We start from the raw sequence: 72,089 nt of genomic DNA on the forward strand, positions 1-72,089 counted from the left end.
CTTAAAACTGCTATTTTATGTCCTGGAAAAGATGGACTAAGAGACAGGCTGGTCATTTTCTTTTCAATAGCAATTGGAATAGACATGCAGAAATTTGTGTGTGTTTGTTGGGAAGGGTGTTAGCTAATTCTTCACAGTTGGAGCTTTTGTGTTTTTTGATTTTCTATTTTATTAAAATTCTAGGGGAAAAAAACAAAAACCCCCCACACAGCTGTGGTATTTATCCATTCTTGTTATCTTTTTATTTCTTGCTTGTTTGTTAAAATGCAGAGACCACCCATGCCAAGACAGCATTGACCAGAATCTATGGAAGATTTGCAGCTCAGGGTCCATAATAGCACCAGCTATGAAATGGCCATTCTGTCAGGGACAAGCTGGTTGCTGGTCTCAGCTTGAAATTGGTGCTGTTTCATTACTGAGGTCAAGAACAGGACGGTGTTCTAGCAGCAAGTGACAGTCAAATGTCATGGGAAGTGGAATAAAAGACATTCCAGTCTTTAATATTCACAGCCTCCATTCCAAAGAGAAAGGAAAAAACTAGAGGAGGTTGGCAATTTCCTTCTAAAGGCCTCATCTGCCTACTCCAGCTGACATCTGGAGCATGTTGATCCCAAAGTGGGTGAAGTTCATCTGTCACAGTGATCACAACTCCATGAGCCCTTCTATTTGTGTATATAGTTACTTTCAGGGACCAGTCTTGGATCAAAAATGGGTATCAGTCTGGGAAGGCAGGAGGTTAGTATGGAATATGTGTTTGTTTTCCTAGCTAAAGATTAAAAGGCTTAGGAATCTAGAGTATTCTAGAGTAATAAACACATCCAGGACACAAGGACACCTTTGTCTCCCGTGACCATAGAGATGATATTCCGCATACTCTTGTACATGGAAAGAAACCCCAAGAAGACAGAAAACAGTCTATTTTCTATAAGGGTATTACTTATCTATTAATAAAATCTTTAAACAGAGATTGGAGGAGGAAAGGTAGTGCGAGTAACAGAAGTTCATAGTTAGGAATTAAAAGAGAAATTTGAATAAGAGTATCAAGATTTCTTGAGTAGGAGAAGATAAGGATTATTTAGAATAAGATCTAAAGACAAGAAACAGGATATTAGAGGTCAGACTATTTATTTATGTATGCTGATGAACAGCATACAGGAAAAGGGACTGAGAAACTTATATTAAAAAAATACAATTTTTTAGAAGGACAAAGAATGACCATGGAACTGTGTCTATTGAAATAATGCAGGAGAGAAAGTGTTATATAAAAAATTAGGTAGATTTCAATGCTAAGAGAGAATTTGTAGTCACTGTCTAGTAGCAACAAGGATTAAGAGATAAAGACTAAAGGAAAAATAGAAGGGTCATAATTTACTCTAGGCAGAGAAGTAAGAAGTGTCATAACAGATAAACTTGGTTAAAGTATAAAATACTTATTGACTCTACCCCAAAGAATGAATTTTAAAGACTGGTGGATGGTATGTATATGAAAAATTAAATTTAAAAAGCAGCAGGAACATGTAAACACAAGGGAAAAAAACAAAGAAAGAATAAAACAAAACAAAACAAAACACCAACAAAACAAACAAACAAACAAAAAACAAAACAACAAAAAAAAAGCAAACAAAAAGAAACCAAAACAGAAAAAAAAAAACAGAAAAGCAAAAAAGGGCATGAAATGAGGTGCAACTATCAAGCAACTACTTTGGAGATAAAAAGTGCTCATTCTATTATTGACTTAGTATAATACTTTGAAACACTTTTTTCATTTTCTCTGTTAATTTTAAAAGAAAGAGCAAGGTCTACTCTACTCAAATAGCTTGTAGGTGAATTTGAGCATGAAGGTGTTTCATGTCTTTTTTTATCATTAAACAAGCCATCTGTGATCAAGTAACTAACAGAATTAAGTTTGTGTCTTCCCACAATATTTCTTAAGGAGATCATGCAGCTATCTGGAAAATAAGGAAGAAGTTACATGCAGATGGCATCCAACAAGACAACAGGTTTGTTTTTTTTTTCTCTAAGTATAAATTTTATCAATCTAAGCTGATTTCCTTCTGTATAGGATGTCTGGTTGGACAGAGGAAAGAAATCAATGAAGTCTTCCATCTTTCCTTTAATAATAGTATCGATATCCTCACATGACCTATCCATAAATTATGCAAGAAACATAGTCTTGGTGAAATTCTTACAAGGAGGGTGCAAAACCAGTTGACGATGTAGTGTGGAAGGATATGTTAAGGGGAGTTATGTGAGTTCTCCTACTGCTTATCTGCTCTTCAAGTTTTATTAATACCTGAATGCTGCAATGGAAAACATGCTCATTAAATTTAAATGCCATGAAGATATGATCTAGGATAACAATATGGGAAAACAAAGAGTAAAACATCTGAACAGGAACAATAAGCTGTTTTAAATGTAGGATGGAAACCAACTAGCTGGATATGATCTAGGATAACAATATGGGAAAACAAAGAGTAAAACATCTGAACAGGAACAATAAGCTGTTTTAAATGTAGGATGGAAACCAACTAGCTGGAGGAGTCCTGCTCAAAAATGGGTCTGAAGGTGTTGTGGAGCATCATGACCTGAAGGTGCTTCACGATGTTGTTTAAAAGGCAAACGCATTATCAGGGTGTATAAAGCAGAGCACAGAGCAATCCTGTTTTGCTTATCACTGAGAGCACATCTGCTGAAGTAGAGAGCTCTTTCAGAAAATGGATGGGTACTAATTGGAGATAACTCAGAGGTCACAGTAGACCACAAAGTAATGAGTTTAAAAGCAGCAAAGATTCAAATTGGCTATTGTGAGGTGTGCAGGAAGAAAGACCTGCTGCCATTACCATACACAGGATTGCCTGGGAAGGCTGTGCTCCGTGAAGGTCTTTAAGAGACTGGAACAGCATTTGCCGAGAGTGACACTGGAAGAGTTGATTATGACTTGGGCATCTGAGCTCCTTTTCAGCACCGTGCTTCTATGGCTCTCTCTGGTATCTGCCATTTTCTCTAATGACCTGAATTTCTTGCGGTGTTGGGTTTGACACTGAAAGTTGGGTGGGCTAGCTCCAGGGCTGGTTTATTGGGAAGCTTTGCAAAAGAGTAAATAATTCTGACATCTGCAGTTTTCCATAGGTATAATGCTAGAACGGCTTGTTGCAAAGAGATATGCATGAGCTGAAGTTGCTCCTTGGGACAGAACTATTCATGGGATGTGTTCTTCATATTTGATTTCTGGAACCGAACACACAACTGTGTTCTCAAATATTTATCTTACATAATGTCATTTTTAAGACACATTCCTCTATATGCTGCAAGCAAAAAAACAGAGAACATGATTCAAAACATACCCCTATTCATTTTAACCCAGAATGGATAGCTTGAAATTGTGTGCCCCAAGGGACTATTAACAAAGATGGTATTCAAATTAGATTAAAGCTGTCGGACATGCTGTGAGTTATGTCTGCTCATTTCCTGCAAGATTAAGATTTTGTTTGTTCCCAGCAATGTATGTCAACATGAATTAATGCAGGTATTTTATTACATATGTGGAAAAAAAATCAGACTCATCATTTATCTGCAAAGGAAAATACACAAGATCGTGTTTTCTGGGTTACTACTCTAGTTATCATGTCACACTATAAAATAATCTCCCCCCCAAAGGCTTATAAGTTAATTAGATCTTATTTTTCTCACTTTTTTTTTTTTTTTTAGTTTTTTTTATGAGTGGTATTTACATCCGTGCTAGAGTAGGATAAATGCAAAAGTATGAGGAAATATTTAAATACCAAGAGTAAACCTATTTCCTACTCAAATTCTGCGGGATTGTGTACTTTCCTACAATTCTGAGCATACTGCTTTTTTCTTTTTTCTAATACCAGATCACAGTATTAATTACAGCAATTATGTAGTATTGTCTGAGAGAAATGTCTATGTTCTTTCCCTAGTGTGTTCTGAGAAAGCAGCTATAGAAATGTGTTTTGAGAGAGTGAGAGTGAGTTGCTTTAGGCAAAGTGCAATTCACTTCTGATTAAACAATTTTCCTCCAGACAGAAAAGGACTTTTCATTTCAGTTTCTGCTTAGATGGATACTTATCTTTTTAGTATAACATCATCTAATAGCAGAACTGAAAATTCTTGATAAAGGGGTAATTGCAAAAGATTTTTCAGGCAAAATGCAGGAACTGAAAAGAGGAATCCAGATTTGAAAATTTGAAATTTTCAAACTGATGAGAAATATAAAGAACTGATGAGAAATATAAAGAACTTCTGACACTGAAAAAAAAAAAAAAAAGAGAAAATCTGAAGAAATGAAGTAGGTCAAAAGGACTGCAGCATTTAGACCAGGAGAATAAAAAGAATAAAGCTCTGCAACATGAAGGTATTTAACACTTTTCTAAACTGAAAAGCTATAATTTTGCAAGCGTGATATGAAAGCAAACTGAATATTAGAGCAAGTATTAAGCATGACAAAAATGGATCATATATAATATGAAAACACATCAGCTGAAAACTGTAGGAGGCAACTGGTGCATTCAGATTTGGCCAGTTCAGGTTGTTTCAGAGGTCAATGTGAGGTACAGAGAGAAAATGGCACAGAGCACATAAGTAGGAAACTCTATATTCCCTGTATTCCTCGTTTGCCTAATTCTAATTTAGGTCTGAAATTAAAACATAAGCTTTCAATTTATGTCCACTAATACTGACTTGAATCTTGAAGCTCAGAAACTTCTATAATAATTCATGCTGGTGTGCAAAGAGAAGAGTGGCCCAGAGCTGTTCCTGTCGAAGATTCCATAAAGCAAGAAACCAATAGTAGCATTTTTGGGGCAAAGCGAGATGGTGTGCAAATGCCTTTCAACTGAACTGCAATTTTGGGAAAAGATCAGTAAAGATTTGGTTTATACTTCAACTTGGGAGGTAATGAATCAATGACAACAATGTGTGGAGGAAGAAAAGGCTGTGGAAGGTGCTCTTAGGTTGTCCTGGCACAAATTTCAGTCCCACATTATGTGGCAGGTGAGCTGGCAGCACCAGTGCTCTAGGTCCTGGAGTGGGCAGATCCATTTTAGTATCTGTGCTCTTTGAAGACCCATACAATACTGATTTCTTTTTAGACTGGTGGTATAAGTGCAGGGGTTTATTTGCAATGGAGTGATAAAGAGATGTATCTGGCTGTGATACCAGTGACGTAAGACTGAGAGCTTTTGGGTGAAACTTCACAGAGAAACAGTGATTCCAGCAAGGTCTCCCAAGGCAGTACTAAATACAAGTTATAATTCTTATACCATGAGAAATGAGAATGCTCTCAAGTGAGAGCAGCATTTTCTCTGGAGTTTATCTGATCCAAACTGCTGACTCTGCTGACCCAAGACAGCAAAAACTGATTGGAACCACATAAATAGAGGAGCAAGAAGGGACAAAAGGAATCATTAGTGGAGAACTAAATTTAAAAATGTTCTAAACTGTGATTGAAGAACCTAACAGAATAAATAGATAGTTCTTGTTCCCTAATAAATATTGTATTTCCCAAAGAAAAATGCTTTAAGATATGATCCAGGAACCTGGCATATGAGAAATACTATTTTGCAAGGTTATCCCAAGGGATTTTTGTTATGTGGATGGATTTCTGTGTGGGATCCTAACTGCTATTATTTGTCACATTTTCAAAATAAAATTTTAGGCAATGCTTTCAGCTTTTCAGTGAACAGTAGCTGAACAGCAATATAAATAATATAGGCTGCAGAGCATTTTCTATTGGAATTTCTTAATTATATTTGTGAGAAATACAAATTTATAAAAACACTCACAACAACCTATTATCAAAATTGAAATAATACTTCTTCAGTGTTTGGGTGACTGTTAAATTATATTTTCTCAGTGTGCCACATAATAAGCATTCAGGCTTTCCCTTTTCTCCACTCAGGTCAGGCCTGCACTACTTGTGATGCAATTCAGGTTTCCTGTAAGAGGCTCAAGAATGTCAGTGGATCAGGTAAGAGCCAACCTCTCTCTGAATACCAGTGAAGTGATATAGCTCACAATAAAAATTAAGTTCAAGTGTAAATTATCTTGTAGCAGAGTTCATCTCAATATGTTCAAATAAAATGTTTTAATGCTCAAATACAGAAAGTTTCCATTTGGGGAAGAAAAAAAAACTTCAAGATTATATATTTAACCATTACTATATTTAAATTTTTACTAATTGAGAATTTTCTTGGGGTTGGCAAGTGATATTTTGGGGCATGAGAAAGGAAGCTGCAATTTCCTTCACAAACCATAGGTTTTGATCATTTCCAAATAAATGCTATGGAAAAAATATTCAGAATACTTGAGCTAGGCACATTTACGGCATTTTTGGGAAACGTAATCTTGAGATATTATGGAAGTTCTCAGTCTACTGATGGAGTGTATCCCAACAACTTGCAAAAGCAAATCATTATGAGCTGGCAAAACTTAGCGGAATACTACTGAACGTTCCTATGCATCTGCCATTTAACATAAGTATTTTGGAAAGTAATGTTTGATTTGATAATATTTGGGATATGACAGAAGATAGAATATGTTGAACCCGTTATTGCAACTAGGTAAAAATCTTGGGGCTTTTAAATAATTAAAATATCTTAATTTTTATTATGACACTGTCAGAGAGAACAAATAATCAGTCATTTAGTTTGTCTGTTCTCATTAAATATGCCCAGATCCCTGCTGATAAGTAACAACATTCTAAAGATAGTAGGAGCCACTGTGAATTACATTTCTTACAATTACATTTATTGAGAAATTTATTAATTCTGTTTGCATTTAATGCAGTTTTCATATCATCATGCATTTCAGAAAATAGGAAATCTGATTTTGCTATGAGGGCTGCTGGACATGTATTTTTCAGATGAGGATTATTTGAGACTCATCAGCCAGATTAGTTTTTCAGTTAAAAAAGAGTACTTTAGAGCAATCAGAATATCTGATACCTTAGGAGAAAAATCATGTATTCAGTCACTGTAGGAGTTTAAAGTGATTAGCTGAAAATACCCAGAAGAAATGAGGAAACAAAGAACTAGAGTGCTGAAAACTGATTCTTCGGGACTCTGGAGCTCATAGATAGCAAAATACTGGTCTGAGATAGAAGGAAATATTGTGAATGCTGAATGCTGGTGAGCTCATGGGAGCGTGTTGTAAGAGCCACCAGATGGATTATGACTAGAAAAGTATGACTGTACAGAGGTCGCTGGATGCAAGAAAGAGCAGCTGCAATGCCTGCATGCTCAAGTTTAAAGAATGCTCAAGTTTTGAAGAGGCTCTGAGGAGGACAACAGCACAACTGCTGCCAATATAAGATTTGACCTTGATCTATAAAGGTGGGCAGCTACGTGACAACGCAGCAATGAGATGTTGCAAAAGCCCATGTCACGTCGCTCTTGTTGATGAACACTGCAATCTGTGCTCGTATTCTTTTTTTAAAATATGTATCTCCTGCACTTTTTCTATGACTAAGATGGGGCACAGAAGTTTTCCTGCAATATGTGTACCCTTGGCTTTTTCCAACATATGCTGCTTATGTATCTGGTTGCAAAATAGCGTGTTGGGTTGACCTTGACCAACTGCCAGATGCCCACCCATCCTTCACTTCCCCCACTCCCTCCCACAACAAGACAAGGCAAGAAAACAGGATGAGTAAGGGTCAAAATAAAAAGAGGGGGTCTCTTATCCTACCATCACAGGCAAAACAAACTTGATTTGGGAAATAAAAAATATTGCCAATTAAAATAGATTTGAATGGTGAGTAATTAGGACAAACAGCAGTTTCCCATGTACCCTTCACTTTTTTCCCAGGCTCAAATTAATTTCTTCATTCCCACTCCTTACTTCCTCTACATTGTGCAGGGAGGATGAGGAATGAGGCCTGTGGTCAGTCTGTAAAGTTCAGTCAGTTCAGCTCTGATGCACTTTCCTCCATGCAGTTTTTCAGTGCTCCAGTATGGGCTCTCCACGGGCTGCATCTTCCTTCAGAGCCTGTCACCTTCTCTGGCATAGGATCCTCCAGATGCTGCAGTGTTGATAGCTGATTTTACCTGGCACTCTGTGGTTTGCAGTGTGGATATCCACTCTGGGATGTTCCTCTCAACTGGCTGCTCTATTGGGGTGTCTCCAGGAGCTGCAGAAAAATCTCTGTTTTAGTACCTGGAGCATCTCCTCCCCAGGAGTCCTTCCTAGGGTCCATAGGTCCAACTGTTTCTCACACTTTTTTACTCACTACTCAACAGCATTTTGTCCTTTTTAAGTAGGTTTCCCCAAGGTGCCCCACACATCCCTCGCATGTCTGAAGGGCTTCAGCTGGGTCCAGCAGTGAATCAAACAGGAGCTGACAGGAATTATCTGTCTCCCACACGGAGCAACTCTGGCCTCTCCTCATAGAGGCCAGGGCTGCAGCCCGCCCCCCATTGCCAATACCTCAACATCCACACCCAATAGAAGCAGGCAGGAAGTGACAGCTCTGGAGGAGGGTGTGACAAAGGAGGAATGAGAAGGCCCATTGGCAATGGGTAAATAAGAGAATATTTCAGCTGGGCTTTAAGACTCCTTTGGAAATGGGATGCATTCAGGCAGTGAGACTGAGTGGCAAAATTAAGAACTATGGCTGGAAATCTCAGAAGCACCAACTGTCCACGTTAAAAGGTTGTAAATAAAAGAAAATTATAACGTCAGAAACAGAAAGAAAGGGAAAATACATATTTTTTTTTAAGTTCTTATATTCCTGTTATCTTCAAAGTCTTGTTTACTTTTTTTTTTGTGTTTCCAGCAGAACTTATAAATGCAGTGTGTTTCAAATGCTAATTTGCTGGATTCAGACAATTAAAACATAGCAACTCTGTTTGGAATGCTATTAATCCCAAAGCACAAAAGGAATTAGGGATTCCCTTGTATTTTTTTAATCCCCTGCACACGTTTGTTGTAATAAACTACTTTGCTGGCTTGTTTGTCAAACATCTTGTATTACATTCTGCACCCTGAGCAATTACTGAACTTATTTAAATTCTGAGATAAGCTACTTTTCTCCCTTTTTAAGTGTAAGGTTTAAAGGTGACACTAAGTTCTGAGGATTCTGAGGGTTTGAGAGCTCAGTGAGTTTTTAGAGTTTACTAAAACTTTCTTCCATAATTTAGACTCCTGTCTTCAAAATAAAAAATCTTTCACTTTAAATATAACCAGTCTTCCCCCTAAGTGCTTAATCCAAAGCTCACTGAAGTTAGTGGAAAGAGTTCTGAAGGCTGCATCAAACTTAAAATGGAATTCTGTGTCCTCTATTACTGACAAAAGCTCTGCACACACAGAACTACCCAATGGCATACTCAATGTGTTTTTCTTTTGACAGAATTTTGCTCTGTATATTCTATTGCCTGCCTTTCCCCATACTCTCTGAATTTGTTTTCCTCTCTGTGGCTTCTTTTCTCTTTCTCATGCTGCTTTTGTCAGATTTTGTTATATTGGCTCAGTTTTCTGTTACCATATCTCCATGTGGACAGAAAACAACACATTGTCCAAAAACAATTTTCACTTCCCAGAGCTTCAGCTGGTTCAGGAACAGGATATAGGAATTTGCTTAATACCTCCATCTTAACCACTTACACTTGTGAATAATAATGAAATTGTTTAGAATGTATTTAATTGCAAGCCAAGATTTATAGGCTTGAATGTCTAACCATAAGCTTCAAATCCCACATTTAATAACTTAAATGACCACTCATTCCCAAAAGTCCTCAGCATTCTGCACTTTTAAAATGTGGCACTTTTTTTAGTGTAACTCTTAGGAACCTAGGTAGATTTAAGAACCCAATGTTAATCACCTGGGTGATTAACCCAGGTTAATTACTTGGGTTTAACATAGAGGGTGATTCTACCAAATCTCTTCTTAAAATAATAACTCAATTTCTAGTTTCTAACTTCTTACAGAAGTGATTTACATGCACAAAAAGAACCTGGAAATTTTTATATACCAAAGTCTGACTGCAACTTTTTTATTTTGTTTTCTCTTGTTTTCATTAAGTTCTCTATGTAGCACAACATTCTTAAAGCCCTGCAAAATAAATATAGAAAAGATTTTTTTTCTGTGATTCTTATAAAAACAAAAGGTGAGTTATGAAACCATTCTGTATTCACAACACTTGAGTGTTGTATTCACAACTCTACTGCCTATGCAGTAGAAGTTCTCAGATACGGTGTCTTTGCAGCAGCAAAATAATGTATGTACTAGTTGTGCTTCTGTTGAAAATACTTGAATTGCATTATTAATTTTCTTATTAATATCTTCCTTTAGTATTTCAACAAAGTAATCTAAACTGCTAAATTTTATAGTAAAAGCTATAAAGTATACACCAGAGAGTATGATTTGATATTTTGATACTCCATACTTGTTTAAACAAGGTGCATATCAGTGTATTTTTCAATGTGTGAATACAGATTGTGCTGGAGGTTGTGAATCCCACTAAGTAGACAATCACAACAGAAGCTCATAGGTAAAATTACAGAAGAGAGACTTTTTAACAATTGGATTTACTGTGTCACCTTCACCCCTTGCAGCCTGGAAAGATGGAAGCTACAGGTTGCAGACAGTGTTCTGGCAGATGGGATTTATTGATCTTTACAGGCAAACCAGAGTCAGCACATTCCTGTTCCAAATGTCACAGCCTTTCAACCTTGATGTTAGAGGCATCTCCTGATGATAAGAGTGTTACAAAGGTGCTCCAGTGTTTTATTTGGGTGAAGAGGTTCTTTCAAGAAGGGATGCTTGAATGTACTGTAACATGGGGCAAGGACTAGTCATGCCAGAACCTTCTCTATGTGCTTCCAGGGGCTTTGTCACCTTCCTCAAATACTTGTTTTGACACTTTTTCACCTTCCTCCTCACTTGTTTGAGGTTGGCATGGAAGTGGATGACCAGCCAGCCCCGCCAGGGGGTTGAGGTAGATGTCAGAGCCAGAGGTAGATGTCCAGGATGGAGCTGGGTTGGAATGGGCTGTAAGATCCCCCTCAATTGGGGCTGCTCTAGGCTCACACCATGTGATGGCCATGTCATGCCAGGGCATCTCCATCCACAGCCCCAACCCACAAACTTGGAATTCCAGCTAGGCCTCTTCCCAGCCCCTCTCTATGCCTGTGCCAAGCACTGGTCCCAAACAGGTAAACCCTGGTGCCTAGTTTTGGTGGGCTGACTCTGGAAAGCAGCCAAGTACCAAAGTTGCTGGGAAGTTTTCCATAATTTACCCATAGAGGTCAAATATGAAGGTGGGGACTGGGACATTAGCAGAAAGACCCTGTACAAGGCAAGAGCTCTGTAAAGCTGTTGTCTTCAAATTAGTGTGACTTTTCTTTTAAAAAAGGGGATCTGGCTGTATGTGCAAATACTCCCTCATTTTCAGTGAAAGAACTGCAATTGTCGGATGAAAGCAGAAACAGCAGTGGAACACTCATCCTGCCCAACATGAGATGCTCTCACAAAGGCCTGTATAGGTGAAGTTTAGCAGGGATGGTGCAACTCTTTAGATGTGGGCTACTGGAATTGCGCAAAGTACTATTCCGTGTATTTTACTTCAGCTGTGATGAGGCATGGGATAGAGCCTTCCATGAAAAGAACAGTGATTACAAAGGAGCCTTACTAGGTCCAGGAAATCATATTCCTTTTTGTATGTAGCTTTTTTAAAGCAAATCATCATCTAACTGGACCCATCAATTATTTTAATACAAGCCATTGAAGAAAGCTAAAATTATTTGGAAGCAGAAGTCCACCACAATCATCCAAGACAAAGGTTTTTTTCTTTTAAATTGTTGAATTTTGCATCAGCTGAACTTCTGAAAAATTGTCCTCTAAACAATGAGAGATACTTTATTGCATCCTGAAAATGCAATCTCCCTTTCACTTGTCCTCCTCACAGAAATTCCAGATTTGACCTTAGAGAGATCCAGTAGAAAGGACCACGGCAGGTGACTTACTGATCTTCCACAGGATCTGCATAATGGCATTTCCTTACCTAATAAAATTTGGCTTCCCAGTTCAAAGCTAAGCACAACCACAAACAGCTGGTACAAAACACAAAGTCTAAAATATTGACCAGCAACTGAAAAACATCTTGAAGGGTGAGATTCAAGACTGTTTGGAGCATTCTTCCACAGCCACCACATGATAAGCTGAGATTCTTCTGTCCTTCAATAATTTCCTGAGATAATTTTCTGTTCCTGCATTTATCCACTGAACTTGATTTAAATCTTGCATTCTTTCTGCTCCATAAATTGTACATTTCTGCAGTAAATTCCTCATAAGCAGATTTAGAGCTACTGCAAAAGTTATGAGCAAGCATGGAAACAATCTGTTGATGGACTCTACTGTCTTACAAATTTCAAAATAGTAATAAAAAGGGTTATATTAAGGAAAAAAAAATATTGCTTTGAATATAACAAAAAAAAGATTATTCCATTCTACTTTTAAATGCTTATAGTATTGACCACAGAAAGCTCATGACTTATGGAGAGCAGTAATCTCCAAGTTTTGATGTTCAAAACTGTATTCTTGTGAACAAGCTATATGCTTGTTCAGCTGAAGTCCTTTCCACTTTCAGGAAAAAGATCTGCTAGATTTCAAAGCTGGAATGGATCACTGCGATTCTCTTTTGTGAAGATCAGTCTGGAAAATTAAAGACTTCCATAACTATTAACATCAAAAGAATCTTTTAACCTAGTATTTCACATTGAAATGTCCAGGAAATATCATTCAGAGGTATAGGTGAAATAGTGAGGTCTGTTGACAACATACTCTCTTATTTTGACTTGATGCAACCCCTTCTTTTACTATACCATGTAAGTATAACTATTCTGCAGATTATTATTTAATCATTAAACAATCCTAACTCTGGTAAAGCCACGTGGGGAAAGATAATAGACTATTCATTTCAACACAAGTGAATGATGACAGGTTTTAGATTAAAAAAGGCCTGTGAAGAAATGTCCCTCTGAGTAGGCCAGCAAAGCAGAGAAGAATTTCTCCTTTATGTTTTTTTTTTAATCAGTTGCAAGATTATATTCATTAAATAAGACCCATATTTCAGGTAGATGATGGATAAGTTTCTATTCATAGATGCATAAATCGCTACGTGATATTTAGGTTTAAATATGTAGAGTATTCAAAGTCATTGTTTTAATCATGTAAGTGATAATTTGTATTGAGATTATCTGAATGATCAGACACAGAAAAAAGAAAAATCTAAAAGGCAACGTGGCAGGAGTTGGAGCTTCTGTTCAGTTTAGGACAAGATAAGCAGTGATCAAATGGCCAAATTATGACTTGTGGATGATAAAGCAGTTTCCAAGAGAACATTCCAGCAGTGATTCCCATATAAAAATGAACAAGACAAAGATGTTTAAAGAGGGAAGGGATAGTAAAGTGTCTAGTACATTTAAATTATTTTACAGTGCACACACGAATAACTAACCTATTTTTTTTGAAGGTGATAATCTTTCTGAAGAACTGCTGATTTCAAAAAACTTCAAAAAAGTCAGCATATCTAAAAAGGCTGTGATAAAAATAGGTATGAAAATTGAAAATTTTATCTTAATTTTTCTGTCTCTCAAAGCATATAATATAGAATTTGCACAATCATTTTAATTTCTATCCTGCAGATTACATAGAGGCGTACTTTAAAATGTGCATACTACTTCAAAATAAGATGGAATAATAGGCAAATGAAAACTGTAGCAAACCAGTAATAGTGAATAATATCTGATTTATTGTATCTAAATGGGAAAAATCGACACTCCAGCAAAGGATTTAGAAGATCACATTAATCAGGAATAAATCTAATTGAACTAAGTCCAAACAACACAGGATTTCTGTGAATGCAGCCGAGGAGTGTGTTAGTGCTTTATAAAAACAAGTAAATAAATACTCACTTTTTAAAAAATTGCTCCACTCTTCTTAGCATTCAGCCGTGCTGTGGCAGTGTTCTCTTTATTGTGGAGAATTACTGATAGGTCTCTTGCCCTAGCACAGCACCTCGGGGTCAGAAGTTGCATGTCCAGATGCTGATGGCTACTTTTAATCAGCATATAAGGATGACAGAGCTGTGCTGATTAGTAAATCATGCCATTATCCAGTGAAGCTGCCTGATAAAGTTCACCCTTGTCCAAGAGCTGCAAGACAGTGTGAGGACACAGTGAATGTATCTAAAGTACATTAACAAACAGATATCATTAATCATGAACAACAGTCTTGTTAAAAATACCAGCCTGCATTTCTTTTCTAACATGAGAACTCATGAGCCCTTGAGTCCCATTCTTCTTAATTATGCTGAGATTTATGGAAGAAAGCTATTACACTAGATTTCTCAAAACATGATTATTATTTTTTACACATTATTTTTCACACATTATTTTTCACCTGAGTTCTAGTGAGAAGAGCAAGATTTCAGCCCAGTTCAGACAGAGCAAGAATGTCACCTTTTTTTCTAGTAGGAGCACTTTGTCTTATAATAACAAGAGAGGTATCAAATCATTACATTTATGAATTTTGGTTGTTATTTTGTGAGATCACGTATGTCATCAGGGGAAGCTTATTATTTTTATCTTCTCATTAATATTTTATTTTACACTAGAGAATCAAACAAAGTTTAATGTAAACATCGTTCATTCTTCTTGTTGCCATTTAGTTCCTTTCTTACTGTTTTCAATGGCAAGCCAAAATTTAGTATTTCTGTACAGTTAGGTATTCAGCAGTGACCCAACAGAAACATCAATACTTTCTGACTCTGAAAAGCAAAAAGACTGCAAAGGCAGAACATAACACACCTTTCAGGCTTGTTTTGACTTCTCAGCCACAATGATATGAAGGGTATTTATTATCTGTCTTAAGGAAACATATTTTTCTCTGAAATAAAGCTCCATTGGTTTGCTATGGAACTATTCACTTGTAAAGCTCTGGGACTCAACAAAAAGCCTCAAGTCACTTTGTTGCTTTTCTTTTTGTAAAAGCAGCTTTTAAGTAATGCAAAAGAAAGATAATAGCTATGCTGAAAATAGTTGGAGGCCACTGCTTTGAGGACCCTTTACTGCAGTTAATCTCTCAGATGGCTGATATCATTACCAGTCTTTCTGAAACATTTCCTAATTGGCTCCCTGAAAGTTCAGCTTCTTGCCCTTCAAAGAGCAGCAGTATGACTGCTGTCAAAGAAGGAGCCACTTAACTCAGGGTATGATCTTAATCAAAATTCTGTCTTTCCAGAAGTGTTATTGCCTATACCTTTTATTTTCCCTCATGACTTTTTTTTCTTCCTATGTTAACAAAAAGGACAGAAGAGCTTGGAGACCATGGAAGCCTTCCAAGCAATTCCTGTTTAAAATAGGCAGTCAGGCTCTGCTCTCATGTACATTGGGGTGATGATTAAGGAAGAGGTGGGTCATTCCTTCCTGGCAGTAGTTTCATGAACCCAGTGCAAGATGTAGGGAAGAGCTCTGAGTAACTTTGCACCTTAGGCTGTGGTTTCAATACAGCTTCAAGTATCCCCAGGCTCAGTCTGGTTCACCAGATATTAGAATTATTTAACTTCAGAAGGAATTATTATAATTGAAGAAAAAACCTATGTTATTCAACTGTCAGAGAACAACTTCACTTAGTTTACCTGGGGTATTCTGTTTTGATTTTTCATGATAGTATGAGGCAAAAAGTGTCTTATCCAATGTAATTTCTCCCAAAGTATGTGCAAATGTTGATTTTTTTGTTGTTGTTGCTGTTGTTGTTGTTGTTAAAAAAAATCCTCTAGGGAAGATAAGGAAAAGAAAAAAATTATTTCCACATGAGTTTTTAAATAAAATTACTACTTATGTGGGTAATTGCAAAGCATTTACCTCAAATCCAAAGATGGGAGAAGATGGATTCTACTTCTCAGATAGTACCTCTTGGCTCAAAACACCTAAATACTCCTTCAGAAACTGAAATGGTAAGCCAGATTCTGACTCAGTGAATCTCTTGACAAGAGGTTAGAAGATTTGCCTTGCTTCCGATGACCATGTAATTCTTTAAAATAAAAGGTGGAACATTATACAAAGGGATTGATATTGGCCCAGGGACTCCTATGCAGGGTAGCTTAACTTTCAATCTTGAGCTGCACATGATTCAGAGGCAGATCAAACAGACCTGCCATGCAGGAAGGGAAGTCTGGGAAGCCCATAACACAATAATTTGGACATGCTTCTGTGAGATGGCTCTTGAGAAATTATGTCAGACTCAGAGAAGTCTCTCTTATGTCAGTGAAGTACCCAGCTGATTGGGCTATGGGGCAGAAAATAATTGGTTTCTCTCTAATTTGCAACCTGATGTCTTAGTTATTGGTACATCCTGTAAGCAGTGCATGAAAAGTCTCAAAAAGTTTATTCTGAAGTTTTAAGCTTCAGAGGAGCTTAAGGAAAGTACCAGGGGAGGTTAAGGTCAGACATTAGGAAGAATTTCTTCACAGAAGGGGTGATTGGGCATTGGAATAGGCTGCCCAGGAAGGTGGTGGAGTCACCATCCCCGGAGGTGTTGAAGAAAAGGCTGGACGTGGCCCTTAGAGCCATGGTCTAGTTGACAAGGTGGTGTTTGGTCATGGATTGGACTCAGTGATCTCTTTTCCAGTCAAAATGATTCTGTGATTCTGTTCTACTCCAAATGGATTATTATTTTTTTTTTCTGGATTCTTCTTTTAATTAAAAAAAAAAAAAAAAAAAAAAAAAGTAGTCATATTTTGTTTATTTGAACTGACCTCCATTCTTCCCTCCAGCCTATCATTTGGCTGCTGGACAACAGAGATTTTGGCTTGTTCTCAAAAGGAATTACTAAGGTGTTGTAGCTACAGTCCTGAAAGTCCTGCTGTCCTGGAGGCTGAACTCAGAGTGAATTCAAAGCTATAACATTGAGTAAAGAGTAATTTGACATTTCATGTTGCTGAAAAAATACAAAAGGAACAGAATGTTATTCAGTTACCCAGTTGGTATCACTGAGATTAGAGTGAGTAAAAAAATACTACATTATGGAATATGTGAAATTGATATAGCTGCACTAACTCTTCTCAAGAGTAACAGATGAAACTTCTTTGGAAAGTGTAAAATAAACATAAAATGAAAGTAGTGTGGGTTTTGATTTGTTTTCAAATAATAGACCTACAATTCATAGTTTTTTGTGGTTTTTTTTTTTGTTTTTTTTTTTCTTTTTTAGAATTATAGAAGATGCTGAGTTGGAAGGCACACATCAGGATCATTGAGTCCAATTCCTGGCCTGCCCAGGACCCCTCAAGAATCACATCATGTGCCTGAAAGTATTGTCTGTGTTTTGTTTACTAATAAAAAAGAGCTGGATACCCTATAAAATCCCTTAAGCTGAAATATAGAATCTCTGTCAAGGCAGCAATAGAGAAGGAATATTTCTTCTATCAAAATTTCGTGTACTTAATTAACTCCAGAAAGATCCTTTTTTAAAAGAAGATAAAGAACTGTGCAAATGAGACGTTTGTATTGGCTGGGTAATGACTATACATATATTAGGCAAATCCTGACAGAGCAAAAATTTGTCTCTGATTTCTTCCTCTTCTTTTATTATTCGTGGTCTTGTTTTGCACCTGTTCAGTACTTGTCCTTACAGATGTATTTAGCTGTCGTTTAAACACTTGCAGGGGCAAAATGAGAACAGATGCATCACAAGTACAAAATATATGCTAAAAGGACACGTTGTAATGAGAAATCAGAGCTCAATGGGAGGAAAAACAAAACACGGCAGGATATAGAGAATGCAGACCTAAAATTAGCATAGGATAGACACATTGAAAAGACAAAATTCAGCAGATAAGGGCTCCTGGTTTATTGTCTAAAATATGCCTATCTGCATTCCCAGGGAACAACATCAATCTGTCTTGATTTCTGAATAAATTGAGCTCTCAAGCAAAATCCCTGTAAAAGAAGGCAACTCTATTTTTATCACTGTGACCTTTTTAGAAGGACTTTAGGGGAGAAGGAAACAAACTTATCTGAATTCCTTCTACCTAAAGTACAATTCTGCTTTCCTATACGTAAAAAATGTTTGCTATTGTTTCCTGCTATCCAGTACTAAGAGTCTTTGAAAATTCTTGTATCATAACAGGCTTCCTTACAGGTTTTGTCTTGTCTGCTCTACTACTGGTCTTTAACTGGTGTTAAAACATCATGTAAGAATCTAGATTACAAATTCATTGACTTTCATCAGTAGCTTTAATTAGCTTTGGACCAAGATCTGAATTTAAAGAAATGACCTTATGAATGCATAGGAAATCACACAAATCCATAGTTTTTACAATCTATATTAAATGTATTAACTGTCACAATTACATTTTTCTCCCTTATTTTTATGTCCCTGATTTAATTAGGAACTTCACTGGGATTGATAATACCTGGTTTGAAACAGAATGAATATGTATTCAGGGCATATATTCCAGAATGAGAGAGTGGGTGGCATGGATAAAGGATTTTCATACAGTGTTATGTAGGACAAGTTTTCACATTTTTGAAAGTACTAGGATTGTTAGATAACTGGTAGAACAGATCAGAATTTTTAACTTTGATCTTTAAGGGTGTGATACCAGGAGATTAGCAAAAGGCAGATATAATGCTCATTCTTAGCAAACTAAAACATAATGAATTGTAGACAAATCAGCTTAACTTCATCTTCTGGGAAACTCCCAAATCAATAGATCTGTTCATAAGAATTTGGAAAATAGTAGAGAAATGGCACAGTGGTCAGAATATAGCTGTGTGTACCAAGTCATGTCAAACCAGTCTATTACCTAGGAAATGTTAACAGGGGCATTCTACAGGGCAGAAAGAGGTTTCAATCATATACAGGTTGACTGTATATAGGTTTTTTATACTGTCTCAAGTAATAATTTCCAAAACATACTTACAAAGTACGGCTTTCAGGGTCCTTCTCTGAGGGTGCAAATACACCTAAATAATTATACTGAAGTGTGGGGATCAATGATATACCAGAATGAGAGGATATATCAAGTGGGGTTTCATGGAAGTCTGTTATGAGTATGAAGTGTTTTGTTAGGAATTACATTATACTGAGCAAGTGTGCTTCATTTCTATGTGGCGCAAACTTTAAAGACCAGGTCAAAAATTTGAAAGAATCTTGCCAAAACCAGATAAATTATGTGGAAATACAGAATTAAATTCAACAATATACACTTCTAAAATATATGCTCAGATGGAAGGAATTGCAAAAGATATTCAGGAGCCTCTTTTCAGACGTGGTTATTTCCCAAATTTCAGCAAAAAGTAACAATATCAGGTATTCACTGTAAAAAACAACATTGATTTCTAATGTGGTTTTGTAATGTATTAAGGATTGATAATCTTTAAATAAGCAGGAATATGGTCCTGAAAACCTGGAAAGTCACACTTTTCCTTTACTCAGCTCCAGTTAAGGCAGGAACTAAACTGATGAGAGGTTAGAAAATGGGTCCTATGGGAAAAGAGTGAAATAAAAGGGATAGAAAAGAGAGAGGGATGCAGTGTGATTCAGGTTCATGTGGCCTAAGTTCCAGCTTTGCATAGCATGTCTGGCTAACTTTGATCCTGTTTTAGAAGGGTGTTTGAAAGTAATTCAGTTAAAACCATGAAAGACAAGAGATGTTGTTGTGAAGAAGTGAAATTGCTGAGATGGTAGTGAAGGACTAGTAAGTGAAGAACTCAAAGTGAAAACTAACGACATAAACCTAGCAAAAAGGTAAATAATTAGGAAATGGCAATCCAGGTTGTTCCAGCAAGAAATGGATGTTAATATTTTCTGTCCTGACTGATACAGAGCTGCCTAGCTGACACAGATACATTTGGTGTGGCAAGAATATCAATGCTTAACTTGGTAACAGCCCATATCAACCTATAAACATTTTTTTCTAGCCCATTCCGTGAAGTATATCCTACTTGCAGATTTCTCCTGGGCATAGTAAGAGGTGCTCAAGCAAAAGCAGCCCCTTATGTGGAGGATTACAGCAGGAACACCATAATACCAAAGAGTTGATGCAAAAAATAAGGGGCAAATCTCTTCTAAAATAATGAAGAGGCTGGCATGGCTTAAGCTCCTTGATTACTAAAGGTTGAGGCAAAAAAAACCTTAGACATTTAAAAAGGATATCACAGTTACAGCTGATTTTCTCTTAGAGCAGAGGGGATGTGAGGCTGACTTTATACTAGCATTTGGAGTTTCAGGAAGCTTCTTAAGCAAACAGAAATATGGTCAGAGACCTGACTTAATGTAGTGTTGGGAATACTGCATCAGGAACAGTGTCAATGATTGTGCAGTTTCCCAAGGGCAATTTGTGTCCAAGGCTTCTGAGAGTTTAATGTTCAGCCCATCTCCAGAGAAGGAGGTGGAGAATAAGGTCATTAACTGTAACTGGATTGTAACACCCTGCTCTGCCTTCACTGACTACTAATGTTTATTTTGGAGAGAGACAGAATAAACAGAATAGAAGTACCAGAAACAGTCATGCTGAGGGAATGTGAAATTTTGTCGGGATAACTCAATCAGGCTCTCCAAACACTTTGTGTAGAACATACAAAACCTTGACTGCTGGTGACTGGATGTCTCCTGTGCTCAAACTGGCTTGGCTAGGGCTAGCTCAGGTACACAGTGCAGTAGAGTGCAGTAACCAGATATTAGGTTGTACCACCATAATTTAGTGAGTTCAATGGCATTGAAACCACAGTCTGTGGAAGCTGAAAAGTCATATTATTTTTAAAATTGAATCAGTAATTATAAAATAGTCTCCTATCAAAAGATCTTACCAGGAAAAAATAACTGGCAAACATCTCAAGGTGTGTGTGTGTGTGTGTGTGTGTGTGTGTGTGTGTGTGTGACAATCACCCTGCTGTTAGCTCAGGAGAAGAGTGCCAGCTAAAGATCTGTTTAAAAAATAAAATTCCTGACATCAATTGCTTAATTGCATAAGTATTGCTTAATTTTATTTTTTTTAAAAATGGTAATTAGGTTTTACTTCCTACAAGCAGCAGGATAATTGGGTCCCAAAGGTCTGGAATAAGGTTAAACAATTAGACTGTATTTGCAAATGAACCTATCCTGATTGGCACTTGAAAGGATAAAAGGTTTATTTGAAGTTGTTAGGGTTTTAACCCATTATTTTGTGAAGTCCATGTATATTAGACTTAGTGCTAACTTAAAAACATCTCTCCAGATACCTCCAGACTTTGGACGGAATTTGAGCAAAGTTGTTCCTCTGAGTGTAAAAAGAGTGCACTGAGCAATCTCTCTTACTTCTTGACTCAATATTAGGATTTATTATTAGTTGGTAAAATATTGATTATTGGATCAATATATCTTGAAATTCAGCTCAACAAAACACAACATCTATTTATCACAGCAATTTTAGAGACAAGTAAACTGAAACAAAGGTAGATTTATGAAGCCATCAAAGGTCACACAAGTGAGTTAGCAGCAAAACAAGGCATAGGTCTTCTGAAGGCCAGCTTCCAATCCAAGATCTGCACAGCTAGGCTTAAAATCAGTAGTACAGAGAAACAAAGCAGCCTGATAAGAAAGGAAATTAATGGTAAATTATACAAGACATAATTTTATGGAAGTAATTTTTTTTTTCTTGTGTGTGGCAAAGTCCAGGATAAATGCAATTCAGAATGATTTCTGGTTCTGTTATGCAGAAAAGTGGTCCCAGCCAGTATTCTATGCCATTATATACACTTGGTTGATATAATGCGAAGTGATGACGCTGGTGAAAAAAAAAGCCCATGGAATTTAATCATATCACAAATGTTGACCCAATTCAGCATAGACATTAAATTTAATGGCATTCTTTCTTCACTGCATTAGCTTGATTCAAAATGGCAACTAAAATATTTTCTTCCAGCAGATAATATGAGTTATTCTGTTAAAATATGCTCTCTGTAGTTGAAAAATACAGAACAGCGAGCAAGATATGGCAGTGGATAACCTAACACTTGTATATAAATCTGTAACAATTCTGCATTTGTGTGATAGAAGTACGGGACTATTTTTTAGTACAGATTATTTTCAATTCATTGATTTTGATATTCCAGAATTTCTAGAACTGAAGAAGATACCTTGGATCACAACCAAAGCCAGTCTGAAGGCTGGCCTCAGATCTGCAAGGGAGATCTGAGAAAGGGAGAAAAATTAGAATCTCTTGAAAATGTGAATAAGACTTTAATTATTCACAGATAATTATTTCATATCTGTGTTTCATAGCCAGAAAATCTAGAACCTTTTAACTTTTAATTAACTTCTAATGCAGGAGTTAAAACATTAAAAAAATAACCAACTTTTCTGGTAACTGTTGTGGAATAAATAACACTAATATGAACAAGAATAAGATCTTCACCAAATCAGAGAATATCTCCTGTTTGAATGAACCCGTAATTATCAAATCCAGATCCCTGCCCCTCACAGGACTACCTAAAACTAAAGAGTGTTGAATCTTAAACAGGATTAGAGGAATTCTTTCACACCTTGGAGAAATTAATTACCCACAACAATGTTGTCAAAATATCAGGTGTTCCTACAAAGAATACAGTAGGATTTGTTTTGTTATTCATCTGTTCATACAGCTTTCCCCCAAAAGTCAGCCACCTGAATTGCATGCTCTTCAGATGAATGAGGATGAGAAACTGCCCATATTGAGTTGAAACAAAAAGTGCTCAACTACAGAGTGGTCAAAACAACTTCTCTGCAACCAAACATCCTCTGCATATAGCCACATAATCCCCTCCATTTTACTGAGCAAGGGTTGTCTGAAAAATAAATCTGTTGTTTGAGGTAATTCAGTAAGATTTTTTTTAATGGAGTCTACTATGCTGAAAGGAGCAGAAAGTATACACAGATTAACTCTTAAAGTAAAACAAACAACATCAGAAAAATTCTTTGCAAAGTTGCTGACCTAGTTATCAGGCATGTTCTTAGGGTTCTTCACTAAAGTGGAAGACAGAAAGATATTTGGTGTGCATATCACACAGTGTGAAGAGTGAAAGTATTATATAGATTTAAATATACTGTCTGCAATGTCTTTCTTTCAAGTTCTTGCAAGCAAAGACCTCATTCTACCAAAATATTCTTGGAGTTACATATTTTTTAAGCCATTTCAGATGAAGGTGTATGCTTGTTCTGTGTCTTGTGAAACTGAGTTAATTCTCACTGACACAGCAGCCAGGCTGCAAGATTTCCATGATGCTTTTGCAGGAGCAGTGTTGACTAACAAGTCCACATCTCCACTCCCCTGACACAACATATGCACACATATATGCACATACCAATTATTTAGACTTGGTTCCTAACAAAGGTAGATGAGTCCAATGCCTTATAGTTATGTTTAAATTTTGAGCACAGTATCCTTTCTTTGAATAGACAAATTCAAATGCATAAAATCCTAAAAATGGCCAGGAGCTGGCTGGGATAGAGTAAAACCCTATGCTTTTCCACCTGGTAGTGCTGCTTAACAGGCCTGAAAGCAGCTACTTCAATGAATAAGCATTTGATGGGAGACATAATTCTTAGTTCTGGCAGCAGCAGTTATTCTTGCTTGTAGTTAATTAGTCCATCTGAGGAAGGTGTGATAAACTGTTGATACAAGTCAGTGGCCTCAGAGCTTGTTCTAGGCTTTAACCATAGTTCCCCGGTACCTGAATTTAATCACATATGGTATGGTCAGCTGCACACTGTACTCTTCCTGCAGGGCTGCTGCAGATATCTACAGGAATTTTCTGTTCAGGCCAGGGAAAAGCTGTATTCAAACTGCAGGAAGCTCCCCATGACTTATTTCAGGAATTGATAGTTCCATATCTAAAAGCTATGTGAACAACTGTTAAGCAAAAGGGATTTCAAGTGTAACGGGTTTAAATTGGAATGTCTGCCTTCTTGACTCAGGAATATTACCAGGAAAGCTGATGCTCTCCTTGTGGGTATATGCTTCAGAAGTGTCATGGACTGAAAAATAGGATGGCTGTTGTGTTATTACATTGCTTCACTGTGGTGGTTACAGCTTATTTTCAGTAGACATTGATCAGGATTTTGTTATTTCCCATTAGCGGTCTCTCTGTGCTGCTTTTCCCTTGAAAAAAGTGTGATTTAATGGACACAAATATCATAGTGAGAAATGGGACTGTAAGGGGAGCAAAATCCAGTTTTGCTGGTTTTGTTTACTTTCTTCAGTCTCTAGGAATAGCTAAAGCTTTTCTAGGCACCAAATAACTTGACTGCCTAGGTTCTGGGTTCAGATTTGGCTTAAACCCTTGCTTGATATTGACTTTGAGGAAAGCTGATATTCCTAAGAACCAGTTTTGCAACACTTCAGTGTTGAGATTCAGGCTGTGAATGAGTCACCCAGGATCCTTTCTGTTGCATAGTCTCTTCAAACCTTGAGAGGGGCCAAGCACAAATTTGTGACACAAGTCTGGAAGATTCTCCCTTACAGATCCTTACAGCCTTACAGATCCTCAACTGTGAGTTTTCTGTTACTTACTTTTACTTAGGTTTCTGTCTCCTTTAAAGAGAAAAACAAACAAAACAAAAATAAAAATGTCACAGTGGGTAAACTTTTTTGTTTCCAAGGATGAGCTAGTACGGTGAGGAGACTTCATAAAAAAACAGAGTCTTAAGTGAAAACTCCACATTGATAAGCAAAAATTCAAATCCCTCTGATTATATTTACCTCCAAAGAACTATGCCAGGCTTGAAATTACTCCTGTCTTTCCTTGACCTTGGCAGATTTCCAGAAAAAAAGCTACATAATCTGAAGAGCCGTGATGCAGGTTATGTAGGAATAATTCAGGGGCTCTATTTAAGGAACATATGCTGCATCCACTTATTTCTAACAGATGCAAGGATAAAAAGTAAGAATCCTGAAGAAAGAATAACAGAGAAAGTACAACAGTCAGGAACATGTTGAAACTTTCAGGAAAAAAGCATTGCATTAAATTCCAGCAGGTGATTTTTGTTTTTCTTTTTTAGAGAAAACACTGATAAAAGTAAATGTAAGTAGTTATTTGTTATTTTCAAAGATGCCTTCTTTCTGATTGGGAAATGGGTTCTCTCTCACAGAAGAAGGATTCTAGTCTTGACACATGTATATAAGTCAACAGTAATTGTTAACCAGGAAATAACAGTGCCAGGTTTACACCACCATATATAGAACTGGTTCTGTTCTATTTCCTCCTTGTCTAGAGCAGCTAAGGAATTTTGATTCTTTTTTTTTTTTTTTTCATTAATTAGTGTTAGAGAAAGGTAGTTACAGCCATTACCAGATTAGGACAAGGATAGCATGGGCAAAAGTGACTGGAGACCTGACACACAGAAGCTTCCAGTACCTGAAGAATACCTACAAGAAGGCTGGAGAGAGACTTTATACAGAGGCCTGTAGCAACAGTCAAGGGGTACTGGCTTTAAACTGAATTAGGGTCAGTTTAGATTAGATATTAGGAAGAAATTCTTTACTGTGAGGGGTGTGGGACACTGGAACAGCTTATCCAAAGAAGCTGTGGATGCCCAACCAAGGCCAGGTTGGGGGAGGGGGGGGGGCTTTGAGTAACTTGGTCAAGTGGAAGATTGACAATGGGGTTGGAACTAGATGATCTTTATGTCCTCTTCCAACCCAAACCATTCTATGATTCTATGATGTCAACATCCATGAAGATCCTGGGTGTAAAAGACTGCTCAGAAAGATCGTGGGCAACGATCTGCCTTCTGATGTATTTGTGAAGGCATCCTGAAGTAAAGGTGCAACCTATAGAGATAGAAATCTTAAAAACAGGGAGAAAATAGCTTTGGATTTTCCACCTTAGTTTTCTCCACTCTTGGTTGTATGATTACAATCTCCCATGTTTCCATGAAAGCAGCAATGCCCACAGGAAGCTGTTCAGTCTCCAGACAGATCCACGAGAGATGCTACAGGGCTCAGATTTGAAGGCAAGAGGAATTTTGAAAATAAGTGTCAGAAGTCACCAAACACAGCACCTACCTGTGCTTGAGAGCATTCTGTGACCCATTCACTGCTCCAGCAGCAAGGGAGCAACAGAGCTGAGCAGAGCCAGCAAGGAATGTGACACTTTTAGATGTCAGCTAATGCAGCTGACTTTTTTTCTGAGACACAAAGACTTTGTACCTGAAGGCACAGTGAAACCCATTCAGCAGAATCACTTCTGTCTGCCACCTAACCTGAATCACCACAGCCATCAGTGGCTCTGTGCTGTAACTGGTACTTAATGGGCTGGAAAAATTGAGGGAGGATTTGTTTCTTCACGTTCATGCAGAACACAAAACACACACTTTTTTGTCTTTCTACCAGTTCCTGCTCTGTGTATTTCTGGAGAACGTGGACAAGCCTTACTAAATATATGTATAGCATATTTCTTTTCTGAATACCTTTTATGGCAAATAGTAATTCAGTCACACATTACCCATTAGGCATGTACTCTGTTTTGGAGACATGCATTTGAATGTGCACATCTGAATGACTAATTTTCAAACCTGAGATATTCAAACAGTGACACCATTATGAAGATGCAGTTTTTCACTAGATCAATTTTATACAGTTACCCAAGGGTTTTTTTCTTATGTTGTAGCCAAATAAATATATCCCTCAGAGCAATAAGTTGGGAATGTATGCAAAGTTTTATTGTACATATTTTGTTTCTCAAATTCATTATATACACCATAGTTTAATTTTGTGGCTAAGAAGATTTTGTACCTGGCTGGATTAAAGATAGCCTATTAGTGTGATGGATATCATGCTCCAAGGTTAGTGTCTGGAAAGAATTCATGTAAGTTTATGTAGTGCCCAAGGGTGACAGTTCAAAATTTCTTAGCAAAACAGCAAATTCATCTTCCCAAAATGTGCTCTTTAGCCTGAGTCACCTTGTCAAGTAGGTGACAGCAGATGAAAATTCACTGGTGCTTAGCTCCTTGTCCAACAAAGTCACTGCCTTTCTTTGCTGTTTCAGAGTTCAGGAAAAAAAAAAAAAAAAAGGCTCTGTCTTTTTTGCAAACCTCTGCAGTCCTACATGGTCAATAGTAGTAACACCTTGCTCTTTGAACATCAGTGAGATTCTGCCATATCTGCCTGTTCTCAGGATCCAGGGAGAACACTGGAGAGAAGGAGAGCTGTTATTAACATACACTAGTGGTGAGGGGGAATTAAATATAAATCAGAAGGTATTTAACCATGGTGGGAAAACGACAAAACTTTGGAACTGTAGGAACAGAAGAAACCTAATTGGAGAGGTGGAACTACAGCTAACCTATTTTACTGACCTTTCAGTTCAAAATTTTCAGTTGAGGAGAATAACACATTTCAGAAAAATAACATATTCCTTTTTACACAATTTCTTAAGCAACCTTGTGAAAGAGAGTGACTGGTTTTTCACACAGCCACAACCTGTATGTTCTATAGAATCAAGTTCAAATTGAAAAGTAGTTGGACAAGTATTTGCTACATCTGGTCAGAAAGTATTTGACTTCAGCCTTGCCTGCATTTTCTTAACTTGGTCTTCATTTTTTGGACCCCCCAGTTTCAGCAGCAAAACACTTACTTTTTTTATCAGGTATGACTTTTTTTGTAGAGGACACAAAAATGTGATATTTTTAAGGAAAATATTGTACAGAACTGCACAGGAAAGGGGTGATTCAATATCTTTCATACATTTTTGAGACAAAAATTCACAGTAACTGAAGATGTTCTTTTTGCAAGGTGCCGGTCTAAGAATGAGATGGTCCTTTGTCAAGGATATTGTCAAGAATAAAATTGTGAACAAATACCTGCTTGTTTATTGAAAGGCAGACATATCACTTGTGGAACTCCATTATGAATTATAATGGAGTATGTGGGATAAATTCCTTCCAAAATTTCAGAAGGGCAACTTTATTCATCTGCATGAAAATTCAATGTTGTATGCCAGAATATTAAGCAATCATTCTAGGAAAAGTCAGTAGCAATGGGATATTTCATCTTTTTCTTTCCAAGATATTTTTTCTGCCTAATAAATCCAAAGCTCATTTCAACTGTGAGAGTTACAAACTTATACTGAAAAGTTAAAGTATTAGAAGGTGGATTTGCCAGATAATCAAAAGCAGTTCTTTATGGTTTACACAAAATCAATAAAAGATACTTTAAAAAGCAGTCAGCAGTTTTAGTTGCAGTAACTTGCCAGATGTTACTGCATACATATATATTGACTGCACTATGTAGCCTGAATCATTCAGATGCTTAAATGAGCATTTGCCACGGGCAGTATGGAGAAGCCATGTCCTGCAGACTACACTGCCAAGGTGATCTTTGAAAGGCGTGGTAAAACTGAATCAGTTTTACCCCCTTCTCATTGTTTCGTAGATAAATTATCCCCACTTCTTTGGCTGAGGCATGTGAAAATTTGCCCTCCCTATCTGTTTCTATATTTAAAAAGTGTATGTAGAAAAAGTAATCACATGTAAAATAAAAGTGCATTGTTCTGTAAAGGTTATTTACAAACCCGAATGCCCTGGTTTACAGATGTAAGCAGAGTGTCAAAGACTTGGAGAATGAGTGTCAAAGACTTGGAGAATGAGCCTGAAACTCATTGTGGGAAATCTCTTCCTTCAGGGTAAAACTCTGGGCCCCAGAAGTATGACCACTTAATAATAAGTAAAAAGCCTATTTTCTTCCTTCATGTAATCTCTTTGCTACAGTCATGCCAGGGATAGTTCGACTGAAATAAACCTGTGACAAAAGAGCAGTTTGCTTCCATCTTCTCCTTCACAGCACAAACTTTGGACCCATTAGCAACATGGAGATCTAGGAGGCAGCAAAAAATCAGTGTAAATTTAACAGCTACACTCTTGTCACAAGAAACGTCCCTGGATCTCCTTGGAGCTGACCTAGGATGAGGAATAGTTAAAGATGGCAGGAAAAGGGGTTTCAGTAGCCTGAATAATTCTTCAATCCATTACAGGTGTTACTGAAATCTCCTCTCACTCCAAGGGTTTAGGAAGTAAATATTTATCTCTGTTGTTTCCATTAATTTACTTTGCATTTGACTGAATTTTGAATATTGCCAATTTCACAGCATGTGACTACCCACTGGTGGAAAGAGAGAGAAGAGATAATGGTGATTCCAATTGTCACAGTTCTTTTCCTGGCATGCTCTGTGATGATGTAGTTGCTTTTTGCCCCTTGTGGGCCAGCACAATAAAGAACCATTGTGATTTGCACTGTTGGCTTTGTAGTTGCATTGCCAGCTCTCCTCAGGCCTCCCCAATGGGAATACCTGCCCCTGTTCTCATGTGTCATACCATAGCAACAGCAGGTAACAAAGACAGTAGGAGAAGATGGGAAAATCCCTGACTTTCATAGTAAGGCGCCTAACATCAGCACTGCCTCTTTGGCTTTTCTTCTTTGAGATGCTTAATGGCCATTTTTTTCCAACCCAGCAAAACATTTTGCACACAGACATAACTCTGGATGCCTGATTCAGAGGAAATCAGACTACTTGTATAAGGGCACAGTTGTAGAAAACAGCTTAGAGATATTTTTGTGTCAGACCAGAGGCAGCCTTCTCAAACGGGCAAATCCTATTTGAGATTCTCAAAGCCTTGTAAATGATCACAATAGGAGCTGCTCAAATGTCATTTACTGTGAGTAAAAGTGCTGCTGTCTCAGAAGAAAACAGGAAACAGGAGATTTACTACATGAATTAAAAGTAGTAACAAATAACATCATATTCCTGGGATACTGCAAGGGCAGGGAAGGAGAATGAGTCACTTCCTAATTGCAGCAATTATTGGAAGCAAAGAGGGTCATCGTATTTTTTAGGTTTTAGAGTCTTCACTGTGATGTCCTTCATGTGAAAAATCCAAACCTGCCTACATGCTAAGGTTAAGGTAGATGTTAATGGAAGTTTTGAAAGGATTTTGAGTGAAAATACAAAAATCTTGGCAAGTTCTGTGAAGTGTTTCATCTGGAATCACCTGGGGGACTGAATGCTTTGCATTCACAGAATCACAGAATGAACTAGGTTGAAAAGACCTTTGAGATCATCAAGTCCAACCTAGGACCTAACACCTCCTCATCAACTAAACCATGGCACTGAGTGCCACATCCAGTCTTTTTTTTAAACACGTCCAGGGATGGTGACTCCACCACCTCCCTGTGCAGGCGATTCCAGTGCCTAATCACTCTTTCAATGAAAAACTTCTTTCTAACATCTAACCTAAACTTCCCCTGGTACAGCTTAAGAGTGTGGCCTCTCATTCTGTCAGTTGCTGCCTGGAGAAAAAGCCCAACCCTCACCTGCCTACTGCCACCTTTCAGGGAGTTGTAGAGTGACGAGGTCTCCCCTGAGTCTCCTTTTCTCCAGGCTGAACACCACCAGCTCCCTCAGCCGTTCCTCACAGGGTTTGAGTTCCAAGCCCCTCACCAGCCTCGTTGCCCTCCTCTGGACACGCTCAAGCGTCTCAATGTCCTTCCTAAACTGAGGGGCCCAGAACTGGACACAGCACTCAAGGTGTGGCCTTACCAGTCTGAGTACAGGGGAAGAATGACCTCCCTGCTCCTGCTGGCCACACTGTTCCTGATACAGGCCAGGATGCTGTTGGCCTTCTTGGCCACCAGGGCACACTGCTGGCTCATATTCAGCCGGCTGTCGACCAGCACCCCCAGGTCCCTTTCTGCCTGGGCACTGTCCAGCCACACCATCCCCAACCTATAACGCTGAGGGGGTTATTGTGGCCAAAGTGCAGGACTCGGCACTTGGACTTATTAAACTTCATCCTTATGGACTCTGCCCATCCATTCAACCATTCTCTGCAGAGCCATCCTACCCTCTAAGAGATCAACACACTCTCCCAGCTTGGTTTCATCTGCAAATTTACTAATGGTGGACTTGTTCCCCTCATCCAGATCATCAACTAAGATATTAAACAGGACTGGCCCCAGCACAGACCCCTGAGGGACACCACTGGTGACTGGCCACCAACTAGATGTAGCACCATTCACCACCACTCTCTGTACCCAGCCATCCAGCCAGTTCCTAACCCAGCAAAGAGTGCTCCTGTCCAAGCCATGGGCTGCCAGCTTTTCCAGGAGTATGCTGTGGGAGACAGTGTTTGCTTTGCTGAAGTCCACGTTGACAACATTGACAGTCTCTTCTGAATCCACCATATTCCTGGTCCAAGCCCCCTGGTCCAAGCCCATCTAACATCCAAATGAAGCTGTATTAATCAAGAAGGAATTAAATTATTTGATTCAAAACCCAGAACACTGAGCACAATGAAATTTAAAGAAACAGGCAGTTATAGAGACACAGCTGCTCTCTTTTCTCCACAGACGTGCAGCGCCTGACTTCAGTGGAGCTATTAGTGAGAGAGCAGCGGGGTTTAGGTACGTTGCCACATCTTAGAGTGGCAAATCTAAATTAAGGCAGCTCCATTGAAGTCAGGCACTGCACAGCTGCAAGGTGACACAATAGTTTCCTGCCACCTGCATGATTAAGAGAGGCCCACCCTGTGAGTGCTGAAGTCCTAATCTAACACTACTCTCAGCAGAGGCACAGGCAAGTGTGGAAGGCATGGAGTTTATGGAAAAGGAATACATAACTGCTAATTACTATCTTACTGACTGTCTAAAAGTGCTATAGCTGTGCAGAAATTTAGGCAAGACAGTCAAACTTGTCAAAGTTTGCATCATGCACAATAAGAATGGCTAATATAGAGATTGATTCTGCTGCCCATTAATCAGGGTTTCTAGTGGTTTTAAAGGGAAAATAAACATATACTTTTGTAAAATTATGTTTGAGTGGTTTGATGGAATTTTGTTTCTTGTTTTGGTGTAACAAAAAAGAAATTAAGGGTAAAAGAGTAATGAGTCTTGATAAAAGTTTGAGTAAAGTGCTGAAGAGGGCAAATAAAACTGGAGCATTTATCTATGAACAAATTTGATTGTGTCAGGTTTAGGAAGGGAACAAGATATAAAATAAAGCATGAAATAAAATATAAAAATATATTGAAGAGAAAAGGTTTTCAGACCATTTGTCAATAAGGTTTCCTGTATATGAAATCAATACATTTCTCTCTGATTATATTTAGGTAAAAAGAAACATTATTTTGCATTTTAGAAATTTAAAAAAGCTAACTCTACTTCTCATTTTCTACTTAACTAAATCTTTGACTTTATATAATAGTGATAATGTGGCTGGTCAAAGTTAAGCTAAAGGATACAGCTATAATTTAGCTCAATTGAAAAGTAATGTAAATGTGGAAATCATGAAATTCTATTGGTGCAAATTTATTAAAACTATAATGAATCTCAGTGCACAAGAAAGCACAGATAAGATGAAATCTTGTGCAAGGCCTGCATATACATTTAATTAAAGGCTGAAAAAGTTGATTTTCCTTTTTCACTCAAATAGTGTAGAAGCATTTCCTTTATCAAGGTACCATTAAAATTAGCTACAAAACTAGCTGTATTCCTTCTCACAGTATTTTCTTTAATGAAATTGCTTCTCTCCTTCATGGATTTATTGTTTTTAAACATGAATGAAAAAGATTGGCCTTCTGAATTAAAAAAAAAAAATTCTTCAGAATCATCTTTCACTCACCTACAGGGAGAAGGGGGACGAAGAACACCAGTACATACTTTCTGAGTGTTTCCTGAGAGCTGCAATCTGTGACAGCATCCTGTGTGTACGCAGCACTGAGGTAGAGAGCAGCATTATGCAAACCCAGTGGCAAGGTGCTGTAGTTGGCATCTGCTGGGACTAAGCCATTGAGGCCAAATCTGCTTTTATATGGCTTGGCATCTGACTAAACCAAGAGTTTAGATACCACCCAAAAATCCTGCTGAGTTCTTTGCTTTTGTCAAACAAAAATTACTTAAGGGTAGCATCAGCACTCCTCCAGCTGCTCCCCCAGCTGATACCCATATTTGCTTCTACAATGTCACTGAACAGCAACAATTGACAGCTCTCAGTAAATAAATGATGGCAATACTATAAAGACTTGCCAACGGTGAGCTGCCACTGTAAACTAATGTACTTCTGAAAGGAGGACTGGAAGAGCTGCAAAATGTATTGAGATGTAGAGAGCTCAACCTTGCAAAGTTTAGAGGGCATTTGTTCCCAGCTTACAGATATATGTGAGAGGAGAAGCCTCTCATTCTTGACAGCACTTTGGTTTAGCAGATAAGCTGAAAGTTGGATAAAATGAAAATGAACAAAACTTAAAATGAAAACGTGTGCACATTTTTCACACTAGTCTGGTACTGTAACAGATTTTGAAGCGAGTGACAGATCACCCAGCACTTGAATCCTTTAAATCTAAGTTGCCTGTCTTCCTATGAGATGTGATGTCTTTTAACTGCATTGCCATTAGACAGGACTCAGGATTTGTTGAAAAGAATTTTATGCCAAGTCTTCATGAGCTTTTAACCAAGGGATAATAATGGTTTTTTTGCAGCACTAACATCTATAAATGGAATTACTGCTCTGATGAAATGAACCACGACTTTCACCATGCTTTTTGCCGGAATAAGATTTTATTTCACAAACACAAAAGTGCTTGCAGTTTGTGCTTTCAGCCCAAATAGCGAAAAAAGTGTTATTTGCTTTCAGATTCAAAATACTGTTGCATTCTGGGTTTTAAGTTCAGATTTGGGGTTCTGGTCTTTGTTAGCTTACCGGTTCCATGTATCCTCATGTGTCCCCCGTGTTCCCCCCCCTCACGGAAGTTAGCCCCAGGCTGCTGGCCACTGGGTTTTCTCCCCTGCCACTCCTGTGACCACTCCCCCATCTGGTCCCCAGCAGTTCCATGCTTGTCACCTCATTCTCGCGATCCCCCCCATGTTCCCCCCCGTCGTGTCCCCATTGGCTGTAGTGGCAATGTCACAGCCACGGCATCTGCATTCATTGGGCGGAGAGCTCCCGTCCTCCCCTGTCCCACCCCTATATCCCTCCGCGGCACCCCAGCCTCAGGGCCAGATTTGTCCACACGAGTTTGGGAGTGGCCGCGGCTTCTCCATTGCGGCTCCTACGACCAATAAAGCATCCAGCCGCGACGCGGACGGGTTTGGACAATTCCCTGCCTCTTCGTTTCCTTCCCTCGCGCCGATGACAAAGTGCGGCCAGCCCACCTGGAGCGCAGCCGCAGGAGCGCCCAGAAGTAGTGGTGGCACCGACCCTGACGAGGAGCCGAGGTGCCGAGCTGCGCTCTCGGGAGTCGATCAGGGTGGGAAAAGTAACGCACGGCTGTAAAAAACTGTTGAGAAAATATACTGAAAGTCCACATGATCAATGCAGTTTTTCCATGTACTTCAGAAGAGATTGGGTATGAATTTAAGGTGCAAGACCACACATGAATGCTTGAGCTAGTCCGTTATAACAGTGTCAGCAGCGCTCCCTGGGCAGTGTGCCATCACACGTAATCATTTTGCTTGCATAAGCAACCTGGCTTAAGCTGGGCTTGGACTGGTAACTCACACTTCTATATATGGTACAGCAATGCTTTACATGGAAACTGATACATGTTGGAAGGGTAGGAGGAAAAAGCATACAAGATTAGACACAAGGAAGCCACAATGTCAAGCCTGTTGAATATAAGGCGAAAGATCTGACCAGAAGAGTAACTGGAAATCAAAGTTTATTAGCGGTGGGGTGCTGTTATTCTCCTAATTTTGACATAAAATCAGAGTATGAGACATTTTTCATTGAAACTGACATTCATTTCATTCTCCTAATGAGAAAATAAATAATTGTATGTACTCTGTAGATACTCATCCTGTGTCAGAGATTACAGGCATACTATCTATCCATACTTTTTTAATGTGGAATTTAATTTTGAGGACAGATTTGTACCTTCTTTATGTTCTCGGTGGTGTCATGCTGAAATTACTGTCTACAGAGTGTTTATTTCTTACTGGTCCATTTTAATAACATATAATGGCTTCAAGTGTTTTTCTTTTCTTTTAGCAAGTATGATGAAAGAACATTATCTTAGGTCTGGTATTTTGTATTTTGGTCTTCTGGATTAGATGTTCACTATAAAACTGATGAAGATAAGTGACCTCTAACTTATGTAGATGCTTCCTAAGTTCTGCCAATTAGTCTAGTTGAGATTTGATTAATACTAAATAATAGATTAATACTAAAGATTACCATCCTATTTACTCTTCCTTTATTTTTTACTTATTTTTTATATATTTAGAAGTCAGTTTCTATACCATGGACAATCTGATTCTGCATTTTTACTTCAGTATGCTGTATGTGAAAGCAATTTTCTAGGCTTCCTTAAAAATTTTGAATTGTGTGGGGAGTAGTCTCTCTCCTGTTATTTCTTTAAATGAATTTCACTGTACTAAGTGATGAAATGATCACTTTATATTTCCCAAGCATCCAGAAAGCCTTTACCTCCACACAAAAAAATAATACTTGCTTTGCTGCTGTTTGAAAGCCCTTTGCAAACATTAAAGTTCAGACAGCTCTGTGTGAGAGAGATAAGTACTAGACTATCATCAACTCCATTACCTATAAAGCTTTACTGTTCAGCTTTATGTAGAATTTCTACAAGCCCTTTTATATATTCTTTCTGACCCAATGGAGAACTCAAGTCAGATAGATTTTCCTTCCTGCTCCAATCTCATTGCAGTTATTAGCTTTCTATTTTCTTTCTCTTCTCAAAAATTGTTAGTGAAATATATTGTGCATTGAAAACTGCAATTATGGATTGAGCAAAATTATATATGAAAATTCCAAGTCTGAGGAAATTTAAACAAATATGAAAATTCCAACACTTAGTGTTCCATTTTGACATTTTGAAAGTGAACTTTAAAAACTTGTTTCAGTTTTGAAAATGCAGCTACTTTTAAAAAGGAAAGTAAACACTGGAAATGAAATTGAACATCAGTCTGAAAAATACCTATTATTTTAAATTCTTCTGAGTATCATAAAAATGGTCCTTTCACATCCAAGTGAAGTTAGGCAAGGGGAAAAAAGTCATCTCTGTACATCTGTAATATAGTACAGCATGTCATAGTACAGAAAAATAAGCTGTGTCTACTCGGTTAACCTCTGATCTCTTTCTTCTTTTGAACTGGACTCACTGCTGCAGGGTTCCTGATCTTTATCACTGAAATTCATTTGCCTGAACTCTATGTCTACTCAGTAATAGGATCAGCAATTCATAAAGGTTTCCTCTTATGAGTTATTTCTCTATTTTTTCTGATGATCAAGGCATATATGAATAGAAGAATTCCTGGTTCCTCATCGTAGTAATCTAATTTTTTCTTCTACTTTCTGAATAAACATTTTAAAAAGAAAGAACTTTCTGCTTTCTCACTCATTTTAGGAGCAATAGGGTTATCAAATTCCTTTCACGCTTACTTGTGGCACAACCTTCAGAAGTACAGAGAAGTTCCCAGCCTCCTGCTCTGGGTTCCAGTCAGGTGATGAAAAGGCTCTGCTTTCATTTTTATTCTTCCTGATCCTGAAGTCTAGCTTGTTTATGCACATATTTCTTGTCTGGCTCTTGTAAGGTGCTTCCATGTTTTTCCTGTCTTTTTTCATTAATCTGGAGAATAGGAAATACATCTTGTTTTCTGGTATGTGTATAGAGGTTTTGCTGTTTTCCTTTATCCATTGCTATTTCTTCATTGCCAAATTACTTCTGCCATGACTGAAGTAAGTTCCGACAGTTCCAAAGAGAGAAAAAAGTTGTGTTTCTCATTATCCCAACGAAAATGAGCTGATCTGAAAAAACTGCTAAATATTTTCCCTTTTTTGTCACATTCTGTCCCTCATGCTTCCAACTCAATAGCATTTCTCTTAAACTTTGGCATCTAAGAGAATTTGGGAGTACCCAATGGTACTACAGGCCAGTGTCTGTAGTTCTGGCCCCTCAGAACTTCTCACACACAGCCTCTTGCATAATAAGTTCTCTGGTAGCCTAAATGCATGGCACTATATCTGCAACCAAAAGATGACTGCAATCTCCTTATTAAAGGTGAAATGAAATAAAGGCACATGATGAAATTTTGGAAGACTAACTGGGCCCCATGCCAAGCTCCAGAATGCCCAAATCTCTCCTGTCCTCCATATGAATATCTGCAGTCATAGGGTGAAGGACTTTTTCATGATGAAGGTCATGTTTCTGGTCATGGGTGGGGATTAAACCCAATTCTGTGGACAGCATATTCTCATGAAATTATTAGTTGCCTTCAAAAGTATTGAGTCAGCACTCATTTGAAATCAGTGGATAGATTTCCATCATCCTTAGTGAGCTTTGTATGGTTCTGCATTATATACCTTGATTTGTAAATGTTGTATTAGACAGGAGATTTCAAACTGTGATTTGTATAAAACTAGGAGATTTTTTCTTAAATCTGTTTTTCTCTGTATTCTCACCCCTAAGAAGAATTGAGTAGTTTCATTTTGAGTCCACACACTATTAAGCACAGACTCAGTTTCATAAAACATTAAATAGTCTTCCAGATAAAACTGGTTTTGTTTCCCACATGTACCAAGCTGCTTGGTTCTCATAACAATGAAAGCCAAAATAAAATATGTGAAGTGTAATGAAACCAGTTTATTTGTTGTGCTAATGTCAAAAGGATTTTATTAACTATTGAAGATTCAGAAACAAATTATAAATGACTTAGGAAGACCTGTTAAGTAGCAGTTGTAACTAAAAGATTGACACACATGATGCCAGTTAAAAAACAATAACATAGCTCACTGGGAAAAGCTGGGATAATGATGCAGACCAAACCTATATTCAATCAACACTACTTTCGGCAAAATGGGGTGTGAAGCCAATGGGAGATTTGTCTGTGCTAGAAATACAAGAACCATCCCAGAATAACTTGCATGGTCCTAAGCCAACAACAGATTGTTGGAAATAAGACTTCTGATCAACACTTTATTCACTATGACAATCTAGCATCTTTCATTTGTGTTTTGTCCCTCTAAAACCAGTGAGGTTATTGTAACTTGGTTTAACTGAAGCAGGTGAAAGCACTGTTTCTGTAGCTAAGCAGCTGAGGAGATTGTCCCCAGATTGACAAAGTGTGTAATCTTGTGAATAGACCCACTGATTTCACTTCATCTGCCAAATATTAAGAGAAACAATTCCTTCTTGGCACAAACCTTGCCCATGCATGCACTTCCTGACTCACAGCTAGCCCCCAGCTTTCTTTCCAACCTGCTCTGGTGCACTCAAGCAAGAAAAGCTATTATTGAATCCTAAACATTCAGAGCTTACTGCAAAAACTGAATTTTCTCATAATCTGAGATAAAAATGTGCCTCCTACCAAATGCTAATTGTATTCAGTAGTGTAGCAAGAAGAGTCAGACTGCAGTGGCATGGACAAGGAGGGGCATATAAGAAATTTCCTGGGCTGGCATAGTTATTCAGGGATGCTCTGAATAAGGTGCTTCATTCTTCCTCCCAAATAAAGTTTTTTAACAAGGAACAGTCTGAGACTGGAAAAACAGAGTATCAAAGTGGGAAATTCAAAGTAGGTAAAAGGGTAGCTATCTTATTCAAGTTATCAAAATCTGAACAAATTTCCAATTTTGCACTAAAGATTCAATATAAAACTCACAGAAATCCATCATAATCTTTCCACTCACTTATGTAGTTTTGAACGAAGCTTTTCTCACTCCTTTTAAAGTCATTTTTGTGCCTCCTTTGCCCACCTTTAATTCAGCTGTGATATGACATCCATTACAACTAGCATCAATCCGAAAGTGTAATTGCTCTACTGTGGAAAATTGGTAGAAGAGATTAATTAATATCTTCATATCTCATCTTCTATATAATGACTTTGTCATAGCTGAAATTGTCCTTCTCTTATCATATTGTCATTTTCTCCAGGTTTTAACTGGGTGCTACACTTGAAAAGGTCAATTATTGTAAGTTAAAAAAAATACATAAAAGTGAAGATGAACAACTGACATTTAACCTAAGTGATGATACTCTGCTTTTTAACTGTGAGTTTGATTAATTTAAAACCAATTTGGATCCATTCTTTGCTTCATTGCCTGTGCAGTGAAACTCTGAAAATTTGACCCAAGAGAATATAATTCAAGATGGAATAGGTGCTTAGTAGATATATATGTCTCACTCTCATAAATTCTCTACAGTACTGAGCAAATGCAATTAAATTAAGGGAGGTTTTTTTTTTTTCTTTTCCCCCCTTTTTTTTAATAGTTCTTTTGTTACTCTGTGATATTTCTACCCAAAAAGAAATAAAACGGAAGAACGTCTCTCTTTGATTTACTGACTCTGCTTTGGCAAGTGTTCGCTTCCATGACAATCTACTGCTGCAAGTGCTGGTAATGAGTAAACTCCTTCAAGTAAAACTGTGACATGTTCTAATTGATCCTGCACTGGAATGACAGCGCTATAACTCTGTCTTATTCGCTGATGGTCTGTTTAAGACTTTACTCTGACATCATTCACTGAAAGTGATATCCTTCCTAAAGTCAACTGAGTGACTTGCACAATAAGGGAATGTTTGAATTGAGAACGTACCTCAGGTTTATGTATATTTTTCTTTCTTACATGCCTTTCCTTGGAGTACAGTGATCCACACTTTTTTCATTGTGGATATCTGGGAAAAAAATGAGAGATGAGAGTGATGACTTAGGGTTTGTTTTATTTTTTGACCTCCCCAGTCCCTTTTATTCTCAGCTGTCTGGCTTTACTTAGCTGCCTCACTGCACTAACTGCTTGTCCTACATCTTCAAAAAAAAGTAATTTGGCTTCTCCTTATTGTGTTTCTGTATTTTTCTGCAATTCTCAATGTAGTGTTTCTCTTCTAGATGGTACAAATCTTATTGGAACATTTCCTAAGGCATTGATAAGATAACACTTCCTAAGGCATTTCCCCATCAAGTCAATTTGGGCTTGGGTCTCCCCTCTTTCAGCTCCTGAACACACATGGTCATCACCACCCATTAGGGAAACCCTGTGTAATCAGGCTCAGCACACCTACCTACCAAAGCAAAGCTTGCCAGCTTTAAACAGCAGTCTGAACACCAAACCTCAGGTGTGTGCTTCTCCACATAACGAATTTGTCACCTGGCAGTTACAAACAAGCACAGGATATTCTGCCATGTTCTCATACTAAAAAAAAGCCAAAACCTCTTTTTACACAAATATAAATTGATTATTTTATCACAGTTTGAAATTATATTCAGCATTTATTCACATATGTATGCAGGTATTTTGTGTTCCACCAACTGAATTGGTCATTCCCCCAATAAGAAAATGACTATATAACACAAGGATAATAGCACGGCTATGTTCAGTTCTCTTCTAGGATATTATCTGGATTCCTTTTATTTCTTTGTTTATTTATTCATACCTATGTCTCCTAAATATCTTCCAGCAGTGAGCTGCCTACATAATTTTAAATTTTGTTTCAATTGCAGAACTTTATACATCACTCAGAGATGCAGCACTCTTTCAGTGAATGACCTACAGACTCACCTGTGGTAGATTTGTGCATGCAAGTTCAAGTTCTCTATCACAAGACAGTTATGGAACAAGTCTGACTCAAATGGAGTTGTCCCAGCTTCTGTGTGCAGAGTTTATGCCATGATATTCTTTAAAAAAATTGCAGCTTACTCTCTTTTGTCAGATCATTCTTTTTCAGTGTCTAGTTTTTCTATTTATCTGTGTACTAATGCACTCCAAGATCCCATTCCCTACTCTTTTCTGTCTCATAGGAGGACTGCTTAAGTCTACAGTGTCACCGAGCAGCTAGTACTATTTAGTGGCCTCCTGCTCTATTAGATGGAGATTGATTTTCCTCTTCCAGGCAAGTGAAAAATCCATAATGTGCTCCATCAACTTTGTTTGTGCAGCAGCACTGGCAACTGAAGCTACAGGTGAAGACACAGCTCTTCAGACATCATAAACGACAGTATCTTTTCTCAACATCACAGTGAGCAGACTGCAGTAAAGTATTTCTCCAGCAGTTTGCAGTAAGCCTGGGAAGGACCTGCTGGCTGAAATTTGTCTGGCAATGTGTGTTGCTGAATTCCCCCAATTACATTTCACAACTGTTAAGTCTCCTATAAGAAGTTACATTATATAGCCACAAATAATAAAATCTGTTTGCAGGCCATTGCCCCCAAACTTAATTGGAGAAACGCTATCCAAAGACCAGTGCACAGTGGTGCTTCTATGGATAGAAAGCCAAAACTGTTACATTCTTATGATAATAACAATTTATCTACTCAGCCACAGAATTAAGTCATAATAATCAGTATTTATGACAAGTCTTTGCAAATAAGTATTCAATACAATAAGATCAAGTACTGCAACATCTTTGGGAATTTTCAATTTCTATCTGGACAGCAGAGCTTTTTGAGCACTCCTTCATTTTAAGAGTGCTGCTCCTGGGCTCAGGATGCATAATTTTACCTCTGTTTTCATCTGTGAGCCTGAAACATTTAAACTAGGATTAAGAATGACCAAAAATATCAACACTCAAGCATTACTGTAATGCTTCTTTCTTTGACCTTAATTTCATTTGCAGAAGTTCAAAAACTATTAGTAGCTGTGGAATATGTTCACCCAGATCCAATATAACATCCTTTTATTTGAGGAGAGGGAATGGAGTGGAAGCTTGGTCCCCATAGCTCACCTTGATGGGTGCCTAGCTGTACGAGGTATTCAGACACCACAGTCTTGGCTGCAGTGTAAGAACCTGCATAGAATATAATCAAGCTAAAAAAGAAGTGGGAAATAGAGTATATGGACACATTAACACCAAGGGAAATCTTTTTTTCAACAGTGCAGAAAACATATTTTCTGGGAACAATGTTCTCTTTGTTTTATAGCAAGCTGGATGGAAATTTCCAGGCACATATACTCACAGCAAAAGAAATTAAAACAGACGTTCACATGATAACGAGGGAGGACAATCAAAGGATAGCCAGACTGCAGTCATAAAGCAAGTAGGAGTACTTTTTCAGCATAAGAAATTTCTTATTTTATCCCAATTTCCAGTGGAAACAACATCCACCAGGGGATAGAAAAGAGTATAGAGAATTGGTAAATTGAGGTTCCAGTTCATCCAATCAGCTCTTTTGGAATCTAGACAGATGATACAGCCTCAAGACAATTAATGGCAGTGTATTTGCATGTACAATGAGAATATGAATATCTCTCCTCTTTATCTCACAGAAGTTTTGAAACATCACATAAGCTGTAACTTTCAGGAAAGATAATAAGAACAAAATGTTATTAACATCCTATCACTAGTTCTATTGTGTTTTCATTTTATCTGTTAATGACTATGGTTTCTAGAAATAAAAACTGTGACATTGTGGAAGTCAGGCTTCTCTTTGAGCAGGGCACAATATGAAAGGACTGCAAGAATTGTCTTGTTCTATGCTTTATGTCTTTGACACTCAAGTTTTCTGAAGAGGCAGAGGCCATGGGGAAGCCCTGCAGAGCTGGTAGTTCCTAGGAGGTAGATCCAGCTCTATCATTCTGGAGTTGCACAGAGGCAACTAACACTGGACAAAACACTGGACAAAAGAGAGAGAGGGAATTGTGGCAGTCATGAAATTCACAGACTCTCCTGCTTTTCAGTGTCCAACTTGTCACTTCCAAAGTTACTCTTTAAAAAAGTGTGTGCTCGTGAATGAACTTATGGAGATGAGTATATATATGAGATACAGTAGGCATGGACTAATTATGTCCTGCCTCTATTTCAAAGGACATGTCTATAGTTTAAAAAACTACCAAAAAAAAGTGTGTCCTTTACTATATGAATTACTTAAAAGAGGAAAATACTAACAAAGAAAAGATTATTAGGATTTTTAAATAAGTTGAACTTTCAAATTTATGCCTGAAGCAATGACTTGAATTAAAAATCATCATTAATTTTGTATCTGTTAAAATCTGCAAGAAAATCCCTACTGGATGGTACTACAATGATTCATCTGGCCAGGCATTCCACCATGACAGTAGCTAAAAGAGCACTTCATCAGCAAGGGGAAACAATATGAGTCTGGATCGTTTTTCAAATCCATTCACCTGTTCTTCCCAACTTCCACAGCCATTTTAGTAAGCACATCAGACAGTACAAATTCCCTTTAGTATCTGCTCATAAAATGTTCAGGAGTTTGTTCAGAATCTTTTGCAACCACTCATTCTTCTAATTCTACGAAACCCTGAGGCAGCAGCTCCTAAAGTTCATCAACTTCTCTGTAAAAAAGTATTTTATTCATCAGTTCTAAAGTGATATCCCACTACTTTTAACAAGTACCCCTAATACTGCATGGTGGGGTGGAAAACCATCCTGCAGTCACCCAATCCACTATATTTATCATCCTGTAAGCCTCAGTCAACCTGCCAACACGCCTTCTCCTCACCAAATTTAAGATCCCAGGCTGTTCAAAACCTTCAAACATGTGGGATACTTCATCCCTTGATTGTATTTGCTGCCCTTCTCTGCTTCCAAATCTGCTACATCTGTCTTGGGATGTGGACTGTATTAAATATTCAAGGCATGAGTGCCACGGGTTTTACAGAGGGAAAAGACAACCCTCTGCCCTGTTCTCAAGATTTTTCCTGACAATGCTCAACATTTTGTCATCTTCTGTTGGCTACTGCTGCATATGGACATGTTCATTCCAGAGAATAATCCATGGCGACTCCTCAGCCTCTTTCCAGAGTTTAATTTCAGCAGCAAATGTTTTGGACTTAAATGCAGTCCAACATGAGCAGTTTTACAGCTGAGATCAGAACTAGTGTGTGTGCTGGTGTGGGTTCACTGCTCCCCACACCTAAACCAGACCTTTTTTTCCTGATGAGACCAGCTGGAGAAAGTACATCTGCTGTCACTAATCCCTTGCAGGTGGTTTTCTCTTCCTTGCAGTTCACCAATTCCTTGTATTACCACAAAAGGGGAGATGATTAAGCCTGCTGTTACTGTTGCGTACTGCTGCATTTGGGAGTTAAACTCACCTTTCTTGTCTTTGGCCTTCTTCCCTCTCTATTTATTCTTCTTCAAGTACAAATCCAGAGTAAGTAGAAAAGAAAATATTGTCTCTTCCAGAGTAGAAGCTGTAGGGTAAGTGCTCCCTTCTGTGCTTCTGCCATTTGGTCAAGAGTCATGTATGTTATGGTTTGTGTCTTACATTTACTAGACACGTACCAAGCACTCTACTTCCCTGAAGTGCATCCTTTTTCATTTGCTCTTGGAAGAATGATGTTTTCTCAGTGAAATGCTATAAAGGTGGTGTTTTAAAGGTCTTTCCTGCCCATTTACAGCTACCTATATTTTTGTTTTTAATCAGGTCAAACAATTTACTTCCATCCTGCAGGAAGGTAATTGAAGCTTCTGCTTTTTAGGCTTTCTTTTAGAATTTGCCCCAGGGCTAGTAATAACAAAATAGTAAATAGTGTATTACAGCTCTTACAAGGTTAAGATGCTTATTCTAGTTTGAAATGTCAATGTTTTGCTATTTCCAGCAGCACAGTGCAAATCCACGACAATGCCTTTTTAAGGTATTAATGTAAAATGTTAAAGGTTTTGTAGGCTGGACAGCTCTTGGCATAGTCCCCCATACAAATCAGATCTGCTAATAGGAACAATGGGGTAAAACCTCACATTAAACAAATGTTACTAATTTATAGGCTGTATCAACATAACTGCTTCCACAGGAGAAAAATATCCACTGCACTTCCTCATCCACTTACTAGTGCTCTCATTTCAATTTTCTTATCCCTTCATTACCCCCACATACAATAGTTTTAATATAAGCCTTATGACTGAAGAAAATCATGCTTGCTAATGAAAAAAAAAATTAATTGTTTTGTAACAATCTGATGGTGAAATCAGAACAGCTACTCTTATCACATGAGATAAAAGCCTACCTGCAATGCCAGTTGCAGCCACGCTTTAGAGAAATCCTGATTGTTCTATGAAAAAAAAAAAAAAAAAAAAAAAACATAAAACAAACCTAACCAAAAAAAAAAAGTAGCAACTGTAGAAATCAGCAAGACTATTACAGGAATTTTCCATACTGAAATACTTTTTAAAAATGGTTGTTGATAAGTTGATCAGGTTATTGAGTTAAAATAGAGTGATTCACCATCAACAGTTATCTGAACTTTCTGGCTGTTGCTCTCTACTTTTAGAACTTTTCTCGACTGAAGCACAATTTCAAAAGTCCTGAACTTGTGTTCAATTGCACAATTAGGTAACATATTAGTACAATTTTTGAAGAGGAAATTTTGTACCATTTTGTAACATGGTCTGCACAGAAATGAGCAGAACCACAGCTTGGCCTGTCATCTGTGATGCATCACCATGCCCCAGTTTCAAAATCTAGGTGGCCAGCCTTTCCAATCACTAAGAGACTTACTACATGTGCATGTCAAAATCCTGCTGTCTCTTTCACATGCAATAGCCACTCTGCTCTTTTTCAATACCATTTTCAATGTTCTGACTCTTGTTCTTCTGTTAGAAGAGAGGGAAGAATATCCTTCTTTTGTGAGAAATTTACATTGCTCAGCAAACCATCTAAATCAACAGCTAATTTCCAGGAATGAGGGCACATCTATATACTGATATATAGATATGCATTGATATTTATATATATATGTATTTTTATATAGATGCTGAATTTCAAAAGAAATGCTAGGAGTGTTCAGCTCTAAGTGTAATGATGTATTTTAGGAGAAAAATGGATAGACAGGCAGAGAATCAGAAAGAACAAGACCCAGCAAATGCATGGGTTTCTGAGATGCCTGTGACCTGTTGTTCTGTAAGGCAGAATAGATTAAATAATAGGGAGCATGACCTAAGACAACAGACTTAAGTCCTGTGCATGGTAAAGTCAATCTAAGCTTATAACAAGGAACATGGCTTCACAGCTCCAAGGTTTTTTGAACTACATTTGAAAGCACCTTAAATCTGAAATTCAAGGCTTGAACCTGTTTATATAAGTTGAGTCAGATGGAAAAATCAACCACTTCCTTCTTCCTTCCTGCTATTGAAAAGAAGTCAAACTTTTTATCTCTTTTTAATAAAAATATCTTTGCAGATGACTTCAGGTCTTTTGTTAAAACCTGACATTTGGAAATGTTGTCGATGAACACAAAAGTAATTTTCAAACAGTTTTATTCAGGCAGAAACATGCTATTTTCCTGATGTTCAGTTCCAAATTAGTAGTTAAACATTTAAGCTCTTATTTTATGACAAAGTTAGCTGAATTAAAGTGATATATTCTTCAAAAAACATTTCTCTCAAAAACTAACATCCACTGTTTCTTTCCATTAAAGTTCCAGATGTGCTAACATTTATATATTAAGTCAATGTGATATTAAGTGACATTACTACTTTTTAGCTATAAAAAGTAGTAGCTTTATAAACAATTTTTATAAAGTATTGCACCTGTGTATAAGAGCTGCTTGAATTAAAAACAAGGTGAACAGTAGGTTACTAAGAATTAAGAACCTAGGATTAATAAACGTGCCTGCACCTCAGTTTCAAAACAACATTTTCATATTTATAAGAAGCAGATGACCACCTTGAAAGGCAATCCAACATTTTTTATGAAAACAAATAATAATGAATTAAGAGCTTATATATATAGTATGAAGTCCTGAAAATACTGGTATTCTTTTTTCTGCTTTTTTTTTCCCATTTCCCTGAGTACACTGAATATTTTTATTCCTGTAGGACAAGAGACTAAGAAAAAGTTTAGGAACAAGAAGTTAATAATTTTCTTTAATTTAAAACCCACTCAGATTTTCCTTTTTACAGAGGGAAAAAGAAATAGTGAATGTGACATATCTTCACTATTTCTTTTTTGCTAGCATAATCAGTGGAAAAGAGTAGGAGGATAATTTTGCTAACAGAGGATGACAGCAGTTTAAAATATGAGATAGAGTAGATTCTTTTTATTATTTCTTAAAGAAAACAGATTGTCAACTTGATTTTGTCTGTGCTAACTAGAATATCCATGTAAAAATATTTTCTCAAGTGATTTGATTTTCTACAATGTTGCTCAGTATATATTGATTGCAATGTCTTTATGCTAGCTGGAGATGAGGAGAGACACTTAGTTCTCTTTGTCAGCTATATGGATACCCCAGAGTCTAAAATGTGACTGTCCAGTGTGCAGGTGTCACAGAGAATTTGTGCAGCAAGAGTCTGACTCCCGCCCTTGTCCATAGCTTTGCTCTCTGATCAGATTTACTTGGCTCACCTAATTTAGCAGATAACTGAGCACTGAGATACCTGGCCTTCAAACAATTCTGGGTTGGTCTTTAAATTACTTTTTTATTTAGCTTTAGGTTCAAGATTAGCTTTAGGTTTAGATTACTGTTAGTTTTCAACAGTAATCTTATAATCTCTTAAAAACTACTATTGCCAAAAGGCAGAACTATGCACTCAGTTAGAGGCAGTGAATTTTGCATGTTAGAATAAAATTAGAGAAGGGCTTTGTATCCATAGGAGAAAAGGTTAAATTTTTAATAAAGGCTTAGGATATGTTTTGCAGTGTTGGTGAACTGTCTTTGCTGTCAGATCTCAGAAAGGGCACTATAAGATTGTCTCAGGCACACAGTAATTTTATTTCATATCAGCAAACAGCTTTAAATGCTGAAGGCTAGTAGAAATGTATTTATTCAATAATATGTAAAGCAAATGAGGAGGTCTGACAGAAAATGTTCTGTTCTGTATAGCAAGGATACATATATTTTCCAGAGTTGCACAAGATTTCACTACGCAATTTCCATTCAAGCCAAAGGGGTTTGTGCATGCCTAATTCCCAGAAAGCTCACAGGAAAATTATTCTAGGGACAGATTATACAGTAGGCCTTTACAGCACTAATAAAAACAGTCATTAAAATCTATACTCTAGTTTGCCACCCATTTTTCAGTCACCACAGGACTTTGGACTATCTCTCACTGCTTCTGTCAGAAAGAATTATCCCTAGCCATCGCAAGAAGCATTAGCACAATGTATTTCTTGTCTTCTACAATGTGAGCTTGTTAATCTTGTCACTGCTATATGTAAGGTTTATATGACTTTTTTACTGTTTTTATTCAAAAACACTGCTCAAGATTGTAATTTTATTTGCTTTTAAATGATTACCCTTGTAAGTCCTCTTTCCGTGAGCATTGAAGACCTCTTGTTTCCTCAGGTGGTTATGGTAATTTCAAAAATAAAGACTCAAAGATCCTTTGAAGCTAAGGAAAAGAACAACTCCTTCTTACATTAACTCTAAGCAAGGACATAAGCATCAACAAGGACCTGCTTGCAAGGTGGACTTTTGTAGACTCTGTAGCCTTCTTTAACACCTCACTTTATTTGACAAGTCACTGTTGGCTAAAGATACTGAGGAAATCTTAAGATATCAGGGAAATAATTGGCCAAAATTACTACTTTCTTGTCTGTCTTAGGAAAGACAGGATATTTGCAGAAACTGAGGTCCTTGCCCTACTTCAGGTAAGCACCTGCCCATGGTAACAGAAAAGCCTCATTTTCCAGTGTCAGTTCTTTTTGAATATTTTTGGTTCTGTGTTATTCAGTGTGTGCATCTCAGAAGAAAAATTTTCTGGGATGTTTTATGTCTTTTTTTTTTTTTAAGAGATAAAAACTATGGAAGATTAGGGGGCAGCTTACTACTGTTCTTAATAAGGATCACAGCCTGTCTTCAGTGCTGTTTACAAGTTCCTTGTGGACTGTTACTTTCCTTGAATCCAACTTTGGTGCTCTTTCCCCTAAGGATAAGGCTTGGATTATTGTTACTTTTTTTTTTTTTCATCTTGATAGCATTGTGGTTGTCTGGATATCCTATTTAATCTCTTTTTTTTTTTTTTTTGCTTCATTGCTTTTATATCTCCCCTCACCCTCCTCCCTCATGTTCTTTTTCTTCATCGCCTTTTTCTATCATCACCCTATTCTCTTATCTTCCCATGCTTTTGTTCCTTCTCTCATTTCAAGCTCACTGTTTTCCTGTCCTGCCCGTTGAACATAATTATTGTGTCCTTAAATGCAAGGAAAATTAATTAAAAATATAGCTGTGTTTCAGCCTGTGTATATTTGCATATATGTAAATATACACAACAGAAGTTATGTGTTAGCAGTATCATTTAGCATGTATGTCATGGTACTAAGGTGTTACAGTTTACAGGCTGGTGTGTGCAACTACTGAGACATGGTTTCTCCTTCAAAAGTTATCTGCCAAAATTGCCTAAACAATCCTGTCTCGCCCCCTTTAGGGCACTTCTCACCTTAGCAGCAAAAGGATGAGAGCTGTGGTGAATACAGAACTGCTGTGCAAAGATTGCTGAAGGACAGAGACCTCTCCTGTTCTGGTTACTGAAGAAATGAGAGTAAACCCACAAGTCTGTGCCTTGTCAGTCTGCAGCATTGCTTGTGTAAAAGTGCTCATTTGCAGCACTGAGGGGTTCTCTGAAATGCATACTTTTCATGAAGCAGAGACAAATGGAGAAATGATAGAGGATAAAGAAAACAAGTGTGTCCTTGATCTTGTTTTTACTACCATCAGAAGATTCTCCTACTAGCTTCAAACACAACAGCAAAAAGGGACTGCAGATATTTAAGGGAGAGGCAACAGTTTATTTGTTGACATAAACAGAGTGGGGAAACCAATAAAATCTTAAAAGTTTGGAGTGAACTGAAGAATACTTCGTTTTAATTAAAAACTTTTTTTAACCTGTTTTTCCTGTTTCATTGTCCTTTCTTTGTAGAGTTATGGATAAAGCAGGAATGGTGATGTTGCACTGTGTGTCAAAACTGATGACAGTTCAAAGAAATTTCAGTCCTTTGCAGGCATAACTTTAATGAGTGTGATGCCCTGACTCCTCTATTGTCTCATGATGGCATCTTCTCTCTAAAGTGTGGTCTAATTTATTCTGTGTAAGTCAGGATCTTCCTGTGTTGTTCAGAATATGTTGTCCCTGCTCCAAGTTACTGTACTCTGCACACTGGCAAAAAGTCAAATGTCTCCCATTAATTAAATAGATGATACCTTCAGCAGTTTTCCTAGGAGCAAGGCACAAGCACCAAAGAGGTGGTGGACAGGAGTAGGGTGACAGGGTAGGAAGAAGATTCACTGATCCTAGATAACAGCATTGAGTTAAAATACCAGTCAAGGTTTTAGATCACCCCATATAAATCTCACATCTGTCTGAGACCATCAAGACCTCTTATCTCAGCCTTGTGTACTTAAACGGCTTCAATAGGAAGTTACTGGTTAATCTAGGATGAAAAACCTACTTCTTATTTGAGTTTAAAGTAATTGTTACTGGTGTAGTCCCATGAAGAAAGGTAGGTTTATAGTAGTTAAGTCTCTCGACAAAATTACTTTTTCTTTTTTTTTTTTACTGCAAACTCTAAAATGAAACAAATTATGGTATCTGTCTCTAATAGGTGACAGCTAATACAACTGATTATCTTAGTGAAAAATTGTAGTTGGGGATTAGTTGTTCACAGAAATGTTAATGAGGATTGGCTTTACTACTAATCCAATTCTATGAGGTTTGGAAAGATGTTAATCTGAACTGGGAAGCCAAAAGAAAGATTGCATTGGGTTGCTGGATTTGGGTTGTTTTATCTACACAAACCCCACAGAGTGGGTAGAACATCTCTTACCACTGAAAATCCAGCTCCCAGTAAGTCTCAAGGCCAGGCTGGACAGAGCTCTGAGCAACCCGTTCTAATTAACAGTGTCCCTGCCCACATCAGAAGGACTGGAACTAGATGATCATTAAGCTCCCTTCCAACCCAGGCCATTCTATGACTGTATGATTCTATGAAGCCTGAGCTGTACCTACAGGATATTTGTTCCAGGTTTTTTTGCTTTTTTAAATTAGAATTTTCTATACCCTCTTATGTCATTATACTAATAACTAGCCATTTTCTAGTATAACAGGTTCAGATTCCTTGATGTTAATTGGACATGATACAAAATTTTGTCAGAGAAGGAGATAATTAGGATGTATCATTAGCCTCTGTGATGCCTATATTCATTAAACTGTATTTCCCTCCTTCTTTACAAATTATGGCCTTATTTATGGTTGTTTCTCCTTGGGCTTTTCTCTGTGATGTTCTCAACACTTCCCACTGGTTACAAAATGGTTTGAATTTTTGTTGACTTTTCAAGATCTTGAAAGCACTTGGAATCTCATGGGATACAGGCTCCAGAGAAAAGTATAAAAACAGACTTACCTTGTTGAACTAGCTAAAGCACAGCTGCTTGAAAGCATCATGCAGTGGATCAGTAAGCATTTAGCTCAAATTCTCTCTACAAACATTGCCACACAATCCAGATACGATACATGCTGATCTTTGTGCCTCAAGCAGTCCAACTTGCAATTCCACAGTCGATTTTAGAATGTTATTTCTATTCAGAAGAAAAAAGGCAACAACAGTAAATACAGAAACCAAATGGATTTGTATTTTTAGAATGAAGCCTTATTCTCTGAAATCAAAAGTATCAACTTCACGGGATTCGTAATCTATTTTTTAACAGTTTCTGGAATTTCCAAGAAATCTTCAACTTTCTGAGGAGTAATTCAGCATTCTTCTGGTAGTAGATTTTTTATTTTTCTTCTTGCAAGATTTGTGGAAAGGCATTTCTTTAATGCTAGAGTTACATGGGACTGTCCTTTCCCTAAGTAACATAAATCCTGTCTTGACTCAGTTTCCCTTTGTACTTTGATTCTTTTAGTTCACCTTAGGCAAATAAACCTAAATAGTATAAAAGATCAATATTTCTGAGAAAAAGACTGAGCTTGACTGAATCTTAGTATATTGAATTCCACACCTGACTATGCTACTTAGCTGTAAATAACTCCTTTTTTATGATGGTAAAGCAGAGTATGCAAGTTTAATCTTCTCATTAGGAGACAAACTTAAAATCATGATTCAAGGATTAATGTAATAAACATCTTTGAAAACTACTATAATAAATAAAACTATTATAAGATGTATAGTTATGAATATTTATGCAAATATGTGTTCAAGAAAAGCAGTGAGAAGAAAGTGTTTTGGGGTGCACTGATGTTATTTTGCACGGGAATAGAGTCTCAAGAAGAGCGAACTCATCTTTTACTTCTACCTGGCATCACTTAGTGACTATCATTTTTCAGTCAGGGCATTTTTGGCACAAAGAAGAGATGACTGAAGGAGGGAAGAATCTATAGAAAGATTGCTGCAAATAAGTGAAGATCAGCCTCCCTTTTATAAGTTGTAGATCACACAAGAAAGAATGGACTTTGGTCACACCAAGATATGCAGGTAAGGTGCTGGCTAGGCAAGATCCTCTTAAATGTGGACAATGAATACCAAGGAAATACTTCTCTGGGAGACTGCAGAACTCTTGTCACTTGAGGTCTCTAAGAGCAGTTTATGCAGAAGCCTGCCAAAAGTAATGTTGCCCTAGAATGGACTTGCTGAACAATTGAGATTCCTTGGACCTAGTTTTTATGTCTTCCCTTTTTTTTGTGCTTCTTCCAGCTGATAAATACTGGAGGCTACAATTTACATCTACCTTACAGCAGAAACCTACTTGTAGGGTTGTAGCGAAAATCTGGGATGTCCCTTTCAGTGTTTGGAGAGGGGAAAAAAAGATAAAAAATTATTGATATCTTTATTTATTTTGCAGAAACTTCGACTATTATAAACAAGTCTTGCATTGAAAATCTGGGGAGTATTCATTGCTTTTTCCCTGCAAAACAACTACATTCATTCCCCCAGTTGGATAGAGAACAAAAGTGGCAGAAGGCTTAAGTGGTGCCAATGGATTTGGCAGGAAGGAATGATGGGTCTTTCACAATGTGCAACAACATTTATGGGACTTAGAAGGAGATTGGCAATATGGAGGTGGAGGACAAAGAAGCAAAGATAAACAGGCCCATATACTCATCAAAGACAATATGATTGTCCACCCGACAGAGAGGGCTGGAAGTGGCACTTGGAAATAAGAGATGATGAAATGAGAGTATTAGTTTTGCTTTTTTTTTTCTTTTTTCAAGAGCTCTCCCACTCTTCATAATAGCTACAGTTTCTCTGCTTGTGTCAGCCTGTACTCCAGAAGGTTTTCCTGAGCCATAATTGCTCAGTTGGATTTGCAATATCCTTCTGTCTCTAGACTTTTTAGCAACACTCAGGCAATAATAGCCTGGACAAGAAAAATGGGGAAACCTTGCAAGAGAGCAAGTACCTACAAATCAGGTAAATCATGTCTATTCTGTCATAAGAAGCAGAAAAACTCCTCAATGTTTTCATATTAGAAAATAAAAAAACAAAACAGACGAATTGTGGATATGGAAGTAATGTGGGAGAGGGACTATGAGAGGAACACAAGGATCAGTGTTGTCATATTTGATTTATGATTGCAGCAAAAAGGCATAAAAAGACCCAAGGGGGAGGAGGAGAGTGGGAGTCTAGACAAAAGGAATGGAGGTCAGAAAATAAAGAGCCTGCAGATAAAATAGAGTTCATATATTCATTTTTTTGTCTGCTCTTTGCTTAGATGTGTACAAAGTCTCAGCAACCAGATCTGCTGAGTGGTGATGTTGGACAACATGAGCTCTGAAGATCACTTCCAGTATAAATAATTTTATGAATATAATAAAGCAATTGCAAAAGGTATTTCTATGTTAAGAACATACTGCTTCCCTCTTCTCAGAGTTTCTGTTAGTGATAAACAGTCCATAATGTTTACCTAACAACTCTTCTCTTTCTTTTCAGGTTCAGGCAGCACGTTTAGATGTGCTTTCCATTCCATTGAACCCTGCCAAGTATGATTTTGTCCACAGAAGAGCAACATTAGCCAGAGCCCAACTTAACCTGGTCTAGTGATACGATCTGATCCCATCGTGCAGCACCGGGATAAAAGACAGGTAAATGCAGTCCCTATTTCCACATCACTAATGTTTGATTCATATTCTTGCACAGTTGCACAAGTTTCGTGCTGAGGAAGGTTAGAGGGAATTAATTTTGTTTCACCCCCACAGTGAATTCCAGCAATGTGGAACATCCTAGTTTCTGGAAATATGTTTAAATTCTCACCTAAATCCTTCTAAAAGTAAAGATTATGAAACTGCAACTTGGAACCATTATGGCAGACACTTTAAATTAATGTAACTGGCCATATTCTTAGCTCTTTCATATGAGCAGAATACAAGAATTGTCTAAAAGGGATGTAAGTGCTTGTCAAGGACACCCTGTGCTTGAAAAATGTTTCCATTGTCAACGTGAACAAAGCTGATGGCATGAAGGATTGAAAACACATAGGTCACAACAACCCCTTAGCTAGGGGCTCAACTATTACCCTGAGAGGCATAGAATAAAGATGCAGGTGCAATAGAATGCTGATACAAAGCTCCCATTTAAGGCAAGTAGCATCTGGTCACTAGGGAAGTAGTTGTCCCTGCCATGGATTTATTTTTCTGAAGTGATCGAATTTTTATCACTTTCTGTTTCATCTTGGAAAAGGGGGATAATGTTTCATGGAGGAGATAATGAAAACTATCTAGGGAGCCATCAGATAAACAAACTTCTAGAAGCTGCATTAAAAAAAAAGTTCTATCTCTACTTGCCTCTTATAAGTGTGAATCACAGTTTTACCACCTCCTTTGAGAAATGACAGATTTAATATATGCCCCATCTAAGCATTTTGTGTGTGTAACACAAAAAGGTGTGGAGGGAGATTTCTTAGAAATAAAACTGCTTGGTGGAAGAGAAAATATTTGAACATAAATTTCAAAGGCTTGTTTCAGCAGATAATTTCAGGCTTTCCAGGCAAACCCTAACAGTAATCACTACTGTTAGGAGAATAAATATGATGTAGGTATATGGAACAGAAAATACAGTTACAGTTCAGATGCATCTTAGGTACAGTTACAGTTCAGATGCATCTTTACCTAATGCATTCTAATTTTTACTGTATATAGTACTTGTTTTCAAACTTGCATAATTATACAAGACAACTAAATTCACTCCTAGAGAGTATCAGGAAATCTGGAAAAATTTTAAATTCTCTAGCTCTTGAAATGAACAATTGCATTCCATGAAAGGAAAAAAAAACCTTGAAATTAAAGTGTAACAAACACTCTGAAAAGGAGATATGATCACATAAAATGCAATTAGAAAAAAGAAAAAGAAGATTTGGAAAAGGAGTGAATATAATGAAATGGATAGGAACAACATGAAGTGCAGTGAAAAACACTGAAACTTGTGAAAACTATACATACAGAAATCTCAAAATCAAGGAACAAAATGAAATGAAGAGACAGAAGAACAAACTGATTAAATAAAAGGCCAAATAGAAAAAAATTTGAAACAAAGTGAAAATAATAAAATGGAATGAGATAACATGAAATGCATTGGAAATGGACCAAACCTTGCCGAATTGGTCCTCACAAAAATTGCAAGATTCAGTTCCCTTCAAGAAATGAAGAATTTCCTTTCATAAAGGGAAATAAAATTTTGAAATCAGAGAAGAAAGTGTAACAAGCATTCTGGAAAGGAGATATGATAAAAATCAAATTCATGTGGAAAAACTCTGAAAATTGGGACATAAAGTGACTATAACCTACTGGATTCGGATGAAATGAGGTGCAGTGAGAAGGACCAAATCTTGCCAAAATTATACTTGCTGAAATCCTCCAGTAAGAGAATAAAGTCAAACAAAGACACAGTAGAAGTAATCGATGAAATGAATAGTTTAAAAAAGATTAAGAGAAAATTCTGCTTTGAAGTGAAAATAATAAAATGGCATAGGATGACATGAAGGGCAGGAAAATGGACAAAAACCTCACCAAACTGATCCTCATTGAAATCACAAGACTTCATTTCCTCTTACAAAATGAAGAATTTGCTTTCATGAAAGGAAATCAAATTTTGAAATCAGAGAAGAAAGTGTAACAAACACACTCGGAAGGAGATATGATAAAATCAAATGCAAGTGGAAAAAACTGAAAATTGGGAAATGGAGTGACTACAACCAAAAGGATTGAGACGAAATGAGGAGTACTGAAAAGGACCAAATCTTGCTAAAATTATACAAATTGAACTCTGGAAACACGCAAATGAAGCAAAATGAAGAGGCAAGCAAAAAAAATGTAAAGTGAAATGCTTAAAAAAAAAAAGATAAAATCCCATTCTGAACAACAAGAGAAAGGCATGGGATGCTATGAAGTGCAGGGAAATGTACCAAACCTTGCTGAATTGATCCTCATTGAAATTGCAAGATTTCATTTCCTTTCATGAGATGAAAGTTTCATCTCATGAAAGGAAGTGAAATCTTGATATCAGAGAACAAAATGAAACAAACTATAAGAGTTCACTTCCAATGAAATTAAATTCCATGGAAAGAAATCAAAGAAAATTCAGAAAGGAAGTGATTGTAATCACATGTAATTAAATGATATGAAGTGCTCCCGTTCTGCACAGCTTTTGTAGTTTCAGTGTCCCTGGAGGTCTAGGGTTTGTGGTTTTCCAACGCCTGACCCTAAGTAGAACAGTAAAATTTGCTGAGATGCCAAGCACATGGGTGGTACAGAGCAGAAAGGTGTGGAGGAAACCATGTTGGGGCAGTGCTGTGCTCCCCTTGGCATGCATTCTGTAGTGTCAGGGTGCCTTGAGCTCTGGGCTTTGTGCTTTTCTCAGCCCAAATCCTAAGTGGAACCCTAACACTAAGCAGAGCACTGAAAGCTCCTTTTTGCTGAAGCAGATGCTGAGCAGAAAGGAGTGTAAGGAACAATGCTGCCATAGGGCCATGCTCCCTCTGGCATGCCTTTTGTACCTGTATCATCCCTGGAGCTCTCAGCTTATTGGTTTTCTCTGCCCTATCCCTAAGCATAACCCTAACTCTAAGGGGAACAGTGAAATCAGCCTTTTGCTGAAGCTGGTGCCAAGGAGAAAAATGTGGAGGGAGCAATGTTGGGGGAATCCCATGCTCTTCTTGGCATGTCTTTTTAGTGTCAGGGTGCCTGGAGCTCTGGGCTTTGTGGTTTTCTCAATGCAAAGCTTATGCATAACCCTAACCCAAACAGTAAAAGCAGCCTTTTGCTGCAGATGAGATGCCCTACACATGGGTGGTTCCAAAAGAGAAAGATGTGGAAGGAGTAATGATGGAACAGTGTGTGCTCCCGTTGGCATGCCATTTGTAGTTGCAGTGTCCTTGGAGCTCCGTGCTTTGTGTTTCTTTCAAGCCTAAACCTAAGCAGAGCAGTAAAAGCAGCCTTTGTTGAGGTGCCCAGCACGTTGGTTGTGCCAAGAAGAAATGTTTAAAGGGAGCAATCTTTGGGCAGTGGGGTGTATTTTCTTGCAGTGAAATGGACCAAACCTTGCTGGAACGATTCTCATTGAAATCCCCAAATCAGGGAACAAAGTGAAACGAGGAGATGGAAGAAGAAATTGATGTAATTAAATGCCATTTAGAAACAAAATTTGATATTAAATGTTATTAAATTTAAAAAAAAAGTATAAAGTGAGGAGAATGAAGTGGAATGGGATGATATGAAGTGGAATGAAGTGCCTTGATAAAGAAAGATTAGTGTTTCTACTGAAGGGGCATAGAACAGTGCACAGAGAAAGAAAACGAGAGCTGGAGAGAGAGCTAGAAGGCAAGGACAGCATTTCCACTTCACCTCAGGGCGCCCCGTGTTTGTCGGTCCGGCAGATGAAGCGGGCGTGCTGTGAGCAGTGATCAGCCCGCGTGGCTCCTGCGACCCGCGGAGCGCGTTTTCCAAGTGGTGCCGAGCAGCCTGTGTCTAGCGCTCGCCAGCACGGAGTGGCTGCTGACAGGCAAGGCCGGAATCAGAGCAGCATCTGTCCCATCGGGGAAACAGCGGAGCCCTTGGTTTTCGTGGCGACCAGCTGCCTTGGGGAAGCAGCAAAGACAGGACAGACAGCCAGGGACGAAGCAGCACCCCAGGGAGAAAAAGATGAGGGGATGGGCAGACCTGACCCTCCTGGCGAGCCTTCTCTCCGTGAAAGAAAACCAGAAAATAGCTTCCTGAGGGGTGTGCCACAGGTAACTCTGCTTTGGTGTGCTAAGGCTTCTCCCACAACCCAATTTACAGGGCATTTTTTCCTGGGCAATCAGTGATCTACCCCACCTAGGAGGGGAAATCTCTTGCAGCCCAGTCATGGGAAATGTCTCTGCCTTAATGGGCGGTCAGACAAACTCTCCCCAGGGACTGGGATCCCCTCCATCATGTGTACAGCTCCTAGAGTAAGTAACACACCTCATATGTGCTTCCACATATGTTAACAATGGCATAAATAAAAATCAAATTACTCCCTCCATGCATGGGTAGTGCCAAGGAGCAAGGTGTGGAGGGAGCAATGTCGGGGCTGTGCCATGCTCCCCTTAGCATGCCTTTTGTAGTTGCAGTGTTGTAGTTGCAGAGCTCCAGTTGGAGCTCTGGACTTTGTGGTTTCTGAGACGAAGGTTTATTGTGGTTTTCTGAAGTGATGTGAAAACAAAAAATTGAATGGGATGACATGAACTACAGGGAAATGGTCCATGGAATGAAGAAAAGTTTTTGCATTTCATTTCATTTTATCAGTTTTACCTCCTGCCTCTTTGTTTGTCTTAATTCCCTGATTTCGAGATTTCAATGCATATAATTTTGGCAAGTTTCAGTGTTTTTTACTGCACCTCATGTCATCCCAATCAATTTTGTAGCATTCACTCCATTTCCAAATTTTCTTCTTTTTTTCCACTTGCATTTACTTATCATATTTCCTTTCCAGTGTGTTTGTTACACATTCTTCTTTGGTTTCAAGATTTCATTCCCTTTCACAAAATGAAATTATTCCTTTCATGGAAGGAAATGAAGTCTTGTGATTTCAATGAGGATCAATTTGAAAAGGTTTTGTCCCTTTTCCTGCACTTCATGTCATCCCATGCAATTTTACTGTTTTAATTTTGGAGCAGAATTTTAAACTTTTCTTTTTCTTTTTCTTTTTCTTTTTCTTTTTCTTTTTCTTTTTCTTTTTCTTTTTCTTTTTCTTTTTCTTTTTCTTTTTCTTTTTCTTTTTCTTTTTCTTTTTCTTTTTCTTTTTCTTTTTCTTTTTCTTTTTCTTTTTTTTTCTTTTTCTTTTTCTTTTTTTTTCTTTTTCTTTTTCTTTTTTTTGTATTAGCATCTCATCAGTTTTTTCTCCTTTCTCTTCATACGATTTTGTTCTCTGATTTCAAGATTTCTATGAGTATAATTTTGGCAAGTTTCAGTCCTTTTCTCTGCACCTCTTTTCATCTCAATCCATTTGGTTGGATGCACTTTCTTTCCAAATTTTCTTCTGTTTTAAATTTGATTTTATTTTATCCTATCTCCTTTCCAGAGTGTTTATTACACTTTGTTCTCTGATTTCAAGATTTCATTTCCTTTCATGAAAGGAAATTCTGTAAATTCTAATGTCTCTAAAAGTAACAGATTTTGAATTTAAACTCTAATTTTAAGCCTAATAAACCATATTATTTCAAACTTCATCTGTAGTTCACAAGTTAAATGCCTGCCTTGCAAAGAACCAGTAAATTCTTGATTTATTGAGGAAGAAATTTAGCATTCCTGATACTTCAGCTCCTTAAGCAAATATTTGGATTTAGATGCCTGATAGAAACTTTATGTGAAAAGCTGTGAAACTGAACAGAGATGTTCAGTGTTCCATGTCTTTGTAAGGATGTACTGGGATTTCTAAGATCAACCTGACCAGAGAGAGAAATGGCTATTGTCTACCTTCAGTAAGGCTTTCAACACTGTCTCTCAAGAAATCCTCTTGGGCAACCTGCAGAAGTGTGGGTTGGATGAATGGACAGTGGAAGGGATGGGAAACTGGCTGAGTGGTAGATCCCAGGGGGTCATGATCAGTGGCACAGTCTAGTTGGAAGCTTGTCGCTAAAAGTGTCACCTAAGGGTCAGTACTGGGCCCAGTATTGTTTAACCTTTCATCAGTGACTTGGCTCAAGGGGCAGATGTCTCCTCAGCAAGTTCTCTGGTGACACAAAGCTGGAGGAGTGGCTGATACTCCAGAAGTCTGCGCAGCCCCTCAGAGGGACCTTGACTGGGTGGAGAGGAACCTTCTGAAATTCAACAAAGGCAAGTGCAGGGTCCTGCACCTGGGGAAGAATAATCCCAGGCAGCAGCACAGGCTGAGTCTGAGTACTGTAAGCAGTACTACAGCAAAGGACCTTGGAGCCCCAGTGGATAACAAGCTGTCCATGAGCCAGCAGTGTCCTTGTAGCCAAGAAGGCCAGTTGTGTCCTGAGGTGCGTTAGAAAGAGCACTACCACCAGGTCAAGGGATGTGATTCTGCCCCTCTTCTCGGCCCTAGTGAGGTACACCTGGACTGCTGTGTCAGGTTCTGGGCTCCTCAGGACAAGAGAGACACAGAGCTCCTGAAGCAATTCCACTGGACAGCAAAGGTGATTAAGGGACTGGAGCATCTCTCTTTTGAAGAAAATTTGAGGGACCTGGGCCTGTTCAGCCTCAAGAATAGGCATCCAAGAGGGTACCTCATCAATGTCTGTAACTGTGAAGGAAGGGTGTCAAGAGGATAGATCCAAGCTCTTCTTGGCAGCGCCAAGCAACAGGGTAAGAGGTAATGGGCAGAAACTGATGCACTGGAAGTTTCCCATAAACATAAGGAAGAACTTCTTTACTGTGCAGGTAACCAAGCGCTGAAATAGATTGTCCAGAAAGGTTCTGGAGTCTCCCTTACTGGAGATATTAAAGAACCATCTGGACACAGTCCTGTGTCATGTGCTCTAGGATGACTGCTTGAACAGGAAGGCTGGACCAGATGACCCACTGTGGTCCTTTCCAATCTGACCCATTCTGTGATTCTGTAATTCTGTAATTCTGTATGCTGCTTCTGTATGCTTGATGTAGCAACATCAATTTACATTGAAATATTTGTTAAAAGAGTATAAGTAAGGATTAAGTAGTCAATATTTTCCAGTGATTTTCTTGTTGAACCAATAATTGACAGTGGGATTTCTTTCTTTTTTTTTTTCTTTTTTTTTTTTTTTTTTTTTTTTTTTTTTAGATAGTAACTAATAAATACATCCATGAGAATAGTACTTTTGCTTCTTTTATTTCCTGCCAGCTTTGTTCTTAGATGATTTGCCACCACTGCTTATAAAGTAAAAGATTTCACATGGTACAGAAGTTGAGGCCTGAACTGTTTTCCCTGAAAGAAAATAGCTAGCAAGCTGCAGGAGATTACACTTTTGACCTTGAAGAAATTCTATTGTCTAAATTAAGTTTTCAAACAGAAGTAGGTCAGTTGCACAGGTAACAGTAGATACTCATATTCATATCCTAAATGGTCGTTAATACAACTGTGACCTATTGAGGAGCCTTTTTTCCCATTGTAACGAACAAAATTTAAATATTAGATGTGGCCATCCATTTGGAATTAAATACTTTTATTTGGTCGTTTATCCAGCTATCTCAAAGAGCAAATTTCGAAATTGAAAGAGGAAGGAATAATCACATTTCTTGTGTTTATCTTCCTCCAGACTCTTGCATCTAACATGGGATCAGTGAGATTGTGGGCATAACATTGGGAGTTTGCAGTTTGTGTTGTGGTGGCAAAGCCATGGATTAGGGATGAGGCTGGATCTCTGTTTGCTTTCTTGGGGAAGCTGTGTGTGCAGTGACAGTGTGTATGCTGGCCATGTTCCTCTGAGCACAAAAGAGAACACGTCAGGTGAACTCTTGTGTTCGATATGTCCAGGAGAGGAAAATCTGTAATCCCCAAAGTGTGGCAGCAGGGAATTGTTGTAGTGCATAGCTACGCAAACAGAGCAAAAAGCTTTGTGAATTTGGAGTTTGGAGTTTCTGTTTCCTAAACCTAAAGTTGGAGTTTCTATTCTGTATTTTTACGCGTATTTACCCTTCCCCCTGAAGCTATTCCCATTGGATTTTACCTATAATGTATTCATACTGGGCATTGTTCTATTGGTTTCACCTTATCTCTTATTTTCCCCTATATAACCTGTAACTCAACCCCTGACCGTGGTCACTTGTACGTGCGGCATTCGAGCAAATACAACATACTTCAGACTGCACAACAAGTGTCCAGTCTCTTGAGTCTCTTTATCCCGGTCTTGATCGCGCTCTCTAAATAGCTCTGCCTGTATCAAACGAACCCTCAAAGGTGTTTGTTGCCTCTCTCCGGCTGCTCCCGGAAGCGCCTGGCCAGCGCCCCGGGAAAGAGGAGCCAGGCGAAAACAAGGAAGTCGGAGAGAGAAAGTGAAAGGGAATGATAACCTCAGCACTGAGGAAACTTCCTGGGAAGTGGAGAACACAACAGATATTCCTCCAAACCAGCTGCTGAATGGGCAGAAAACCAACCCGAGAGAAAGAAGCTCTCTTGCTTCAGTGTGCAAGAATGATGGTTATAGATTTTATTTATTTCTATCATCTTTAGTCTTGCTGGCTTCCTAGCCCCCCACCCACCCCTCCCAAATTTAAATTTTCCCTTAATATTCTAGTAAGACTTGGAATTTAAGCTTAAAAGCTTTTTCTTTGGAGGACTTATAATGGGAAAATCTTAGGCAGGTCCACTACATAGTTCCAGTCAGTTCAAAGGCTTCTGTCTCTACATAACACAATATATGGTTATTTGTGACCACTCATGAACAGTTTGGTGAATCTTAAACTTCAGGGAAGCATGTCTGACTTTATGTAATTTCTGTTCACAAGTAACAAAATTATGTGGCTTTAATTCAGGTTTACCAAAATGCTTCCAGCTTGGTGGATTAATGTGAACTTGAACTTCTATGCAGATAAGTATAGAAATAGTGCCTATCTTTGGCTTCAGGACATTAAGAAATCTTTTTCCTCTTAAATCTGCCAAAGTCTTGTGGGTGAAAATTCTTTTCTTTCCACAATGCTCGAGTTCCGAATTGCATTAAGTCACTGCATTGAACATTGGAGTAAAGTTGATTTGACAGTCAGCTGCAAGGGAAAACACAGGGGTCCAAATACTATACTGTTGAAATCAAGGATGCTTAAATTGTGTTCATTTTTATAGCCATAGTTTTTACCTCCTCCAATCATAAGTGACACCCCGAGGGAGTTCTATTTGAGGAAAAAGTCACGCTCTTTGAGGTCTCATTATCTAGAATTAGCTTTAAGTCGAAACAAGCCACCTGCAGCATGACTACTCTTGAAAGTTCTTTGTGTTCATGTGAAAATAAAAGAGTTCTTCATTTAAGCCTTGTTATTCCTCATTAAACCACTTCTTTTTATAACAATACCTGCAGAACACTGTGTTTCAAATTAACATTTAGAATTTTGGGCAGAGATCTCACAAAGCATTTATCAGATGTTAATCTGCATGTGTCTGGAGATTAATTCTTTTTCTTGCTGTACAGGTAATCTTTCCTAGAAAGTACTGAAATTACAGATTTTAGTTATTTTTAGGCCTAATCCCTACAACTCTTTCCTCTTTGCTTTATCATCTGTCTTGCTGCTTTATGTTGCTATTTATAGTGTCAACACATAATGTAAACAAACTATCTGTCAGTGCTGCAGTATCTGCAATGCTTTCTCTATACCTGTTCCTGCAAATATATTTTCAGCCATGCAGTGAACTGTGAAGAAGAGTGTTTGTGGGTGCAAGGATGGCCGTAGCTTCATCTAAGCAGATGTTCTTCCTTGGAGATCCTGGAGTGGCCTAAACTGCTGCTTCAGGGCTCTACCAAGCAGCACTGAAGAGAGGACACTGAAAGCACTGTGGCCCCAATGGGCTGAGTGCTTGACAGCATTGCTCTGGACATAAAACCACTGACCCAGTCCTCCTCGCAGATATTTGCCAGCAAATGTGCACCACCAGCTCTGTCCAGGACATAGTTACCAATAATAACTACTAGCTGAATTACAGAGCATTTTAGAATGGAGGTAATATCTGGAAATCATCCGGTGCTTAAAGCAGGTCAGCTAGAGTAGGTAGCCCAGGACTGTTGGGTTAGCCCAGGTTTTGGGGTAATCTATTGGGGTTTTTAAATATCTCCATGAATGGAGATTCCATAGCCTCTCTGGGAAACTTGTTCCTGTGTTTGCCTCAAAGTAAAAAAAGTGGGGGAATTACGTTCAGATGGAATTTCCTGTTTATACTTTGATGGGTTTTCTAAAAAATCTGTGGCTCTTGTACTGGTACTGGGCTCCATTGAGAAAAGTCTATCTCCCTCTTCTTCATTCCTAACTTTCATGTATACAGATAGATAAGGTCCCCTTGAGCCTGCTTTTGTCCAGGCTGAACAGTCCCAGCTCTCTTAGTCTTTTTTCATGCAGCAGATGCTTCAGTCCAGTAATAATCTTTGTGGCCCTTTGCTGGACTTGCTCCATGTCTTGGTCCATGTCTCCTGTTCTGACGAGCCCAGAACAGGACCCTGCATCCTGTGTGTGGCCTCACCAGTACTGAGCAGAGAAGGTGAATCACCTCCCTGAAACTGCTAGAAATGTGCTTCCTAATGCAGCTCAAGACACTGTTGGTGTTCTTTGCTATGAGGATGAGACTTGGTTTGAGGCTAACAGACCTACTGTCATAAATGTGGTAGAAATACGAGGTTCCACAAAAGTGCTAATATTCATATTTATAAATGTAGACAAAACTTGCCAGACTAGAATACCAGAGCAGATGCCATGAAAAGTTCATTAGTGCCTGTCTTTTCCTGCTTCTTTCCCACATGCTTTAATCTTACATGTTCATCAGCATAAAGTCTAATGCACTGTGATTTTGAAAACCCTTACCAATGGAATACTCCCATTTATGTCCTGTTACAATTTCCTTGATCAGGTCAGGAAGGTGTTAAAAGTCTATTTGCTCTTACAGTTAGATGGGATCTTAAAGAAAATTTCAGTCCACTCTCCTGCCTAGAGCAATTGTTCATAGATGTGTCATTCCTGATGTGCTGTTCCAATATTTTTTTAAAGACTTCCAGAGATGGAGACAGGAACATTTCCCCAGGCAATTTTTATTACTGGTTCTACAAAACCTTTATGGCTACTGAGGTCCAGTATCTAATGAGATTTCTTCTTTGACACATCTTAGGCCTTATTGTCTGTCCTACCAATGTCCTTCCTTGACATCAAACATGTTCTTTTGTTTGTTTATGTTAAAAGTATATGTTTATGCTTTATGTTCTCTTCCTTGATACTTTATTTAAGCTAAACTGCAGACAGGGTGCTAATTAGATCTGAACTGATAGGCCCAGAGCTCCACCAAACTCATAGTACCTGCTTGCACAAAACCATCTGATAGAGATGTCAAACTACACCATGTAGGGTATGTGCAAGAGTAACTGCCCTCAGTCTATGAAAGAGGAAACAAAAGAAAAAGAATACATGCAATATTTCAAATTGAATGAAGATCCAAAATAAATCAGGTACAAACTTAAACATGAAGTGTTTTCTTTAAGACTCGTATGTGAATTATAGAAATGAGAAATGGAATTGAAGATGTGAAGTATCAGGTAAGCACCCCAAAGTGCCAGCAAGTTTATGGAGGTAGAGCCTGAGGACTCCAGAAGCTGGAAAAAAGACCATAGTGTGGGAAAGAGGATGCGAAATAAGGTTTTCTTAGAAAGCAAGATGGAAAAACATCATTTTCTAATCAAATTATGTAGTAAAGATGCTAAACCTATACTTTAACTATTTGTAAATACTGCACTTGCTCTAAGTTGAGCTATCTGTACAGAAATTTATACACACTTATGTCAGCCAGACATCTAAATGATAAGTATTCCTGAAAGGAAAGCTCCCCTTTCTGCAGTAGACATTAATGCAATTATATCTTTATTTACATATAATTACATATTTGCATGTTATTGGTCTACTGGTCATGTTGTCTAGGAAACAGACTTAAAGATTTACAAATGTGCCTAATTCAACTCCACAAAAAACTATGTTGAAGGCTTGCAGGTTATTTCATGAGTGTTATTTCCAAAGACCAGACTGAATTGTCAAACAGTGTTACTTCAAATACTCAAGAAGTGTCCACCATATGGAAGGTTGTGTCTGTGGGAGTCTAATTCAAGAGAAGCAAGGAGAACAGATGTGTAGACTGAACTCAAATACAGTGCAAGTCTTTAAAGAAAAAAAAATCATCCCATATTTTGGAATTAAGACAACCCTTAAATGCTTCTAATTCCAAGAATAACTCTTATCCCAATAGGTTTTTTTTCCCATCTAGAAGCTACTGTTTTAGATAGCATGCTCCTTCCTTAAGGAACTATCACTTGTCCTAAATCATATATGAAAAAAGAGAAAGTTCTGATTCTAACAAGAAAATACAGAAGGTCACAACAGGGCAGTATGACAGTGGTGATAAGAGGGCAGACATTGCTTCTTACTAACACCAACCTCAACAGTTAGTGTTGCCTCAGTTGATTTTGCAGCAGGACAGCATGTGATGAACAAAATTGCTCCTGGGTTTTTGAAGGCTATGCTAAAGAACAGGGACATCACAAAGGAACTAGATTTCACATTAGGTTTCACATTATGCATACATGAATTCAAATAATGCAAGTAGAGCAATTACAAGACATAATCCAGCCAGCTGAAAAGCTGCATCTTAAATGTGCAGTTACAGCTGAGGTATTCCAGACAACATGCATTTAGCTAGAGGCAACTGTGCCTCAAAACAGAACATTTTCCAAAATTAGTTTTGAAAAATAGGCCCTCGGGGGGTACTTTTTTAGCTACTTCATGATTTAAATAAGGTGACTTGTAAAGGAACATCTATTGCCCCAAGATTTGCCAAAACTCATAAAAGACAGATCTGTCCTAGTTGAGAATCTGGAGCCTTTGGCATATTATATGAGTTATAAGTAATTTAACCTTTTAACAGCATATTTTGAATCATCCATATAAAAATATCTCTACAGTAACTGCAGAGCAATCACATTTCTTCTAAAGCTATATTTAGACCTGCTTTTCTTTTATTCTGTTCTCTGTAGACACTAATCTAAGTATCATTACAAAAAAAAAAAAAAAAAAAAAAAAAAAAAAAAAAAAACCAAAACATTTGAAATCCATGGTAAGATAGCTTTTGCCAAATTTTTAAACCTTTCCTAGTAATTTTGGGTTCAGGATAAGATGGAGAGGTCTCCACCTTAAATCTTATGCATTTACCAGAAAGACCTATGTAAGTATCATGGAAGAGAGATGCAAATATAAAGAAAAATAAACCTCCATGAAATATTGACTTTGGTAATTTTTTATAACCAGATAAATGCTGAGAGTAGAGATCATCATGTTTTCTCTTGTTTTCTCTTTGTAGATCATTATCCAGCTAATATATTCTAATCATGACAGTGAGATTTTTTTCTTAAAGTTGGGGTTTACATGCTACAGGATGTGTTCATATTAACATTTTAACTCAGATCAGGAGGATACTTTTGAATCCAGTTTACCAATTGCTCCTGCTTGCTGTGCTTTGCCATTGGATAGGCTGTATTCCTTTAAGGTGACTAAATTAGGACATGCACACATAATGCACTCTAGCTATTAAGAGTAGTCTAACATGACACCACATTACGGCTGCCCTAAAATAAAATCCTTTGACATGAGTATGAAGTGGATGTCTGCAGTAGCTCTTCTACAGAAATGCTCAAGCTGAGCTATAATGTACAGATTCTTCACCTAAAGGAGATATAGCTAAATTTTGTCTAAATAAATAATCCCTATGGAGTATCTCTACCTCTTTGCATTTACCATTTATAACAGCATGAAATAATCACACTGTTGTAGAAATAGTTCTAGAAAGGATTTCCTTAATAGGAAGATAAGGAAATTCTTCTCCATGAAAGAAGAACTTTAGGCCTAAAGAACATGATTTTGCTCTTAAAGAAGCTTTAAACACAAAATAAAAGACCATCCAACAGTACCAGACATAAAGGCAGGAGCTGGAAGTATTATGAATGGATTTAAATATGCTTTCAATGGAAAGAAATTTAAGGAATAAGAAATTTGAGACATCTAGTCATGTATTTATATTTGCCATATATATATATATATATACACGTCACCACTCTGATTTCTCTGATTAGGTGTACATACTCTCTATATGTTTCCATGTTTCTGCCCTTCATATTGGTGAATGGCAAAATAAGTTCCCTAGGAAAAAACTTGCCAGTAAATACATTTGGAATCCATTATACGAAATAGTGTTTTATTTTAAGAGAGGAAATGGATTAGGCTTAAATTTGAAGAAATTAGTCTTTGCTTTAGTCATGATGTAATAACTCATGCATCTTTTGTGAAACTATCTGAGATAACCTAACTTGGCATGTTAACTTTCCTCTTCCAGATCAAATATGAGAATTGATTAGTTAATGCCTTGAAAAAAATGCACGGAATTTATTTGCTATCTTGCATTATTAGGAGTTCCAACTATCAAAGATTATTTTTGAAAATCAGTGGTCTTTGTCAGTATCTAATGAACTTGAAGAACTTATTTCTTATTACTCTGTCATAACTCCAAATCTACTAGCAATACTGGATCTTAATCACATCTCAGACATAATCCTTCCTAAAGCTGTAAAGGAATGCTAGTTAAAGCATGACTCCTCCCCAGAGGTCCTGCTCCAGATTCACTGTTGTTGCTCTCTTCTATCTCCTGCATCCACTAAGCTGTTTTGACTGCTCCAGCTGGCAGCACACAGGGGTCAGCAGCTAGTCCCTTTATTTTATGCTCTGGTCTCATTGTTTACTGAAGCAGCAATGACCAGCTTTAGAGAAATCTTCATTGCTGAAAGTTTGCCTCTGCTCTCCAGCAAGTCATGATAAAACATGCTTAGAAGGAAATTGGAGTACCTGACAGAAGGAACTCTAAAATTTTGGATACAGAAAAAAAAAATTAAAAACAGTGGGTAACTTCTGGTGTAAAAGTCAAAAGAGACATGTTACAATTAAAGAAAGGATTGAAATGAATCACAGCTAGCATATAGCTATAGAATGTTATGGACATGTGTCATGTTTTTCACCAGTCAAGAGCCAAGCCCCAGGCAGCCACTTGCTCACTCCCCCACCAGTAGGATCAGGGAGAGAATCAAAGGGCAAGAATAGAAAACTCTTGAGCTGAGATAAAGACAGATTAATACATCCAAGCAAATCAAAACAAGGAATTCATTCACTGCTTCCCATGGGTAGGCACCTGTTCAGCTGTCTCCAGGAGACCAGGGCCCCATCATGCAAGAAGGTTATTTGGGAAGACAAACATCATCACTCCAAATGTTCCCCCACTGCCTCCTTCTTCTCCCCCACCTTATACACTGAGCATGATTTTATATCATCTGGAATATCCCTTTGGTCAGTTGGGGTCTCCTGTCCTGCCTGTGCCTCTTCCTAATCTCCCATGTACCCCCAGCTTCTTTGCCAGCATGGCAGTACAAAAACCAGAAAAGGCCTTGGCTCTGAGCAAGTCGTGCTCAACTATAACAAAAACATCTCTTTATTATCAACTTTATGTTCAGCACAAATCCAAGACACCCATACCAGCCACTGTGAAGAAAATTAACTCTACCTCAGCCAAAACTGGCACAACATGTAAGAAATGTTTATAGTTACTAGCACCAGAGGGAGAAAAACATAAAAAAATTAGACTTACACTGAGCTTTTCATTTGGATATAGTCCAGTACTGTAGGATTATGTGATAAAGCTTATCTGCACACTCACACAGGAGCAGACAGACAATGGTAGGAGGGAAAGCCCAAATAATCCCCTGCCAAGCTATTCCCAGGCAGACCACACATGGGTCATCAGCCCACCTGCAGAAGCCGAGAAGAGCACGAGGATATACAGGGAACCCAAATGAAGGCCTCCCAAAGAGTGACCACCTTGTCCAGGCACCTTCCTGGTTAGTCCCAGGGGAGACATCATCTCCAGAAACCAGGTGTGAAACCAGTCCCCACAAGTCCAGGACCCCACAAGAGCAGCAGTCCAGTCGTCTTTCAGACTGAGGGAGTGAATGCCTGTATATATAGACAAGTGTAGATACAGATATAGATATATAGATGTATGTGTGTGTGTACAGTATTGTAGCAAGTGGACCTCCATCCTGCCTAGCCCCAGAGGAAAGCAGGATGAGGCCACTGCTGCTGCCTGTGTGCCTGTGGGTATTCCAGGTTTCTCTCTGTGATCTGTGTGGACAACCCCACTGATGTGTATATGTAGGGTATACGTGGGCTTTGGGTGTGTGTTGTCTCCCAGGAGCACATCTTCAGCATCAATACTGGTAGATCCGAGCACATAGAGTGCCAGCAGCCTTATTCCTCTTGGATCCAGCATGATACATATACCCCTAACCAATACCTTTTCTTATTTCAGCTGATAGCAATAGAAGAGTTAGATAATGCATAGTTAGAGTGCTCTCAGAGGTATTGTTCATGCAAAATATTCAATTTAAAACCTGATATTTTTTGTTTAATCTGAGATCATTTTGCATCTTGAAAAAATATTTTAAAATATTTGTTTAAAAAATGTCTTGATCATTAGCTTTCAGGAGAGTACCAAGGAAGCAGAAAGGAGGTATGGCTTTTTAGTTAGATTTTGTTGTTAAATTTGATAAGCTTTGATAAAGCTGTTCCAACTTTGAACAAGGCTTCCCTGAAAAAAATAATAACAGAAAAGCATACTGTTAAAGGGTAGTTCCTGGAAATATGCAGTTCCTAAAAATTTACATCTCAATGAAAGAGCTGGAAAAACCCCTCAGGCTGATTTCAAAGCCTTTGCAGGAGTGATATTCCAGACAAGATGGGTGAAGGATGCAAGCAGTCAGAGTAACCCTTAGTTACTGTTTTACAGTAAGTTTTAGTTCCAGGTACAGGGAAGAATGTAATCTGAGTGTTTTCATCACTGGATTTTTAGTATTTTTATCATATCAAAATGGATATGGAGGAATTTATAACATAACTCTCTCCCTTATTTCCACTAAATGTGTAGATCAATATATAACAAGTAGTCTTTGAACATTTTTTTTAATGCATAATATCAATTTTATTGCATAACCTATAATCTATAACCTATAATTTATTGCATAACCTATAATCTATAAAAACATCTCTGTCATAGACAACAGGAGCTTGTAAAGAACTAGTACCTTTAAGGTAATTAAAGTTTACTTTTTTCAGTCTTCCTTTTAGAAGAGTAGATAAAATAGGGGCAGATATAATGAGTGGATTAAGAAAACAACCACTCGTACCTGGAAACCTATTTTAGCTTAAAGTTTATTGATGAAGTCACTTCAGCTTCACTGAATATTTTTGCAATCAAAAATGAACATGCATATATATATATATATATATATATATATATATATATGTGTGTGTGTGTGTGTGTGTAAATGTTTTCAGGATAGGTATTCTAGTCATTTCTGAGCTCCTCAGTATGGATTCCCTGCATACAGGAGTCTGTAATAAAATTATCTTTTTGAAATTGGTTTTATCAGCACTGCAAGGTACAGCTCCCTCTCTTCAAGCTGGCAATTATTTTTAGTTACGCTTACGCATGTCAAGAGAATTTTAGTTTTGTAAAAAATACAAGCAAGGAAAATCAGGCCCTGAGGATTTTCCCTTCACTGAAGTATATAATGTCTGGATATGCTGATATTTAATAGCTACTTCCTAATAGTGACCTTGTATTTAGTGTGAGAAGATAAAATGTGATAGCAAGTAGAAAATGTATACAAAATTTTTTTTCAAAATTAATTTTTTGAGAAGGATAAATTAGGTTAAACTCTAATAAAAGTGTAACTAAGATAGATATCACTTAGGTCAAATGAATAATAGGGTTGGTGTAAAAGATGATGGTCCAAATACATTCACAAATATTTATTACTAAATACAGTTAATAAAATGCATGGAAAATGAATGACTAAAGAAGAAAGATTTATTTAAAGGTAATTCTTTCAAACTATTTTTCCCAGAAGGATGTTCACTAGATCTGCTCATTGTGTTCTACCAAACCAAAGTAATAGACAGACTGGGAAAGTGGAAATGGATAAAAACCACTGGTTG

The sequence above is a fragment of the Vidua macroura genome, chromosome 1 (genome assembly GCF_024509145.1).
Source record: "Vidua macroura isolate BioBank_ID:100142 chromosome 1, ASM2450914v1, whole genome shotgun sequence".
In the NCBI taxonomy this organism is placed as follows: domain Eukaryota; kingdom Metazoa; phylum Chordata; class Aves; order Passeriformes; family Viduidae; genus Vidua; species Vidua macroura.